Source organism: Primulina eburnea, chromosome 13 (genome assembly GCF_022965805.1).
Source record: "Primulina eburnea isolate SZY01 chromosome 13, ASM2296580v1, whole genome shotgun sequence".
NCBI lineage: Eukaryota > Viridiplantae > Streptophyta > Magnoliopsida > Lamiales > Gesneriaceae > Primulina > Primulina eburnea.
The window spans coordinates 10,723,792-10,795,880 of NC_133113.1; the positions used below are offsets into that span (position 1 = coordinate 10,723,792).

A 72,089-nucleotide genomic window follows, 5' to 3' on the forward strand; every position below is an offset into this window, starting at 1 on the left:
AAAGTGTATTCGAACAAAGAAGTGGCACTGACGGTGGTCAGAGGTTTCCCAAAGAATGGGATGTCAAGACCATGGCAATGAGAAAGTCAAAAGATCTTAACAAGGTCGAACTTCATGACTTGTTTGCTGATCTAAAGGCTTACGAGTTTTAACTACAAACCAGAGAAGGAGAACCTTTTACACCAGCTGCCACAACTGCTTTTAACTGCTGTCAGAATGGAACCAACTGGTTCAGTTGAAAAATCTGCTGATCAACTGACCAATGAGGCTATGTCATTGTTTGTCAATAAATTTGAAAGGTTTATGAGGAGGAATCAAGGAAACTTATAGAAGCAATATCAGAAAAATCAGTCCAAAGAAGAATCTTATGTTTGCTACAACTGTGGCAAATCTGGTCATCTCATAGAAGACTGTCCTAAGCCAAAGAAGGACAGTCAAGGATCAACTGAAAAGGGAAAGAAGCCCTATGAGCACAGAACAAGGACCAAGGATGAAAAGAAATCATAAAAAAAGAAACATGAAGTGCTTTTGGCTGAAGAAAGCAAATCTAAGTGGACAGAAACTGACAGTGATGAGTCAGAACCAGAAAGCCAAATCAGTTCAAGTGAATATGAAGAGGAAGTCAAGTGCTTAATGGCAGATGATGCTGAATTGGAGTCCGCAAGTGAACATGTATTTGACTTCAGCTCTACTGATTTCACTCGTGAGGAACTCATTACTACATTGCATGATATGTAAATGAGTATCACAAACTTGCTCGATCATTGGGGAAGGTTAGAATTGAGCAAACTGATCCCAATGACAACAAAACAGAAACTGATGAATCAGTTGAACTGTTGAGTCTAAAAAGGGAGATTGCACAACAAAAGCTGAAATGATTGAAAATAAGCTTTGATATGTCAGTTAAAAAAAGAAATTTTAAAACATACTGAGCTAATTCAAGCTTGGAACAAGTCTTCAGTTGCATTGACTGAAATGCAGAATTCACAAAAATCAGTTGCTGATAAAACTGGTTTAGTGTGGGGACCCGAACTTAATTCAATTCTTAATCACTTTCTGGGAATAATTAATCAATTAAAATAAACAGGGTCTAATTTTTTTTTTAAAATACGAGAGTACGCAACATATGAAATAAGTCTTATCCCATTTACAAGATCACTATTCAGATCTAAGTACAAGTCCTCAACAATAAATCATAATAGCTACTGTTCCTTCACTACACCTCAGATGATATAACAGATATACTCCTAAGTCCGGATCTCCACGCTAACTGTCTTTTCTCATCCTCGTCTTGACCCTGATCCAACCCCACCTGTTGTCATGCACACATACAAAACAAGACAACAGCCGGATAACTCCGGTGAGAATAAATCTCAGTATAAACAATGTGAACATGCAAGTATATAAAAACATATATAAAAGCATAATAAATATATCATTAACATGCAGCAATTCAACAGACATGAATGATATAAACACTGTAAATCAACATGTCGTATCAGACTCAACTCAACCGACGCGTCGTCTCAGACTCGACTCAACTGACGCGTCGTCTCAGACTAGACTCAATTATAATCTAGGGATCCCGGTGTATGAATAATGATAAATATACCGAATCTCAGTGGATAGGAATGAATCAATCCCTAAACGGCATCGATATAATTCATATATCCAGTGTCTGGGCGAATCGGCCGCATAATTGACGAATCAGTCAAAGAATAGACGAATCAGCCAGTAACTAGGCAAATCAGCCGATAACCAGATGAATCAGCCGGTAACTAGGCGAATCAGCCAATGACTAAACGAATCAGTAGTCAATACATGCAGTGGCTATAAATCAATAGGCTACAAACATCAATATCATCAATTACAAATATCGATGCAATAACTAAGTATGTGATTTAGGGAAAATCGAGTCAAACTTCACCCAAGTTGTGCAATCACAACTCAACATTAATTTATATCTTTCTTTCTGATACTCTGACTTTGTCGCAGTCTCGAACCACAAACCTGTTAATACTCAATCTGACAATAACAATATTGAGGGTACGGTATCAATACACCACTTAATCAATACTGGACATCATCAGAATTTAATCAAATTCTGTTTCAACAACATAACGTCATAATTTCAATATATCCAGCACTAACATATCAGTCAGATATCAATCCCAACACCTCGTACTCGATAATACTTCAATCCTGATATCAATTCTCAATCAACTCAACTCTAAAAATCATAACAATTTCATATGGTATCTGTTCCTCAATCCAGTTTCAATTATACGATGTCTAACATGCCAAGAACATCATATATTAATCATATCAGATTCTGACAATACCATAATTTCAAAACATATCAAAACGTAGCAAAACTTACATCCAGTTGTAGCCTACGTCGATAGGAACACAGTACCGCAGTCGGATTCAAAATCGAACGGACGGATTTTGAACAAATCAATTTCTAAAAGGCGTAAGGATATTTCTCTCCAAAGCTTCGATCCTTTCTCTGGAATTCTGAGGAGAGACATGCAATTCGTATATATATATATATATACATCTCGGACATGCAACAAGCCAAGTGGCTCGGTGTGCTTACTGCACGTCTCGCGCATATGCGCGACCACCTTCCGTGCGGAGATGAGTCGCGCATATGCGCGAGGTCCTCTGGACTTCGCTTGCACAGCTCGCGCATATGCGCACACCTCCTTCGCGCATCTGCGCGAGGTCCTCTGCCCAACTCGCGCATATGCGCGGATATGCGCGAGGGCTACTGTTCCTTGCACATTTCATGTATTTTCTCGTCTTTCCCGATCTAATCCGTTCCGTCTATAATCACGTCAATTTATCAACAATTCATTCCGGATTATCATAATCAAAATCTCGGGCATTACATTTAGGCTTTAACAGTCATGATGAAAATTCTGCAAATGATACAAAGCCAAGGTTGAATGAAAACAAAGAAAAGTACATTACCTTTGTAAAATCAACCATGGTAAATGAATTCTCAGAACCTAGTAAACCAGTTGTTCAATTGACTGAAAGTAAGAACAAAGGCAAACAGTATGGAATTGGATATAGCTCTGAGAGTTCAACTGATTCAAGAAACTGGTCAACTAAACGATTTAGTAACAAAAATCAGTACTCAAGGAATGACTATTACAATTACTACAACTGTAAGCCAGTTCAGAAACGATATCAAAAGAATAGTCAGTTGAAAAAAAGATACAAATCATAATGTTTCATCCTCACATCACACACATATTGCCAAGAATTCGAGAAAAACCATTTGGAACACAGCAACTGGGAAGTCAGTTAGACTGGGTCCAAGTTTGGGTTCCTAAAGGACTAATCAGTTTAGGACCCAAATGAATATGGGTACCAAAATTATATAATGTATGTGATTGTAGGTAACAGGAACAAACAAATGATCAACTTGATATCTAGACAGTAGCTGTTCGTGAAATATGACAGGAGATACAAATTTGTTATGATCAAATATAGTAGACCAAACACCAGTTTTGGAGACAACTCCAAAGGTAAAACTGTAGGTAAGGGTAAGCTTATCCATGGTAACTTTACAATTAAAGATGTTTTTCTAATTGAGAATTTGAAGTATAACTTTATAAGCATCAGTCAGTTATGCGACAATAATTTCTCAGTTCAGTTTGACAGACACACTTGTTCAGTTAGAGACTCAACTGATGATGTCATCCTAACTGGAAATTGTTGTGGAAACACTTACAAATTCAATGTACTGAACAACCTTATGCACCAGTTTGTTTCATTGCTTCCAAATCTTCTAAAAACTTGTTGTGGCATAAGAGGTTTAACTACTTAAACTTTAAATCTATTGCCTATCTGAGTAACCATGATCTTGTAACTAGTTTGCCCAAAATAGATTTTTCAAAAGATAAAGTTTGTTCAGCATGTCAGTTTGGTAAACAAGTAAGATCTTCATTCTAAAATAGAGATTGTAAATCATCTTCCCGATGCTTAGAATTGTTAAATATGGATCTTTTTTGTCCAATACCAGTCATGAGTTTATGGAGAATGAAATAAACCTTATTAGTTGTGGATGATTTTTCAAGATTTACTTGGGTTATTTTTCTCAAATCCAAATACCAAACTGCTGCACAACTGATTAAGCTCCTCAAAAGACTATTAAATGAAAAATCAGTTGTGATTGATCGAATAAGGTCTAATAGAGGGACTGAATTCATCAATCAAAATCTTTCAACTTTTTTAGAAAATACTGGAATCAAGCATGAGCTCTTAGTAGCTAGAACAACTCAGCAAAATGGTGTAGCTGAGAGAAGAAATAGGACCCTTAAAGAAGCTGCTAGAACAATGCTTGCTGATTCTGGTATTTCTCAAAAGTTTTGGGCTGAAGCAGTAAACACTTCATGTTACACTAAAAACAGATCAATGATTAATAAGAATCATGTGGAAACACCATATGAGATCTGACATGGAAGAAAAAGCGTGGTTTCTTATTTAAGAATATTTGGTTGCAGATGTTTTATTCTTGATAATGGTAAAAATATTTTAAAAGCCTTTGATGCTAAATCTACATAGGGAATATTTCTTGGATATTTTCAGTTAGCAAAGCATATAGAGTTTTTAATAAAAACTCTTTTAATGTTGAAGAATCTATTCATGTAGGTTTTGATGAAATTGTGCTAACTGATAAGCCAACTGATCTGGTTGAGCTAGTTGATCGTTTTACAGAGATCAGTTTAGAGGATGATAATGAAGAAAAAAATCATATCAATAGAAATATCCTTCAAACACCTGAACCAGAAATACTAGATCAATCAGTTGAACATGAACCTACTCCTGATAATTAGTTGTTGGAGCAAACAGATGATATTCAGTTACCAACTGATACAGCTCCAACTGAAACTAAAAACATTCAGTTGCCAACAATGCAGTTGCTAATATGGAAGCAACAAATACTGAGCTCGGATGGAATAAATCACATCCTCCAGAATTGGTGATAGGTAATCCATCTGACCCGATAAAAACAAGAAATCAAATGTTTAATTCATTCATTCTACTTTTGTCTCACAACTAGAACCAAAGAAAACTGGCGAAGTTCTTGCTGATCCTAACTGGATAAATGCAATGCAAGAGGAGCTAAATCAGTTTACCCATAACAATGTCCGGAACTTAGTTCCAAGACCAGTTTGTAAAACAATTATAGATACAAAATGAGTATTTACAAATAAACTGAACGAAGATGGTTCAGTTGCACGCAACAAAGCAAGACTTATAGCACAAGGGTATAGACAGTAAGAAGGAAATGACTGATGAAACGTATGCACCAGTTGCAAGACTGGAAACAATCAGAATGTTCCTTGCCTATGCATCATTCAAAAACTTTAAAGTCTACCAGATGGATGTAAAAAGTGCATTTCTGAAATGTCAGTTGCAGAAAGAAGTTTATGTTGAACAACCACCAGGTTTTATCAATCACTCTTTTCCTGATCATGTCTATCATTTGAACAAAGCTTTATATGGTCAGAAACAAGCTCCGAGAGCTTGGTATGAGACACTTTCAAAATTCTTAACTGATCATGATTACACTGTTGGATCAATTGACAAGACTTTGTTCAAATTTTCTAAGAATGATCACATTTTACTTGTGCAAATATATGTTGATGATATTATATTTGGGTCAACTAACCCCAAATCATGTGAGAAATTTTCCAAGTTAATGTAGGACAAATTTGAGATGAGTATGATGGGTGAACTGACATTATTTCTCGAACTACAAGTGAAGAAACTGGACACTGATATTTTTATCAGTCAGACCAAATACACGAAGTAATTGCTCAAGAAATTTGGCATGGAAACATGTTCAGCTGCAAGTACTCCCATGAGTTCATCAGTCAAACTAGACAATGATCAAGGGGGAATATCAGTTGAGACGACACTCTACAGAGGTTTAATAGGTTCATTATTGTACCTAACTGCTAGTCATCCTGATATTGTATTTTTTGTTTGCATGTGTGCTAGATTTCAAGCAAATCCTAAGCAATCGCATTTTTAAGTTGCCAAAAGAATTTTAAAATATCTAAAAGGCACTCAAAATGTGGGATTATGGTACGCTAAAGACTCTTCTTTCAATTTAGTTGGATATTCAGATGCAGATTATGCAGGATGTAAGCTAGATCGTAAAAGCACCAGTGGATCTTATCAATTTCTAGGAGACAGACTAATCTCATGGTTCAGCAAGAAACAAACATCCATAGCTACTTCCACAACTGAATCAGAATACCTTGCTGCTGGAAGCTGATGTGCCCAACTGCTCTGGATTCAACAACAACTGAAAGATTATGGAGTTGATGCTAAAGAATCACCCATTTTTTGTTATAATACGAGCACGATTGCAATAACTTACAATTCAGTTCTTCACTCAAAGACCAGGCACATTGATGTCAGGCATCACTTCATCAAAGATCATGCTCTGAAGAAAGATATCAGACTGAAATATGTGTCAACTAAACAACAAGCTACTGACATCTTCACCAAACCATTTCCAAATACTAATTTTTCTCACTTTCGCAATATACTTGGTTTAATTGATTTATCTTAATTATATCAGTTTTATTGCTGCTTTGTCAATTGTTTTTCATTCAGTTTGTCATTTATTTGTTAACTGTTTGACAACTGATTCCAGTTAGACATTTATCAGTTATGATATTTAGTTAGTTAACTGTTTGTCAACTGATGCCAGTTAGTCATTTATCAGTTATTGTATTCAGTTCGTTAACTATTTATCAACTGATGAAAGTTAAGTTTTGCAGAAAATAAAGAGACAACAACAATGATACAAAATAAGATTTCATTGAGAATAAAATCGAAACCATGTTACACAACAAAATTCAGTGTCCATAGAATCTTGCCAATCGGAAATCCAATAATTCAATTCATGGATTCGAATCCTTATGAAGGATTCTGCATTGGAGATCTTCTCTAGCTGATGACATTTTTTCCACAGCATAACATGTAGCAGAACTTGATCAGAAGCAAGCTCGATAATATGATCGACGGCAAATCGTTGTTTGTACTTTCTTGTTGTTGCTCTCTGTGCGGTAGTAGGAGTCAAACCATTACGATGCATGTTTTGGAGCTCTTGCACTTTGAACCATAAAGACATGACCTTCATCCAGACGTATTCTTCGATTTTTTTCATCAAAGTTTTCAAATGAGGAAGTGTCCTTGGTGTAAAGTTATGCGTACTGCTACAGGCATCCGAATTGCTTGAACTAGACATATTGAACTATTATTATCTAACATTTTTTTTATCTTACTTATAGAGAGGTTACATTTAATATTGAAGAAGATGAAGAGACTCAAGTCAATTGAAACGTCTTTTGACTTACTCAGACTGATTTTTTCTTACCCTTTCTTTTAATTATATGCATTTATTGAGGGAGAATATCAATTTGAAAAGTTAACTGAGAAGACAATAGTCAGTTGGTCTTCAACTGAACTGACTAAATTTTCAACTGATCATTCAGCTGTTGATCTAACTGATCTTCTCCTATAAGTTAACTAATAAATCGAATAATATTCTATATTAAATGATGTGACTGTTAATCGAAGCATTAATTATTGTCTTTCAACTAATAGTATTTTGGAACGTGGAACCACGTAATCTATTAATACTCTACACACGTTTTTACCACACGCACACACGTTTTTAATTCAAATTTTCCTAGACTGACACATGTCCAATAATTTGAAGAGTCACTTACATTAATACTATACCCGCTCCAATTCAGTTCTTCTCCTTACGCTTACTTCAAATTTACAGAGCAAAAACAAATTCAAGTTTTCTTTCTCGCAGAAAATCATTCATTCAAATTGCAAATCAGATCCCAGCTAATGTCATGAACGCAATGGCAATCAATTTTGACTCAGTTATGAATGTATCAGATGAAGCTGTGAAGAACATCTTCATCAAACTGGAAGAAGCTGGATTGAAACAATTTTTGGGATTATCTTCCCAAGAAATCTATACTAAAAAGATTCAGGAACTCTATGCCAACGGCTATATCACTACAACTGGCAGTATCGCATCTACTGTAAATGGTTAGCTGCTGATCATTGACGAGGAATTCTTCTGCAACCTATTTCAACTGCCTATTGATGGGCTAGTTAATATATCTGAAGTAAAGGCATCTGATGTTGAGGAGATGCAAACCATTCTATCTGCTGATGGTCGGAAAATCAAAGTTTCTGATCCCAAGAAGGAGCTGAAACCATATGTGCAATTGCTGGCAGATATCGTAGCCAAAGGGCTTTTAGCAAAGGCTGGATCCTTTGCTCCACTTACTCTTGAAAAATTTTAGACTATGACTGCTATCATGGCTGGTCGGAAACTAAACCGGAAGAACATAATTTTCAACATCCTGAGGAATATGTTTCAATCGTCCAAGCAATCAAAGGGTTATACGGCGCAGCTCAGCTATTTGCTGAAAGTCAAAGAACTGTTGGCTGATGATTCTGAAAAATTATCAAAAATGAAAATCTTCAATGCTAAGAATGTCCAGCCACCGAAGCAGAAACTGGACATATCCCCTGAGCAATTCTTGAAGGTAAGGAAATAGATTGGGACACAGGAGGCTCCCAAGTCAGTTCAGAAAAAGAAGACCCTTTCAGAAAAAGACAATCAAGCGCAAGTTGATTGTCAATGAAACTGACTCTGAGAAGACTCCATCTTCCAAGGTCTTCAAGAAGCCAAGAACTTTGAAGACAAAACCTGCTGTTGCAGTTGGGACCAGCCCAACTGAAAGACTGGTGCAGTCAGAGGCTCAATAGCCTATCAATGATATCCCTCTGAAAGCTACTCCAACTGAATCCTCAACTAAGGATCAGTTACCTCTGTCTGCTGTTCTACCAAAGAAGAAGGCCACTGAATTAGGTGAAAAGAAGAAAATTGCTGGAGACAAGGCTCAATTGATCACTATCTCTGGCTACACCTCTCAACATCTTGCCAGACCAAAGGGGTTAGTGATCAGAGGACAAATTGATGCGACTACTTCAGGGTTGAGCATTCCTCATGCCCTGACTGACTCAAAATGCAAGGGAAAAATGCAAGAAGAGCCTAGGCCAACCAACGCAATCCAAACGCACATTGATCTCATTTGGCAAGAGATCAATGAATTTCAGAAAACAAGCTCAAGGCTTATAATGAATGGGTAAAATTCAGAACTGAAGTATTTTCCAAGCAACTTCAGAAGAAGTCAAAACTGAAGAAATTTGTTGATTTGGAGAATATTGTTATGAAGGTAGTCAAAGCATCTACCATTGTTCAAGCTCTAGAGCGAAAGAACTATTTCTTCAATCAATTGAGAGCAAAGAAGCTACAGCAAATAGTTGCTCAACTGCAACTGAACTATGATCCCACCCGTCCAACTGCATACAATGACAAAGCTGTGCATAACCAACTGGACACAAATCTTCTCTCGTTGCAAATAGAGATAAAAAAAATTGGGAAATGGATCAAGAACTGATCATTCAAGTAGCCTCTCAAGATTTTTCATCAAAAGAGCCAGCTGAACTATCAGTTCAAGACCCTTCCACATCAGTTGCTCAACCAACATCATCTTCCGCACCTCCCTCTTCAACTGCTGATCCGAAGCTTTATTCTGAAGCTGAATTATCATTGGCCAATCTTGATTAAGTCATCAAATCAGTCACTTCTGATATTCAGCTGGAAATATCAAAATCACTTGAAGATGTTGTCTTGACTGAGGAACCAGCAGATCAGCCTATTGATACTGAAGAACCAGTAGATCATATTTAAAAACCAGCTGATCAAGCTGTTATTTTTGAAGAACCGGCCGAGAAGGCTATTTTTGGAGAAACTGAAGAGCCAGTTCAGTCAGTTTTTATGACTGAATTTTTGAACGAACTGAAGAGGCTCAGTTGCACTCAGTTACAACTGAAGAAGTGCCAGCTGAAGAGACAGTTAATCAACCAACTAAATAACCAGTTTTGGAATCAACTAAAGAACATTCTACTACTTTTGTTCTTCCAACTGTCTCTTCTCCTCCTCAGCCTCAACAGGAACTACAACTGAAAATATTTCAGAAATGGTGATGCATGACACTGAAGCAACTGACGGCACTATGGTTGTCTTTACTCAACAGGAAAGGGCGCAGATTCCATAAACTTCTGGAGCCATGTCTCCTGGTATTTCAGATATTGATGACCTATTTGAAGAAATTCAGACTGTTCAGTCCAACCTCGTCAGTATGATGAATGCTATTTCTGAAATACAGTCAACTCAGCTTGCACACTCATTGAAGCTTAACTCTAACAATGAGTTTACCTCGAACAAACTAAATCAAATCAATCAGTGTGACTTCTCTTTTTGTCCAGATGGAAGAAATCAAGAAAGATAGACTGTCGACTGAATCTCATTTCCAAACTCAAGCATTAGTCGGCAGACGTTTTGATTTTCTTGAGAGTACAGTCACCAAAAGGATTGATATGCTGCAAAACATTGTGATGAATGTTGTATCAGATATCACAGCAGATGTTCGAATTTTATCCAAGAAAGTTGATGTGCTTGACAAAAAGGGAGAAATTAGAGAGATAGAAGAGTTAAAAGAAGATAAAGGAAAGAAGAATAAATGAAGATCAACTGACTTCAGTTATTGGTTGAAGACTATGGCTGGAATTTTTGTTCTTTTATTCTTTGTACGAGTTCATGATTTTCTTTCTTTGTACGAATCTGTAAATTAGAAGAATTATTTTATCTACAATGATTTCGAAAAATATTTTTGAGTTCAGTTGATCAGTTCATATTTTACAAGTTTTGTCAAACAACAAAATGGGGGAAATTGTTGGAAACTTAATTTCGGTTGTTTGACACACTAAGTGCTTAATTTATTGAACTGCCTGATCAAGTAACTTGAAGTAACTGAACTACATAAATCAACTGACAGTTGCCTAACTGAAGATTAATGCGCAGTTTATCGAAGGAAACTGAAACCAACTGAACTGAACTTACGAAGACGGCTGACTGATCAGTTGGAAACTGATCAGTTGATATATTCAGTTATGAGCTTACCAGCGATTGCCTATCAGCTGATTATTCAGTTGTACACGTCATCAGTTGTCGAAAAAGACATTCAACCGAAAACAGTACAAAGCAGACTGCAACTCATAGTGGAACGCCGCATTTCAGAGCTTACAGTGTACGAATGTCAGAGGAATATTGACGTGGCAATCAACGGGTATAAAGATTCAAATTATATTTAATGTTACCTTTGAAGAGAAGCCTATAAATAGGTGAGACGAGCAGTTAAGAAATCAATCGATCTACCTATTCTCTTAAGCTTGCTGTTATCCGACTGAAATTATCGCTCTTACTCAAGAATCAAAAAGCTCACACTTATCAGATTTATTTGTAGCATTTGAGGCTACTTTTCGAGCATATTAGCACAAACTATTTTATTTTTTATTTGATCTTTAACTAGATCAGTTGTGCTAAGTTCAGTCGAAGAACTGTGAGATACTTTGTAAACTAAGAGTTTCAGTTTTGGCAGTGTTAAGTCCAAACTGATGTGGGTCTGTACAAGTTTTGTATCGATCAAAGTCTTTTGGTGCATATCATATCCTTGGGATAGAAGGGGTGACGCAGGAGTAATTAAAATCTCCGAACATTCATAAATCTTTGTGTGTTCTTACTTTAGTTATTTATTCTATCTTTCAGTCAGTTTATTTCCACAACTGTTATCAGTTAAACTGATTGTTATTGACTGACAAGATTCCTAGTTTCAGTTTGTCACAAAAATGACACTTCTTCAGAAAGATTCTAAAATCGTGAGTGTTTATTCAACCCCCCTTCTAAACACATCTCAACCAATCAACAGATCCTAACATGGTCCACTCCATAAAACGTTACGTTTATTTAGCGAATCCAATTCAACCCGGATGGCGCCTTTCCATTGTATCTAGTCTTGTCAATTTTTACATTCACTAAAAGATTTTGGTTCATGATCTTCATTGTCATTTATGATGTCAGATGCCACGTTGTAAGAAAATATCTCATCAATTTCTTTTATATCTTTTCGGTTCCATGTTTTTCTATTATTAATATAATTGATAGAGATTTCATGATTCTCATCAGTTTGTGGTTCCAACAGAACATTTTCATCATCATGTATTTCTGCCGGAAAATCATTCTCTATTTTGTGATCATCGTGTTTCTCTATGTTTTTTCTTTTTCTAGGATTTTTATCCTTGGAACCGGTTGACCTTCCACGCTTCAGTCTTTTAAGGACATCATGAGTGTCTTCAATTTGTTTCTTTGAAATTTCAATTCGAGCAGGACATTTTTACAACATGTATATATGATTTAGTTACCCCTTTTGTGCTTGCAAATGCATCTGATATTTGATTTTCTATTTTTTGCAAGTGCACAATTTGTTTTACATCCTTTTCACATTGCGTTGGAATCATAATTTCCGAGTTTAACAAATTAAGTGATTGAAGAGTGCAGAACTGATCATTTTAACTGAATCTACTCAAACTGAAAACACCTGAACTAAAGTTGCCCGAACTGATAATTAATGTGTTAAATAATCAAAGGCAAACCAAACTGATCAAAGCCATTTGAATGAATGAAGACAACTAAACTAACAGTTATGAGAGCTCAGTTGTACAATTAGTACACCTAATCGGTTATATACTCAACTGATATTCAGTTGAACACGTCATAAGCTGAAACATATGAAACAACCGAAAATTTGTACATATCAGATTCTAACCTTTAGTGAGAGCTCCGCATATCAGAACGCTATGGTGTACTATTGTCAAAAGAATGTTGACACAATCAGAAAGGAAAAATCAACAGATATAAATCATTCAAATGCAGTCAATATTACCATCGGGAGAAAAGTCTATAAATAACATAGGAGTTCAGCTGAGAAAAGAACTTTTGCGCACATTAATTCTGAGTAAACTTTAAAGTTAAAGATTTCAAATATCAGTTACGAAAAAGCTCACACTTATCAGATATATTCATAGCTTTCAAGCTATCTTTCGAGCAAAGTACTAGCACATCTTCTTACTGTATTCGATCTTTTGAAATCAGTTGTGCTAAGAAAATATTATCAGTAGTTTACTGATAAGTTTGTAAAGATACTAAGAGTGTGACCATCTGCTGGAGGCATCGATCATTATCATAAAATATCTAAATGGTCCACATGGTGGATGAATTGGCCCACAAATCTCACTTTGAATACGTTCAAGAAACATAGGTGATTCAATTTGTATTTTAGCTGGTGATGGTCTTATAATAAGTTTTACAAGAGAACATGCTTTGCATTGAAACTTATTATTTTGAAAGATCTTCTGGCCTTCCAGCGGATGATCATGTGTATTTTCTATAATTCTTCACATCATTGTTGAATCATGATGTCCTAATTGATCATGTCAATTGATTAATATGGAAGAATTATCAATTACCATGTTTGATTCAATAAATTACAAATGTATTGTCAATAATTTTTTTCATTACATATTTTTTTGAAGTTCAAATATGGAAACTACTATGAAAAATGCTAAACAAGAAGCTAATCATATGGAAGTTTGTATGCCTGATAGTGGTACAACGAACACTATTATCCGAGATAAAAAATATTTTTTGGAACTAAAACTAACAAAAACAACGGTGAATTCAATATCAGGTCCTGTAGACTGATTAAAGGTTGTGGTTTAACAATTTTTTTGTTATCTAATAATACAAAATTTGTGTTAAATGATGATTTGTATTCACCACAATCGAAAAGAAAGTTGTTAAGTTTTAATGACATATATTTCCATGGATATGATACTCAGACAATAAATGAAGAAAATGTGACCCTAACCAACCTATACCAGGCTTACTCCGGGACCCTAAGACCCCGTCTAGACCCTAGCCATGAACCCGGATCCAGCCATTCAACCATTCGTGCACTCCAAAGCTGCGATCACCCCCATGTGCGCGTTGTGTGCCTCCTTCAACTACTGATGCACCAGCGGCCTATCGGCTCCTCCTAGACCACCTAATGGCACCTAAACACATCCTCTAATATAACCATATGTAGCAGCAAGCCTTAGGATCGGTCCAGCGAATCCTGCGATCGAAACTCGAGAAAACAGAGAAGTTAGCATAATATATATCAAAAATGGTTTTAATAACGTTATAGCATTCATATAATCAAAACAACATGTTTTAATGCATAATTTGTATCAAAATATATTATGTAACATTATCGATGTGTCAAAGAAAGGTTTAGACATTCCTTTGCTTTTTTAAACGCACGAAATATCAAAAACTAACGCGAGGGAAAAAGGAAGCCTAACGGAGACATTTTACTGCGTTTTGTTGCTTCAAAAGTGACTAAAATATTCAGGAAACATAGTTTGATGATCTTATGTTGGAAGAAGAATAGAAAAAATCCTTCAACCCTAGGCTGGGTTTCGATAGATTGTGTGTGAGTGTGTGTGTTTAGTATGTGGTCTTGGTGTATGTTTTGTGATAGGCATGAGAATGAGGATTCTAGCGCAGGGCTCTCCTCTAATATTTAATAAAAATATTAACTAGGGTTTTAGGTCAATTACTCAAAGTTTTTAATTACTGATTAAGCCCAGCAACTTTTAAAATTTGACAATTTAAGAGTCTTACAAATCCTAAATTCTACCTATAATTAAATACTAACTAATTTAATTAATTATGACATAAATTAATTATTAAAATATTGTATCCCGAGTGAAAGGATTTAAATCTCTTACTTTCAAATTTTGATATTCAAAATGCTTAACATACTTTTATTTCACTAGATTAAATTTAATCCTTAAATGCTTAAATTCGTAAATCCTTTAAAATACTTAATTTCTCGGCTTAATAAAAATACGACATTAAATTTTTAACATCTCAATCATCTCTGGTCTACATTCCCGGTTCGGCATCGAATATTCACATGAAGAACTAAAATTCGAGAAAATATTTTAATTTACAAAAAATAAATATATATACATTTAAAAATAATTTAACACATAACATGCATTACCTAAATTATTAATTAATAAATTATTTCGATCATGTATGGGATTTACGTGTACTGGTTTTTTAGCTCTACATTTGCCATATCCTTTTAGACTTAAAGGTTGAGATCGGCCGGGAATTCGTTCTAGACTTGCCCGATTTCGGCAAGGAATCCTAGGTACACACAAATGGATTTGATTTTTCTATTGGAGCGGTGCTGATTCAATACGGCACCCCATAGCCTATGAAAGCCGGAAGCCCAACAAGAGATAAAGATGATACACCATTCAAGAGAAAGAGATGACATCCATCATACATTGTCTAAGGGTGTGGCTCCAATACTTTTCGTGTTCCCAATTATCCATCAAAACCAAAAAGGTTGTCACAAGCTACTTTTAATGTCAAAAGAAGCTTACTCCCCCAATAAGTTAGGTGGCAGGACTTCTTGGTAGAGTTTGAATTTGTGTTTCATCCCCAAAAAGACGGATGCAAAGCGTCAAAATGCCGCCACACTGCACAATCAGAAGGGTGTGTCATAGTGTCACCGTCAAAATGATGATCATTATGCCAACGCATATGTGATGTTGTAGCTTTCGAAGCATACAGTCTTTGCAAGCGTGGAGTGATTGGAAAATAATACATCATCTTGTACGGAGTTCCCTTCTTCTGAGGATTTCGAGATCGACTTCTAATACGTTTGTATCGAGGATGTTCACATATCTTACACTCTGTTAAACCCTCGTCAACACCCCAGTATATCATACAATTATTGTTGCATGCATCAATCTTTTCAACCCGAAGTTCTAGATCTTTGATAATTTTTTTGGTCGCGTAAAAACTATCAGGGACGAAGTTATCAGACGGACATAACTCTGACATAAGTTGACACATGTCATTGTAGTTGCGCTCAGACATGTTGTGTTCATGTTTCATCTCCAGTAACCGAGCGAGCACAGACAACACAGTATGACCGTGTGGATTTCCATCCCAGATTTCTTTCTCGGCTGATTTAATGCATTCATACAATGATTTAATATAACTGTTCGGACTTTCAGGATCTTCATGAACAGTATTTACTGTTGGATTTTCTTCACCGAAATTGACATTCTCATTTTGAGGGTTCTCTTCAAAGTTAACATTTTCTTCAAGAAAATTCAAAAAACCCGGAGATGTAGTTTGAGCAGTTGGTGGTGCTACACGAGACCTAGATGACGAAGGAGCTTCCATATTAAAATTAGGAAAGAGCGGGGGAATATATTCCTCTCCATGAAAATACCAATTGTAGTAATCCGGTACAAATCCATAACGAGCGAGATGTACCTTCACAGTATCTTCATCTAAATATGTTTGGTTCTGACATTTTTTTCGATTGCAAGGACAACGGATATTTCCATCTAACAAACACTCAGGATGACTAAGTGCAAATGCTACAAACGACTCTACACCAACACAATATTCAGCCGTTAGAAATTCATTCTCCAACCTTTGATACATCCAATTTCTATCGTTATTCATTTTATCCTACAAAATAATAAATAAGATGTATTTAACTTTTCAAATAAAATCATGTATATAATATTAGTAATGTTTAAATAAATATGTATATCATATCACATTATTATAACGACGTGTCATGATAAGATATCTTGTTTAAAAAACTTGTAGGCTTTTATACTTGTTGTATCCCTTACCGGGAGTGTGAGATGTCGTCTTAACATCCTCCCAGGATTTATAACAAGTTTTCAAAAAATGGAATATAATGCACAATATATTATATGTTAATTATATATAAACGATACAAAAACTAAAAATTGAATTACAAAAACACGTACCTAAGTAGGAACAAAAAATGTCCACGAGAGAAGACGTGTTTATCGCTCGCAAATGTGAGTGAAGGGAGAGGAGAGGTGTGAAGAAAAGTGGCCGAAGACGCGGCATTTTATAGATAGTTTTTGCTAATAGCGACGGTTGTTTACAAACCGTCGCTAAAAGCGACGGATTTAATAAAACGTCGCTATTAGCGACGGTTTATGTCTAACCGACGCCGATCTAAATAGGCGACGGTTTTCTTAAAAACGTTGCTATTTTCGAAGTTAACGACGGTTTATGTAAACCGACGTTATATATAGCTACGGTCTTTTTTCTTACCGTCGCCACATATAACGACGGCTTTTCTTAAACCGTCGCTTATCAAATTAAGCGACGGTTTACGAAAAGCCGTCGTTATTAGTGGCGACGGTATATGGAAAAGCGTCGCTATAAATAGAGACGGTTTACTTAAAACCGTCGTTAGTTTAACGACGGTTTTTAATAAACCATCGCCTAATCAAATTAGCGACGGTTATTTAATCAACAGTCGCTATATAGCGACGGTTTAACAAAAACCGTCGCCAAAATAGCGACTTTTTTTATAAAAACCGTCGTCAAATGGAGCGTTTTTTTGTAGTGGGCAAAGCCAATGTTCTAGCCGATGCGCTAAATCAAAATCAAAGTTATCTTCCATTAGAACTCCCTCGGATGACCTACAGACGTATCAAGGAAGGACTAGAACATGATCTCATGGCCAAGGAGTTGGCCAAGCTTGGCGATCAAGGAAGACTCGACAATTTTGGCTTGAAGATGGTCTTCTATATGCAAAATGTCACCGACTCTATGTGCCAAAGTGTGGGTACTTGAGAAGAGAACTAATCCATGAATATTTGACACGAAATGGGCGGGACATCCTAGGCAAAAATGAACAAGGTCCTTATTGGAGTCTTCTTGATTTTGGCCCCAAATGAGAGACCAACTGGAACTCTATGTCAAGAATTGCTTGGTCTGCCAATAAGACAAGGTGGAGAATAGACAACCTGTTGTTTTACTCGAGTCATTGTTAGTTGTGGAGCGTCCATGGGATTCCGTCCCTATGGATTTCATTAATGCCTTACGCAAGTCTGATGGGTTTGGATCAATCATGTTGGTGATTGACCAATTTTTTAAGTATGGAACTTTCATTCCATGCCTGAAAGATTGCTCTCTCGATGAAACCGTAAGGTTGTTATTCAAGAATGTTTTCAAGTATTTGGGGTTGCCAAGACACATCATAAACGATAGGGATCCTCGTTTCATAGGTCGGCTATGGATGGAACACTTCAAATTTCTTGGGTCAGAGCTACAATTCTCTACAAGCCTTCATCCAAAACTGATGGTCAGACCGAGCGGATGAATGACTTGTTGAAATGCTACTTAAGGCACTTTGTGAGTGTTAACCAGTGAGATTGGGCAAAAATTTTGGATGTGGCACAATTCTCATACTATTTACAACAAAGCGAAGCCACAGGGAAGAGACCATTTGAGCTTGTTATGTGGAAACAACCAAATAATCCCCCACAGTACAACAATATCTTAGCAAATGACAAAGTCCCGCAGCCATGAAGATGGTCAAGTCTTGGAGCGAGCACATGGACTTGCACAAGCACAATTAGAGAAAGCATGCGTATGAAGAAAAGGGCGAATGCTAAAAGGAGGAAACATGAGTACTCCATCAGAGACAAACTGTTCATCAACACCAATTCAAAGATATACGTGGAGTGCATAAGGGTCTAACCCGAAAGCACGGGGGACCTTTCCATAATTGCGAGAGTCGAGAAGGTATCATACTGTATTAGCTTGACCTCCCAAACACATTGAAGGTTCACCCATTCTTCCATGTAACTATGCTGAAGCCTTACTTCCCGAATGTGATAGACAAAAGTCGGGTGGATTTGCACCGAGCACCTCCCATGGTAACATCATCTTTTTACAAAGAAGTAGATGTGGTGATTGCCATATGCGTAGAGCGACATTGTGGGCACCCAATATCTAATCAAGTGGAAGGGATTGCCCAAAGCCCGCAACATGGGAAACCAAAGAAGAATTGTGGCCATTCCAAGATCTACCCCAAAATTTTGAGGTGATGATGGCCTCATCCAAATAGATGGGGGAGAATGTCACAAACCAGCACCTTCATGCACATTTCGGAATTTCTAAGTATGGTGCCTTATAGAGATTCTGTGACATCTAGAACCCTCTACATTTTCTCATTCTACGCTTGAATAGAATTCTCTATAATTCACTTGTATATTGTAGAATTGTGTAAAATAGTATAAAAAGAACCCTCTAGATCCATGTAGATGGTATAACTTTATGGAGAGTTGATCTCCACTGTTAGATCGCATATATCTTGGTTGTTCATTGTAGGAAGCCACTAGTATAAATATGGTGATGCTCTCATTTGTAAATCATCGTGTTTCAAGCAATACAATTTTCTCACTCAGTTATATGGAAGCAATTTTACTTAATTCATTTTCACACGATCACCTAAAAAAAAGACTGTTTTGCTAACACTCGTAGGGATGAAGTTAAGTAACAAAAGCCATACGAGTACATAGAAGGGTTAAGTCCGTGACAGTGTGCTTCAAACAATATACCAGTAGAGCTTAAAAACTTGTAAATCTCATATTGTTGACAATTTTATGTGAATCATAGAGTTGTATCTGAGTCTTGAATCATCCTTACATAGGGAGATTCGAACGATCACATTCGAACGACTGTAATTTAATTGTACTCAAGCTTTAACGGAAAATAGTACTAAGTGTCACATGTTCTTTGTCCTTTATTTAAATAACATGTAAATATTATTTGAACTTAGGAATTGCTGATTGAAAGGAATTTTATTCCTTGATATACTTTCCATGTCTATCTTTAATATTTTGCCTTTCTAGATTTGATATGATATTATAATGTTTTTACGATATGATATGGCAATATCTTTAAGATATTTAAAGAGTTTGTTTCCTAATGAAATTGCTTTTTGTCTAGGTTAAATATGACTCCAAACAACAAAACGCGTGCGGCGTGAGAGTGAGGATTATTAGAGAGCCAAAGGTGTTCGAAGACAAGTTTGGAGATCGAAGCTAGCTCATGCTGTTGTTGCCGAGAAGTGCTTACATCCTATGACGCCAACACCTAATCATTGTGTTGATTAGGGTGTTGATTTTTGAAGACTTTTTCTTTCTCGGTTGATGCATCCCTTGTATACTGGTTATACGGTTTGTTAGAGGTTTAGGATGCAATTTATTACTCGCCTTAATAAGGGAGTTGTTTTATTCTTTCACTAGTATTGGTTTTTGTAAACTTACAAGTTTTCTAGTGAATTATTTTGCCCTGAGGCACCGCACAAGTATTTTATACTTGTGCATAATTTATATCCCGTCTCTCTTATTATTATCGTTTTTCCAACTACGTTTAGGTGTGTTAAAATTATAACTTCCGCTGCATGTTGTCGTTAGTGTTACAACACCTACGTACAACACCTATATTCTGAAACACACAACATTCACGTTCAACTCATTCCGCTGCATGTTGTCGTTAGTGTTACAACACCTACGTACAACACCTATATTCTGAAACACACAACATTCACGTTCAACTCACTCACACATACACTGTGGAAACAGAACTTTCAATTGGTATCAGAGCCTACGCTTGATATTACTAAGTGAGATTCTGTTTTTTTTGTTTTGTTTCCAGGTGAAAAAAAAAAAAATTCTTATGGAAGCTTCAACAAATACTGTCTTTAGGACTCCCGTGTTGGATGGATCAAACTATGCTTTGTGGAAAGTAAAGATGAGGGTTTTCATTAAATCCATTGATGAAAGAGCTTGGCAACGTGTACTTGACGGTTGGAGTCCACCAAAACTCGCGGATGCTGATGGAGACACACGACTTAAACCTGAAAGTACATGGACTGTCGATGAAGTGCAATCTTCAAACTATAATTCCAAGGCTCTCAATGCTATATTTTCATCCGTTGACACAAGGATGTTTAATTTAATCACCACTTGTGTATGCGCCAGAGATGCCTGGGAGATACTCCAGAAGCACTGTGAAGGATCTGCGAGTGTGCGTAAAACTAGGCTAAGGATGGTGACAGCAAAGTTCGAAAGTTTGAGAATGGAGGACAAGGAGTCTATCCTTGAGTATGACTGCCGGCTAAGACAACTCTCAAATGAATCACATGGCCTAGAAGATCCCATACCAAATGAAAGATTGGTGAACAAGGTCCTAAGATCTCTTCCTGAGAGATTCAATGTCAAAGTCTGTGCCATTGAGGAATCTAAAGACACTTCAAACATCAATCTGGATGAACTCATGAGTTCCCTAAGAATTTTTGAAATGAATCTTGATCTGCAGAAAAAGGATAAAGGGAAGACAATAGCCTTTGAAGCCTCAACCGAATCATATGAAGAAATTCTTCAACTATCTAAAGAGGTGGATAAATCTGATTTAGGTGAAGAATCTATCTCTCTTTTTACTAAGAAATTTGGTGACTATTTGAAGACTATGAGAGAAAAGAAGAAAATTGGACAAAAGTCTGAGCTGCCCAATAACTCCACATTTGCAAAATCACAAAAGTTTACTCCTATGAAAGGACAGTTTCGACCAAAGACCGAAGTGCAAATCCAATCTAATGTCAGAAACCTGGACTCGGTGCAATGTAGAGAGTGTTCGGGATATGGACACTATGCCAATGAGTGTGCCAACCGACTTAGGAAAAACAAATGCATGACTGTCACTCTGAGTGATGAAGAATCTGAAGATGATCAAGGATCAAATGAATCTGAAAATCACACATCATTATCTACTGTGATAAAGGAGAAACGCTCAATGCAAATCAATCCTTTGGGTGTTGCCACAGGTGTTGCAATACCTGGTCGCAACACCTCTTCGAATCCTGTATGTCTCAATTCTACAACCCTTAATGAATCAAGTCAGTCTGAAAATCAGGAGGTAGATGATGATGAGATCACTCTGGAAAGTGTGCAAACAATGTATGAAGAATTGTACGAAGACTGGATCAAACGAAATAAAGTGAATGCAATTCTATCCAAAGAGAACACTGAGTTGAAATCTCAAATATCTCGACTTGAAGTAATCTTGAGCAAGAAAGATCTGGAGCTTTGCAAAATCAAAGAGGAGCTTGGTGAAGCAACTCAAATTCTCGCCAAGATGAATTCAAGTTCATCCAAACTTGATTCACTTTTGATGACTGGACAGAATGACAAAGCTGGACTTGGTTACCCGAATAGCCTGTTTGAAATTGGAGAATCTTCCAACGCTAAGGGAAAACAAATTGTTTTTGTCAAAGGAAGTGTTGAAGCTTCGAATACTACACAAACTGAAAAAGGTACTCCATCAAAAGGGCGAATGTCCATCAAGAAGTCTAAATCCAGAAAGCGCCACTTCATCTGTCACTACTGTTACAGACCTGGTCATATCAAACCCTACTGTTTTAAACTAAGAGATGATTACAAAAGATGGGAATCTAAACAGGTGTTGTCACAGGTGTTGTACAACACTCGGCGCAACACTGCCAACAGAAAGCCATCGGTAAAAAAGGTTTGGGTACCCAAGGCCAATGTTAAATGTTCAGTTATTTATACTTCATTAAAGACTAACATTGCAGGAATATGGTACTTTGATAGTGGCTGCTCACGCCACATGACAGGTTCTAAAGACCATTTGATTGACTTTGTTGAGCTTAGGAGTGGTCATGTGACGTATGGTGGTGGTGCTAAAGGAAGAATTGCTGGCAAAGGAACCTTGAATGTTGATGGACTGCCCAATCTGCACAATGTGCTTTATGTCGAAGGGCTTAACTCAAAATTAATAAGCATAAGCCAACTTTGTGATGACGGTTTGCATGTTAAGTTTGATAAAGACAATTGTGAAGTGTTTGATAATTCTAATACTCGTATTTTGACAGGTATAAGGTCTGCTGATAATTGCTACCAACTTGGAGAAGACTTAGTATGCAATCATTCAAAGGTGAGCGAATTAAACTTGTGGCATCAAAAACTGGGACATGCAAACTTCAAGACATTAAAGAATCTTGGTAAGTATGATGCTGTGAGAGGTATGCCTAATTTATCCTCTGGAATTCCGTATGTTTGTGGTGCATGTCAAAAGGGTAAGCAGACACGTGTTCCTCATCAAGTGTTGCAACACTTTGGGACAACACGGTGTCTTGAACTGTTGCACATGGATCTTATGGGTCCAATGGAAGTGGAAAGTCTTGGAGGTAAGAAGTATTCATGTGTTTGTGTGGATGATTTCTCTCGCTTTACTTGGGTAAGATTTCTTAGAGAAAAATCCGATACATTTGATGTTTTCAAGAAATTACATGCTAAGATTACTAATCTACACAATCTGAGGGTTGGTAAGATAAGGACCGATCATGGTAAAGAATTTGAAAACTCACATTTTATATCATTCTGTGAAAAGAAGGGGATAACTCATGAATTTTCAGCCCCTAAGACTCCTCAACAGAATGGAATAGCCGAAAGGAAGAATAGAACACTGCAAGAAATGGCTAGGGTCATGTTAAGTTCTAAGAATATTTCAAAGAGATTTTGGGCCGAGGCCTTGAACACAGCATGTCATATTTCAAATCGTGTGTACTTAAGGAGTGGTTCTACTATGACATCCTATGAAATCATCATGGGAAAGAGGCCGAACCTCAAGTATTTTCATGTCTTTGGGTGTGTATGTTATGTTTTGAATGATCGAGAACATCTTGCAAAATTTGACTCTAAAAGTGACAAATGCTTATTTCTTGGTTATTCATCCAATAGTCGTGCATATCGCATGTATAATCTGAGAACAAGAACGACTATGGAATCTATTAACGTTGTGTTTGACGATCTTGCAGATCTAACAGGAAAAACAATCGAGGATGATGTTGATGGGCTCCTGAATACAAGTGAGACACTGCCTAACACAGATGTTGGACCCGGTGTTGTAACACCGGAGACAACACCTGCATTGGCAGAATCAAATGATGAACCAGAAGAGTATACTGAAAATGATGATGGTGTAACCGATGAAGGGATTGACATTCCCAGCAAGATTCAGAAAAATCATCCTTCATCTCAGATCATTGGAGAAACTTTTGGAGGAATGAAAACTAGAAGAAAGGAGAAGGTTGACTATAGGAAAATGATGGGACTAGTATGCATGACTTCCGTATACTCTCAGGTAAGCCATACTTGTTTTGTTTCTCTAATTGAACCCAAAAATGTAAATGAGGCCTTAAAAGATGAATACTGGGTCAATGCCATGCATGAGGAACTTGAACAATTTGTTAGAAATTATGTGTGGGATTTAGTTCCTAGACCCGATAATGTGAATGTTATTGGAACCAAATGGATTTTTAAAAACAAAACCGATGAATCTGGAATTGTTGTGAGAAATAAAGCTAGGTTAGTAGCTCAGGGGTATACTCAAGTTGAAGGGATTGATTTTGATGAAACATTTGCCCCTGTTGCTCGAATTGAGTCAGTGCGACTTTTACTAGCCATTGCTTGTCACATGGATATAAAGCTGTACCAAATGGATGTGAAATGTGCATTTTTGAATGGCTTTTTGAATGAGGAAGAGTATGTAAGCCAACCTAAAGGATTCACAGATCTACAACACCCTGACCATGTCTACAAGTTGAAGAAAGCTGTGTATGGACTGAAACAAGCTCCACGGGCATGGTATGGTAGGCTTACTGAATATCTTCTTGACTTAGGCTTCAAACGAGGTGAGGTTGATAAAACCCTTTTTATTCAAAAGTCAAAGCATGATATTCTTGTGTGTCAAATTTATGTGGATGACATCATCTTTGGTGCTTCTTCTCAAAAGCATGTTGATGATTTTGTTAAATGCATGTCTACCACATTTGAGATGAGCATGGTAGGAGAATTGAGTTTCTTTCTTGGCTTACAAATTAAACAAATGCATGATGGTATCTTTCTATGTCAGTCTAAGTATGCTAAGAATGTGGTAAAGAAATTTGCTGCCGAAAACACTAAACACTTGAAAACTCCAATGGGTTCGACTGAAAAATTGTCCAAAGACGATGTTGCTACCGGTGTTGACAACACCCAGTATCGCAGCATCATAGGCAGCCTTCTTTACTTAAGTGCAAGTCGTCCCGACATCATGTTTAGTGTTTGCTTGTGTGCTAGGTACCAAGCTGATCCTAAAGTCACTCATTTAAAAGCTGTTAAAAGAATTTTGCGATATATTTCTGGAACAGTTGACTTAAGCTTGTGGTACACCAAAGAAACAAACACCAATTTAGTGGGTTTTAGTGATGCTGATTGGGCAGGAAACCTAGATGATAGGAAGAGCACCACTGGTGGATGTTTTTATCTTGGTAACAATTTGGTGTCATGGTATAGTAGAAAGCAAAATTGTGTGTCCTTGTCCACTGCTGAATCTGAGTATGTCGCAGCTGCTAGTTGCTGTTCACAACTTTTGTGGATGAATCAAATGGTTAAAGATTATGGATTTAACAGTGATACCTTAATTGTATACTGTGACAACTCAAGTGCAATTGATATTTCAAAAAACCCAGTACAACACTCTCGAACGAAACACATAGACATTAGACATCATTTTATTCGAGATTTAGTTGAGAAGGGTATAATTCGAATGGAATTTATTAGAACTGAGAACCAACTGGCTGATATCTTTACAAAACCTTTGGACTTTGAGAGATTTTCCAATCTTAGGAAGTCTCTCAGCTTGTGTGCGCAATGATCACTCACGGATGTTGTCTGCGGTGTTACAACACCTGCGGACAACACTTGGCATGCATGTACATTTTATTTTTAGGATGCTAGACATATTGCATACATCATGTTTTGTGTGTAGTCTGTACAAGTGTAGGATACTGAATGGCGTGCTCTCAGGTGTGAATCGAACTTTCTATCAAAATTCTCTGAAGTATGAAGTGTGCTCAAACTAAGTCGATGTTCATGTACTACATGATCTTATCCACTAATGACTTCGAAATATTCTTGAGCAATAAGGTGAAAAATAGAAAAGAGGATGAAATAGAACAAAATTTTTGTTTAGAAGAAAATGGAAAAAGCTACCTAGAGGAGTCCAGTGAAGACCGTTCTTCTAGTGTGGGAGCTACCACTTCTAAGTCAGAATACAGATGGAAAAAGCTACCTAGAGGAGTCCTTTGAAGACCGTTCTTCTAGAGTGGGAGCTACCATGCCTGAATTAAACATGTTTAAGAAAGTTTGAGTCCAACCTGTGAGTGTTGCCAAGAGGTGTTGCCAACACCTAAGTACAGACTGATCACAGTTTTACCACATGCGTGTTTATTTCATTTCTGATCATATCATAGGCATAAACTTAGGTCATTCATACTGTTGGTTTGTGAATTCATCATATCCAGTTGGGTGCCAGTTTTTAATTCATGAAATTCGAAAAATAACCTAACCAACTTAATCTTGAATATTCTTGATTTCTAACTGATTGTGGAACTAATTTGATGTGGCGTTTTGTTCTGATTGGTTTCTTGAAATAATAATTACACCGGTTCAGAAAAAGTTACCGTTGGGTGAGCGAAAAACTGATTCGGAAAGGGCTGTAGTCGCGGCTTAACAAAATATTACCGTTGGAGGGTAATGCTTAAATTCTTGCGGGGGTGTAGGAATAGCTTTACTGGTTACTCTTTCCCTCACATTCTGAAATTATTGTCTACCCTTACTGTTCAGATTTCGCGCAAATTATCTATGCTCTTCGCAAGTTCTTGGACTCTTCGTATTGTTTTCTGCCTCTTTGCCTCTTGATTTTGCAGATGGCTGGCTTCGATCCTCAAGACATAAGGAGTGAAATGGCTGCGAGTATGGGTGTTGAATCACCAGTCACAACACCCTCCGCCGAAGTAAATGTTGCGGGGATGGAAATCGTGGGTGTGACAGATGAACCAATTCCATTGGAAATGATCGCCCCTGGTGAACCCGGGAATGAAATAAACGTTGAAAATCCACCAGATTTCGAAGCCCTGAACAGAGCATTTCCCCCTGCCCCCATGCGCAGAATGTCAAAGAGACAAGCAGGGTTCGACCCTGACTTTGTTCCAACCAAGAAACTACGGGCATCTACAACTTCTAATCTTATGGACACCGATTTCTCATCGGGGGACGACTCCGATGATGCTGATTTTGAGTTGGTGGCTCGTCCCAGACCCACTGCTGCAGCAAAGGTATCGAGTTCCACCTATGATACTGGAAAACAAACCCCCACTCAAAATCTCCAAAGTCCTGCTGCTGAAGGAACCTCAGAGAAAGCTGAAGAAGATGAACAATCTTTGGCGGAATTTCTTGCCCACCTCAAGGAAGAAAAAGCTGCCAAGAAACAAATCCTTAAAGAAGATGAACCTGATTCAGAAATGATGAGGGAATTTGAGGAAAATCAACCTGGAGCCTCTGCTAGTCCCTCTTCCTCGTCCGTGTCTAACTTTGAATCAGAGGAGCAGGGTGATGATGACTCTGAGGATTCTGGTTCTGAAGACAGCGAGTCTGCTGATGATAATACTGCTACTGGTGCCGGTGTTGAGGACGATGTTGACAACACCGAGGACCACACTGACTCTACAGACTATGACTTAAGTAAGTCCTTCTGCCCCAAATTTTACTCTGAAGATGCCTTGGTGTTGTGGCCACTATTTATTCAGAGAGAACTGATAGAAGAGAAAAATATTGATGTGAATGCTTATGGGCGATACAACCTGATTGAATTCCTCAAGAACAGACGGTTGCTATCCACGGTTACTACTGCTGTACCATACTGCCGCCGTGTGGTGCTGGAATTTTATTGTAATCTCCTGAAGAGTGTTGGAGTTGAGGACTCAGTGAAGTTTGGAAGAGTGTTTGTGCGGGATGGCATTTACAATTTCTCTCCGTAAGTGATCAATGCTTTCTATGACACCTCCGATGTTGAGGAAGCTGACGAGGAGCTTGACATACATTATGTCACCTCTGTACTCACAGGAGGTGTGATCGCTGTTTTCCCTGACTATCCCAAGAAGCTGAGTGCTGCTAATCTCACTTCTTTCTACTCTGTCCTACATAAGACCGCCATTTGGAATTGGACCCCTTCAACTAATTCCACCACAGTGACCAGATCTCAAGCCATCGTACTATTTAATATTGGCACTGGAAGGCCCTTCAATTTTGGTAAGTTGGTGTTCAGGACAGCATTACAGTATGCTGAAGGGGATTTCAAGAAGACAAAGCTGCCTTATCCCTCACTGATCTATGGAATCCTGGAGTCTCAAGGGTTCATTCGGGATATTGATGAAGATCTCTGCCCGGTTAAAGATTTCTTGAAGATTTCTCCTGTGTATTTTAAAGGCAATAGACAGATTGATCTGCCTTGGGTAAGTTCCAGTGTTGCTCCAGATGTTGGCCACACTGAAAACACAACATCGCAGCCCCAGCCTGACCCTGCTGATACCTATGAGTCTCTAGCTGCTGGTCTACCTCATACCCCGCCTCCTGGCTATGTTACATTATCTGTCTCCTACATTCAAGCTCAAATTGACTATGGTCGACAACAGATTGCTCATGCCAAGCAGACCATTGATTATTACGAAAATCAAGTGGCAGATTATGAGCTTCTACTTGCTGCCAGCTACCATTCTGGACAAAAAGGGGGAGTAGATGATACAGCCACAGCTGGAACCAGTGGAGCCCAAATGGATGATGAAGATGATGATAGCAGTCATGATGAATGAGATTTTGAGCTTTTATGGTTTGAGTTTTTATGTTTTCTCTCTCTGGATGGTTCTTGTATTTCTTGCCTTTTAGTTGTCTTTATGATTCTGATTTGTTCCTCCTGATTAATGAACTATTTCGGTGTTATGACTTGAATGTTGCAACATCTAACATACAACACTGGGTAATTGTTCAGGGGGAGTCACTGAGTTATCCATTCAGGGGGAGTTCAGCCAAATTACTCACTTGTGGGTTGTTTTGTCCAGAAAGGCAAAAAGGGGGAGATTGAAAGGAATTTTATTCCTTGATATACTTTCCATGTCTATCTTTAATATTTTGCCTTTCTAGATTTGATATGATATTATAATGTTTTTACGATATGATATGGCAATATCTTTAAGATATTTAAAGAGTTTGTTTCCTAATGAAATTGCTTTTTGTCTAGGTTAAATATGACTCCAAACAACAAAACGCGTGCGGCGTGAGAGTGAGGATTATTAGAGAGCCAAAGGTGTTCGAAGACAAGTTTGGAGATCGAAGCTAGCTCATGCTGTTGTTGCCGAGAAGTGCTTACATCCTATGACGCCAACACCTAATCATTGTGTTGATTAGGGTGTTGATTTTTGAAGACTTTTTCTTTCTCGGTTGATGCATCCCTTGTATACTGGTTATACGGTTTGTTAGAGGTTTAGGATGCAATTTGTTACTCGTCTTAATAAGGGAGTTGTTTTATTCTTTCACTAGTATTGGTTTTTGTAAACTTACAAGTTTTCTACTGAATTATTTTGCCCTGAGGCACCGCACAAGTATTTTATACTTGTGCATAATTTATATCCCGTCTCTCTTATTATTATCGTTGTTCCAACTACGTTTAGGTGTGTTAAAATTATAACTTCCGCTGCATGTTGTCGTGAGTGTTACAACACCTACGTACAACACCTATATTCTGAAACACACAACATTCACGTTCAACTCACTCACACATACACTGTGGAAACAGAACTTTCACTGATTATTGAATTTAACCAATCTAGGAAAAGTCTTAGAGTTCAACAATCAATAGGATTCAGAGGAGTCGGATAGTATTAAAGTCTGGTTCATTGAAGGCTTATCAAAACCACGGTTAATTAATGCATTTAGAAAACAAATGCTTATGTATATTCTAAAAACGCAAGTTGTCCATATATAAAGATGTTTGTTATTTGAAAGAAAATGACATTACTAGTTGGATTCCATTTGATATAGCTAATAACCACATAAAGAAAAGAAAATAAAATAAAAGGAGAATCACCCCTTTGGGCTCCTAAACCAGTACTGAACATTGGTACCAATAACCATGATGAAGTAGAACTTCAACTGAAGAGGCCTAGCTACATGGATTTCTCCATAATTTTGGGGGGAAAATTATTTTTGTAACTTCTGCTTTATGAATTTATAAATCATGATCATGTGATTCATATCGATTTTTAGAAATTATAAAAAAATTAATTCTACTTTTTTCTGGAAGAATAATATATAGTGTGTTGATTTGATGGTCCGAGTGTGTGGGTTTGAGGATAATCCAGAGGGAACCGAATTTTCGACGCTGCTTCATTTCCTTTTCAAATTTATATTTCGTAATCGGTATAAAGTTCTATCAGAAATAGTAGTTGATCAAACAAGTAATCTTAGAATTTAGCATAAAATTTTGGTACTTTTTCCTGTTTCGATTATTTTTAACCGTGTCCATAAACTTCTGTAATTAACCATTTCTTTGAGTGATTATAGACCAGTCATCATGGTACATGTGTGAGTTTGTATAATATTTGTGTATCGATAAAATAATATTTTTTACCCGTGCATGTACACTTGTATAATAGACAATTTTTCTGAACAACTTGTTGACTAGTCGGCAACGCACAGTACTATATAAAATAATATTTTTATTATAGTTTTTAAATCATATATATATTTAATTAAATTTTAAAAACATATATATAGAAACATTTATATATGTTTTAGTTATTAAATACTTTTTATTATTAGAATAGTTTATTAAAAAAATTAAAAAGAGAAAATTTTTTAGAAAGAGAAAATTAGATAGATATTTATTGAATTTATAAAAAATGTTTCACCGTGATATCAGTGAGAGTTTAATTAATACTATAGCTATTGTTTGGTATGCATGATATTGGGTTATTGATTTTTAATCTTTCACTTACCATGTGTTGGATGTGAAAGATTAAGATTGAGATAGACTCGTTCAGCCCCACCCGACCCGCATTGTATGTATTATTATTCTCTTGTTGATGTTTATATAATCCTTTGGAAAAGAATGAATGATGTTTGATTAATTTAAATTTTTTTTAATATCTTAAACTTTAAAATAATTATAAATTCAACAGATTTCATAATATTTAAATATAATTTTTAATTTGATTAATGTTATAAATAATTTAATTATTATCAATCGTATTTTTATTATTATTATATTATTTTTAACCGTAATATTATAATTGTTGCTAAGTATTATTTAATACTTGAATTTGTATTACTATTTTAATTATTATAATAAATTCATATTTATATCATGATCAAATTCTAATTATTTTCTATGATACTAATGGATTTTTTAGTTTTTCGGAAATCAAAATTATTGAAAATTTAATAATTAATATAATATTTTAATTTTATTTATAATATTTTACATAAATTAATTCTAAAAAACTTATTTATTCAATTATTTTAAAAATATATTACTAATTAATATATGATGAGAGCATTTTACTAATAATAATATAATTAACAAAAATAATAAAACAATACATTATACAATTTATCACAATATATTATTCATTTTTATTTTTTATTTTATAATCATTTTTATTATATATCATGTCAACCAAACGATGTCTAAACATATAAATATTAATATAGTCCGCCATCTTATCAATTCCATTGGACATGGATATGATCAAAATTTCAAAAATCAAAAAATGATCTTGTCCCATGATGTGACCATATATCAGTACATAAATATGGGTGACATTATTAGTCACGGACTGTTATAAACTTTTGTGGATGAGAAATTTTGAATCTTGGACCATTACATTATTCATTTCCATTGTGTAAAAATTGTATTTGTACTGAGTTTTGTCCCAATTACCAGATGATGAATTATACAGTTTATCATCCAGTTCTTCGTTTGTAATAAATACAGATCCCCAAACACAAAAATTCCACATAAGACCTAATTTCCATGTACATACTCAACAAGTGCAGGCAGCACGCTCCTTTCCACGAGAGAAGACGAATCCTTCGAGGAAAAGAATCGAGGCTCCTCGTGCTGCAAACTTCAAGTATGTGCAGTTTAAAACCTGAGAACTTCATATGATTATTTTACAATCAAATTAGACGTATATTTTCTACCCATAGCAAGATGATTGCATGTATAAAATTTTAGGTTATAAGAGAATTATGCACATTGGAGATTGTGACTTTTTTCAAAGAAGCAAATATGAAGTTGACTCCAACCAAATATAAAATAAAGAACACATCAAGATAATGCCAAGGCTTATTTCAAACTCAATGCTAAGTTATTGAATTAATGTACACAAAGCACCAACAAATCAACTCAATAAAATAAATCCAATAAAAAATTTTAAAAAATAATGGAGAGAGATACCTAAGCAGCTGAAGTTCAGCAATAAATTTATTGCTTCATCTATAACCTCAAACTTTGGCTGCAGCTTTGGCCTGAGAATCCTCCATTTCCTGAGTAGATAAAATTGTCAACTTTTGGATGAAATCGTGATGTAACTAAAAGAATTATATAAGCTGAATATATCGATTGTACTATTGTATTCATTAACAACTTGTTTATACAAAATTCTATATACATGGAAGAAAATAAGTAGAGACATTCAAAATCCAATCAGTTGTTATCACAGCTTTCGAGAGAGAATGGGAGCTGATGATCTTGCTGCTGACCTAATGTTGAGTTCAACTTTGTAGGGAGATCTGTTGACATTGAGGCGGATTCTTTTACAGTGACAAATGGAGATAACAAGTACGGTTCACTACAATGAAAAAAATGGCTTTTTTTTTTTTGCATTCAACTCTCATGTATTTAATATATTTGGCACTTACCTCCATTAGATATCATCATTTTTACACTTAAAAGAGGTAAATGTAACACACGGATGGTAAAATATCATATCAATGTTTAGAGCCACCAATTTCACACTGCACCCTAACAATTAAAACTTCATTTGTCACTCTTCTTTTACAAACAATTGTTTAAATTCAAAAGGTTCCTGTGTATCCTCCAAGTGATTTGTTACCATTCAACAAGGGTCATTTTTCCCATCAACAGCTAAAGAACTAGTTTCACATAGATTCAAACACTCCAGTAACAAGGAGTGTGAGGAGTCAGATTCATGTCATGGCTTCCTACTCATAATTTATTGTCATATTCCTTCTTGGCTTGTTTCAAGCTAATATTGTGTCTTGAAGAAGTTTTCATTACGTGCAGGTCGATTTTAGTTAAAAAATGGCAAAAATACAGAGGAAAATAAAAGATGTTCGTCCCATGCAGAATTGAGCCAAAGGATGGGGGATGACCAAAAGTTGGAAACTTCGACCAAAGAGAGACCATGGATCACAGGACATCTACATTGCAAGGTCTGTGCACAGCCCTGCAGGTATGCCCTATGAGCTTACACACCAAAAGTTCGGACCAAAGGTCCGTCGCTCAAGAAGGTAATTCTGCTGGAAATCAATATTCAAAAGGAAAGAGTCCCATCTGATTCAACTTCAGCTTTACAATTTTTAGGCCATAAACCTACATTTTTCACGGAAGTAGGAATAGGAATAATAGATTCATTCTTATGGTTCTTAGTTTAGACTTAGGGAGCAAGGATTTTCAAGGTTTATCGGGCATTCAAGAGGGAGAATCACAAGCGAGATTTTGGAAAACTTAATGCCTCAACACTACAATTTCTCTTAATTATTTTACTTATCTGATATTATTGTCATTTATCGAACTTTACACTTCATGTTCATTTTGTGTATTTCAGTAGATTAAGATCCTATTGGGGTTGATATTTGATAACATTTTTCCATTATAATTCTTTTCTTGCTCAATTTGTTATCCAATAATCAATTAATGTTGTTTGGCCAATCATTTATATTTATTTGTTTTGTGATCTTGAGTACGCTTGCAGATTGATTATGACATTAAAACATCAAATAACACTTTGTAAAATCAACTAGAGATGGAATTTGGTATTGATAAGTACTAGAGATTCTAAGGATTTTATTTTATCATATTCGTGGTTATCTGGAATTGTTATACCTTATTTTGTGTTTATAGGAGATTAGTTTTATATTTGTAGATTTGACCAAAAGATGAAATAAAAACTTATTTTTTGAGATGGAGATTTTTTCAGTATTTTCCAAAGTGATTGCACAAGACTTGAAAGACAATCAAATACTAAAAGATGAAATTCTCTCATTTAACAATTCCTTGCCATTCACGTGAAATAAGAAAACGGAAAGAAAGTTTGGGCTTTCGAGATATTGGCTCATTAAGATCAGAGGAAATAAAAGGTGAACACACACATCAAGGACAAAACAGACAAGATATCACAGAACATATACAGCACTACACGTGAATAGAGGACCAGAGAGAGAGGAAGACAAAACTTGGAGGAAGGCAACAGAAAACTCTCTCCGAACTTGGTGGAAGAAAAAATCTAAAGTTTGAGAGAGAGGAGGATAACAACTTCAAGAGGAGAATCACGCCAACCACGCTGAGATTTTTTTATTCTTTCCTAGATTTTATTCTTATGAATTCAAACATTGTGTTTATGCGTTGTTTTGATTTTATGAAATAAATTTATTTAGAATAAAACCACGATAGGATGTTTTTTTATTTTAATTATTGATTGATGTTGATTCAATATTTCTTATTAATAATATAATCACCTATTTACATGTTTGTATATTAATCACAAATCGGACGAGATTGGTTAATTATAGCGACAAATAAGTCGATCAATACATAGTAAAAGTGATTACAAATAGTATTCGATTTCAATGTGCGGTTTTAGATGAAAATTGAAATTCCAAAAGATTTAATACATTTAGATCTAATTAAATTCAATTAGGAATAATTGGATGGATGGATTTAAATTGATTTATTAACTGGAGGAATCGTTTAATAAATAAATTGGGATTTCACCGCGATTGTCAAAAATTTAATAATTAATTGAATGTTAACATGTGTCAACATAACAGAAGTGACTTTGTTGCGTGTCTTAGTTCTTTATTTTAAGTTAAATCCATCCTTGATCATTAAATCCGTCGTTTTTAATTGCAATTCTCTTATTTAATAGTTTAGATTAATTATTCATGTATCATTTTCTTATTTATTTTGTCTAGCTTAAATTAAGTGATAAAAATTCTAGTAATTAATTATTAGTCTCAACAGGATAGACACTTGGACCCATCATCCATTTACTATAACTTGACCTAATCCGCTTGTTATATTTATTCCCAACCAAAATCGTCAATCGGGTATCTTTATGCGGCTAAGATAAAAGCTAAAAGTTCAGAGATCATCTTGCGGTTTTGCCTAACCATAACCTAATAGAAATATATGAACTCTTAGAAATAAATTCACAGGTCCCAAAGAAAAGATGATAATTAACCTAGAAATTTTTGCTTAAGAAAGGATGATAATTAACCTAGAAATTTTTGCTTTATATTACACAGAATCCTTTGACGTGATTGTTTTGAATTCAGTGATAGACATAGCAAAGTTATATATTATATGTGCTAGGTCAAATGTTTATAATTGCTTGAGTTCATTCACAAATCACAACAGCTACTTTCTTTTGTCACATTTTCTCTAAAAGTGCATCATATTTTATTGGTTTTACACTGGTTTAAATATTCACTTGTCTAATTTAATTTTTTGTCACGTTTTTTCTAAAAGTGCATTATATTTTATTGGTTTTTAATTGCTTTAACTATTCACTTGTCTAATTTAATTTTTTGTCTGATTTGGATAATTAAGTTCATAAGTTATAATTATAATACTACTAAATAGTAAATAGGTGAAAGTAAAAAGAGAGAACTTGGACTTGAATCCAATTTTATTTGTCAACAATCTACTGCACTTGTTAGGCACAACGTGTTTCTTCGATCAGATGGCATAATATGCTATTGAGAAATGTTAGTATCAATGCTCAATAGTAAGTAGGTGACAGCAATACATTCTTCACGCATTAAAGAGAAATTGGTCATGAATTCCATCAATCGTCAAGTTTAATAATCCCGAGTGTTATGGTACGATAAGTTGATTTACCTCCGATGGAGCACTTCGGATCTTCCGCGTAGGTGTCCTCATGGTAACAAGCTCCTCGGCTGCTGTAGGGTGAATACCTATGGTGGTATCAAAATCTGCTTTAGTCAAGCTAGCTTTGACAGCTACTGCAAATCCCTGAAAATCCAGATTCAATGATATAAGACCTTAAAATCACATACACCATATCGAAGAAAAATAAATCTGCACAACTCAAAAAATAGGCCAAGGTGGCAACCTGGACAATCTCTGGCGAATCTTCGCCACACATGTGCAAACCAAGAACTTTATTTGTCTTTGCACATACTATAAGTTTCATGAAAACTCGGTCAGGAAGACCTGAAATAGTAGCCTTCAGAGGCCTAAAGTTCGAGGTATAAACATCAACATCGCCATATTCCTTTGTTGCCTGCAAGATTTGCAATTAAAAACTCTCCCATTCAATTTGTTGCAGGAAAATTTCCTCACAATCACCTGCTCTTCTGTAAGACCAACTTGACCAATAGGTGGCTGAGAAAAAACAGCAGACGGTACATCCCTGAATAAAGCAAGGATATATATGGTCATTAAAAGCTAAAATGACATCGAAAGAGCTCCATCATCACAAACACAAACCCAAAAATGCTCATTTGCAGGTTAATCTGTTTGGTAGTTCACTTAGATTCAGAAATACTAAATATTCTAGCGCAGTTGAGATTGCACCTGTGATCTGGTTTTGTCGGTTCGTTGGCAAAAAGCGTTTTTGCCAACGCTCCTCCTTCCATCAAGGCCACTGGGGTCAAATTTATTCTGTCGGTAACATCTCCAACTGCCCATATTGATGGAACAGAAGTCTGAGAGTATTCATCAACCTAAAGAAACAATTAAAACGACAACAATTGTGTTCAGATACACACTCATTAAAATAGATCTTTGGGGAGGAGGGGATACAAAAGAGCATACCTCTATGGCTCCTTTCTTGGACAATTTCACTCCTACTGTTTCCAAACCCAAATTCTGCCATCAATACAAAGCATTAATAACAAAAGTACTAACATTTGTGGCACAAGCAGGCAACTTCTTGCTGAATGAGGAAACTAACATCTAAACCAGACTAAAAGCAACACAAAACAATACGCGCGCTTTACAACAAAAACATGTTCTCAAAACTTACCCGTATCACCTTTAAATCATGAATCAGTTAACGCAGCACAAAATATTCACCTTTGTATTGGGTTTGCGTCCTGTTGCAAACATCACATGAGAAAAGCCATCAACTGTTCCTTTGTTAGTTTTCAAAGATAATGAACCATCCGATGACTTGACAATAGATTGTCCCGTCTCCTCAGGATAGAACTTAACTCCCCTCAATGACATTTGTTCCCCAACAATGTCTCTGATCTACAATTAAAGAACATTTCCTTCCATTTTACGGACAAAAAAATTAAGAAAGTATCACATAAGCTAATGGGTAAGGTTTCTTAGATTCTGACCTCTTCATCAAAACCTCTCAACACCTTCTTCTGCCTCATAAACACATGCACATCACTTTTCAATCCATTGAAGATTCCAGCGAACTCGACTGCAATATAACCTCCTCCAACTATAGCAATTTTTGTAGGTTTTGAAGGTAAATCTAGGGCTGCATCGGAGTCTATCGCATATTCGCTCCCAGGAATATCAGGAATGAAAGGACGGCCACCAACAGAAATAAGAATGTTTTTTGCTGAGAAAAGTTTTCCACCCACATCCACTGTATGTGGGTCCACAATCTGCATTTAAAGTCAAGAATATTCTCATATACTAATACAAATTCAATGCTACAAAATCTATGAATTAGCAAGAGAAAAGAAATCGTAAACTAAATGATACCTTGCCACGACCTTCAATCAGCTTGACACCAGCATTTTGCAGTATATTTTTGTAAATACCAGTAAGGCGAAGCAATTCGGCATTCTTATTAGCTATTAAGGTACTCCAATCATGCTTAGGTTCTGCTTCATAATTCCATCCAAATCCACCACTCTCTTCAAATTCATGAGAAAATTTGGATGCATATACAAGGAGTTTTTTTGGTACACATCCGCGCAGCACGCACCTTCACAGGATTCATATTTTATTAGATATATAATTGAGAGAATCTCCCAAGCTAGTTGCTCTCATGAAATGCCAAATGCATCAATTTTGAGATAAAAAATCTCTCACTTTCATTTGCTACAAAAAGCATGATATTGTCTAGAGATGTTTGAAAAACTTAATGAGGCAACATTCTTCAATGAAACAACACATGAAATACAGAAAGAATTGAAGAATATTGAATAAAACAAACACTTTGATCCGAACCCGGCCCTGCAGAATGTGTCAAATGTCATTCAACAACGAAGATAAAACTTAACATAATCATGGTTTAGTTGAGCACAGAAACTCATGGTTAAGTTGAGTAATAATACCTAATAATATTCAGAACATGACATTTGCATTTTCATTTCTCGCCAAAACAAATGATTAAAGACCCACTAAATACGATCAAATATCACAAGCAGAGACTGAATAGCACGCAAAACAAATATTTTGTATAAGCATAATAATATATTGTTCAATCTTGCCCCCTTGTTTTCTTTAGCCTTTTTTAACACAGGAATTCGACATCCAAGCATGGCATCAAAGAATCATCAGGGAAAAAATGAAAGCAAAAAACGCAGAAGTAAACATACGTGCCGCCGAAGCCGCCAGCGGTGTCGGAAGAAATGGTAGCGAAAGGCAGCTCGCAGATAGCAACTGAAGCCCCAAAATTGGCGGCAAATCGAGAAGCTCTGACGCCGCCGCTGCCAGCACCGATAGTAAAAAGGTCGAAGTCGTACTTCCGAGGCGGCTCAGCTCCGTTTGTGGACTCCGAGCGAATCGCTGTCGAGAATCGGCGATTCAGAGGAGAGATTGCGTGGAAGTTTCTGGAAGTGACTTGTTTATGGGAGCGAGGGAAGGAAAGGAAAGGAATCGGAAATCTGTAGGTGCGAAGAGTTTGAAGCGCCGGAGAAGAGAGGGAGGAGCCGAGACGAGGCGTACTCAGAGACGTCGCCGCCATGGAATTTGTGCTTCCGACGAGTTATCCAAGCAACCAATATATATATATATACCTCTGGACGGGAGAGTTGCCAGTTCAAGTTTGATTCCCCGACTATGTACTATTTAATATATAGTTGCCACATGCCTTCTCGGTGTTGCTTCTGTAATCTTCCTTTTCTTGGCTCACAATATATAACAATTGTTATTTATTTTGAGTGTAATACAATAAAAAATTTATGGATTTTTAATATTTTAAAAATTTACAAGTACTCAATTAATATTTTGAATGCTTTTTAGAAGTTTAGTGATATTAAAAATATACTTTTATAGATTTTTTAAAAGTCAATCGATATTCAACATTGAGTTTTAAAAACTCTATAAAAATCTAAATGTATTCAAATTTTCAATAAATTTTAACAATTTCATAAAATTTGTTAAAATACAAATATTAAATCTTGATGTACAACTATAAATTATCACAAATTGTTTTTTGGTTAAACTCAAATATTTGGATGGATTGTTAGAACTTCTAACTTATATGTTATCTATGTCAATTAATTATTCGTTCAAAAATTAATAAAAATAATATGTTATAATTAGGTAAATAATCTATAGAATTCTATTTAAAAAAAATATTTACAAAAGTTTATAAAATTTTGTAAAAAATTATAAAAAAATCCATAGAAATATTTTTGTAAATCTATGATAATTTATAAAAGACAATAAAAATCTATCAAATTCACAAAAGTCTAGTACTTAAAAAAAAATCATTAAAAATTATTTAAACTCTGGATTGAATACATTCCACCTAATTTTTATGAAAATTCTGGCATCTGACAAATACGTAGATCATAAATCTATCTGATCGGAATTGAACGACCATTATCAAATTTCAACTTATCATCTACTTCTTCTCCAATCTCCAATCTTTACTCTCGTTATATATGTCTGACCCTAATTTTGTTGACCAAAATAAAGTTGGAGCTCAATAGGCGAAAGTCCATTAAGTTGGAAAACATTGGGCGGTTTGAGAGACTGGTCTGCACATGATCACTAGTCGTGGAAGATGGGTGAAATCGGTTAGAAAATGAACAAAAAAACAGACATAATAATAAGAAAAAATCTCGCGGCAATTTTGTAGTGACCCGTTTCAGAATCACCTACTAATCAGAACTTAAGCATGCAAAATTAACATTAAAACTGAATCAGGTAAAACAACGGAAAAACAGTAATACAACCCAATCGAATCTGTAAGTACAAGATACTTAAACAACCAGATCGAACTAAAAACCAAGAATAAATACCAACAACTATAAGTCAACCTCTGCCAGCTCCCTGTCCACTCCCTCCTGGACCGTCCAACCTGAGACCTGCCCCATCGAATAGGGTGTCCAAAACAGAGATAAACCGAGGACGTGAGCATAAAACGCTCAGCACCGAAAGCATGAGTATACAAGACTATGACATGCATGTATGCAAAATGTACTGGATACCAGGATCTGGGTATAACGAAATACTGCTCATGCAAATGACGTCAAGGTATGTAGCACTCTGCGCCGTCGCACCAGGAGGTGGCTCCCATACCAAAATAAACCTGTGGATATACCGGTGACCTGACCACCGTCGGCCAACGGGGTCCAACCATCCACAACAAACGAGGGCTGAGCACCCTCTCAATAGGCTATCTCAAAAATAGTCAGGCTCAACATGATTATGCAAATGCCGCATAATAAACCATGCATCATATGACAGATAATAATGCAACATATAAACATGCAACACATAGTAAAGCATACTCAATCCTGCTATCTCGGATAGTACTTTCGTACCTCAAATCAGTAGATCCTAGCAATCAGCCCTAGAATCAAGTCTGCGTCCGTAGTCAGCCCACTGATACCGCTAGCTCCCGACTAGAGCACAGCTCCGCTACAAAACCAGTAGCTCCCCGCTAGTGCCTAAACCTCGGGAAACGACTAGAAACTCATCAGAAACGACTAAAACGCTCTGGAACACTCGGAATTGGCGAGTAAAAAGTGAAGCCTCGCGCCTCTATTTATAGACAACGATCGGACGATCCGAACCACTTCGGACGATCCGAACCACTTCGGACGATCCGAACCCTGTACACTTCGGACCTTCCGAACCCTTATCAGACGATCCGAACTCTGCATGTCTTCCACGTGTCCAGACACCTGTCTTCGGACGATCCGAACGCTGATCGGACGATCCGAACTCTGCATGTCTTCCACGTGTCCAGCCACCTGTCTTCGGACGATCCGAACCCTCTTCAGACGATCCGAACTCTGTTCGGTCCTTCCGATCTCACCGAAATATAATTAATCCAATAATTAACTCAAATTAGGCATCGGGATACTACATTCTCCCCCCCTAAAAAGGATTTCGTCCGCGAAATCGAGTCTGAAGAATGACAATTCTGAACAACAATACATTCAACTTAAGAATGAATTACAACTGAAAGTACAACTGAAATTACAATCATTACTGAAAATACTACAACTAGAACAACTCTGGATGCTCTGACCGCATGCGACTCTCTAGTTCCCAAGTAGCTTCTTCAGTACCTCGGCGTTGCCACTGCACTAAGACAAGAGGAATAGTCTTATTCCGCAGTACCTTATCCTTCCGGTCTAAGATCGAAACCGGTCTTTCCACAAAAGACAAATCCGGATTCAGCTGAACTTCTGTCGGATGCAAAACATGAGACTCATCCGCTACGTATCGTCTCAACAAAGACACATGAAACACATTGTGAACACTAGACAGATACGGTGGCAAAGCTAATCTGTAGGCCAAAGCTCCCACACATTCTAAGATCTCAAAAGGACCAATGAATCTCGGAGATAGCTTACCCTTGAGTCCAAATCTCAGAATCCTCCGAAAAGGTGATACTTTGAGAAACACTTTCTCGCCTGCATCAAAATGAAGAGGTCTGCGCTTGGTGTTCGCATAACTCGCTTGTCGATCCTGAGCAGTCTTAATCCGCTGTTTGATCACAAGAACTTTGTCCATGGCCTGCTGAATCAATTCTGGACCCTCGACCTGTCGTTCTCCGACTTCTTCCCAGAACAGAGGAGTACGACAACGTCGACTATACAATGCTTCAAAAGGAGACATACCAATACTCCTATGAAAACTGTTGTTGTATGCAAACTCTATCAGTGGCAGGTGATCCTGCCAAGCTGGCCCGAAATCCATTACACAAGATCTCAACATATCCTCAAGAGTACGAATAGTCCTCTCTGACTGACCGTCAGTCTCTGGGTGATATGCAGTACTCAAACTCAAGGTAGTGCCCAAAGCTTGCTGAAAGCTGCCCCAAAATCTAGATGTAAATCGAGGATCTCTGTCACTAACGATACTCACGGGCACACCATGAAACCGTACAATCTCCTGAATGTACAACCGTGCCATCCGATCGAAAGTGAAATCTCTGTTATACGGAAGAAAATGGGCAGACTTAGTAAGCCGATCCACTACCACCCAGATAGCATCTCTATTCCCCACAGACATAGGCAAGTGAGTCACGAAGTCCATCGTGATATGCTCCCACTTCCACTCCGGAATTGGAAGATTCTGCAACAAACCTCCAGGTCGTCGATACTCAGCCTTTACCTGCTGACAGACAAGGCACTTGGAGACATACTGATAAACATTACGTTTCATACCTTTCCACCAAAATCGAGTCCTCAAATCCTTATACATCTTGTTGCTCCCCGGATGAACACTCAACCTGCTACGATGAGCCTGGGACAAAATTTCCTCCCTCAAAGTGTAATCTTCCGGTACAACAACACGACCAGATAAGCACAAAAGACCCTCGGACTGATAATGGAATCCAGAAGTATTATCTCCATCAGCCAACCGAGCTAATTTCTGAACCTTAGAATCAGCCATCTGAGCATCTCTAATCCGAGAATACAAAACTGGCTCAGAAAAAATAGTAGCTACACGGATACTCTCTGTTCCCTTCCGATGCTTACAATTGAATCCCATCGAACAGAAATCCTGAATAATCCCAGATACAGCACAAGTCTGAAGAGCAGATAATCTCACCTTGCGACTAAGAGCATCGGCCGTGAGATTCGCAGATCCTGGATGATACTTGATCTCACAATCGTAATCCTTGAGTAGATCCATCCAACGACGCTGACGCATGTTCAACTCAGCCTGAGTGAACAGATACTTCAAACTCTTATGATCAGTGAAGATCTCAAATCGCTCACCATACAGATAATGGGGCCAGATTTTCAAAGCAAAAACGATCGCTGCTAATTCCAGATCATGAACAGGATAGTTTTCCTCATGAGGCTTTAACTGTCTCGACGCATAAGCAATCACATGCTCATTCTGCATCAGAACACACCCTAGTCCCTGTAAAGAGGCATCGGTGTAAACACTGAAACCACCAGATCCAGACGGTAAAGCCAAAACAGGTGCAGATGTCAAACGTCTGCAAAGTTCCAAGAAACTCTCTTCGCATTCTGATGTCCACTCAAATGAAACATCTTTCCGAGTGAGCTGAGTGAGTGGCTTAGCAATCTGAGAGAAGTTGACAATGAAACGGCGATAATACCCAGCCAATCCCAGAAAACTGCGGATCTCGGCTACTGTCGTCGGACGCGACCAGTTCAATACCGCTTCCACCTTGCTCGGGTCAACTGAAACTCCCTTGCTAGAAATGACATGACCAAGGAATACAACCCTGTCAATCCAAAACTCATATTTACTCAACTTCGCATAAAGCTGATTCTCGCGAAGTGTCTGTAAAATAATCCTTAAGTGTTGTGCGTGTTCTTGCTGATCATGCGAATAGATTAAGATATCATCTATAAACACCACAACAAACTTATCCAAGAAATCCCGAAATACCCGATTCATCAGATCCATAAAAACTGCTGGTGCATTCGTCACCCCAAAAGGCATAACCAGAAATTCATAATGCCCATACCGGGTCCTGAATGCAGTCTTCGATATATCTCCCTGATGAACTCGAAGCTGATGATAACCAGACCTTAAATCAATCTTGGAATACACAGAGGTACCTTGCAGTTGATCAAATAAATCATCAATCCGTGGCAACGGATACTTATTCTTTATTGTAGCACGATTCAACTGCCGATAATCTATGCAGAGCCGCATAGAACCATCCTTCTTTTTGACAAAAAGAACTGGTGCTCCCCACGGGGACACACTGGGTCGAATATACCCCTTGTCAAGAAGATCCTGCAACTGCTGTTTCAATTCTTGCATCTCCGATGGAGCTAAACGATAAGGAGCTCTAGAGATTGGTGTCGTACCTGGCACTAAATCAATGCCGAAATCCACTTCCCGAACGGGAGGAAAACCAGGAATCTCCTCGGGAAAAACATCCGGAATATCGCAAACCACTGGAATGTCACTGATACCGACACTATCTGCGGACGAATCAATAGCATAGATAAGGTAGCCTTCCCCGCCCGACTCCAAAGCACGACAGGCTTTCAGAGCAGAAACCACAGGCATCGAGGGTCGCGCTCCCTCTCCATAGAAAAACCAACTGTCGCCCTCAACTGGACGAAACTGCACAAACTTCTGATAACAGTCCACAGTAGCTCTAAACACAGTCAGCACATCTATTCCCAGAATACAATCAAAATCCTCCATCGCAAGAATCATCAAATTAGCAGTTAAAACATTACCCTCAAACTCTAGAGGACAACCTAAAACTAGACGTCTAGCTAGCACCGAATGACCCATCGGTGTGGAAACAGATACCACAACGTCCAAAGAAGTGAAAGGTAATGCATGACGCTTAGCAAATCTCGCAGATATGAATGAATGAGATGCACCAGTATCAATGAGAACGTAAGCAGGTAATCCACATAATAAAAATAAACTTGCGATAACTCTCTCGTTCTCCTCAGCAGCCTGATCCTGGTTAAGAGCAAAGACCTGCCCTTGAGTACGCGGTCGGAGGTTAGAACCCTGAGTAGACTGCCCCTGCTGTGGCCTATGATGAACTGAAGCCTGAGAACCAGATCCTGATCCTCCGCCCGTCTGTGGACAATCTCTCTTCATGTGGCCCATCTCACCGCACTTGTAACAAGCACCCGCAACCTTGCGACAACGCTCCGTCGGATGATCCTTCCCGCAGTGCTGACACGGGCCCCTCTTCTTCCCAAAATGGTGAACTCCTCCAGATCCAGAGGAAGAAGATGTAGATCCAGTCTTCTTAAATGTTTGGGCGCGGGGACCCAAAGAACTAGTAGGACGAGCAGACTGCATGGCTCGACCTCTCAGCAAACTGCCCTCAGCTTGGCGACAACGGTTCACAAGGCCCTCATACGATGTCGGATCATCGCAGACAACAACCCGATCATAAATCTCCTGATTGAGGCCCTGAAGAAAATGGTTATACTTGGCCATAGCATTGTCACTGACATGCGGAACATACGGAAGCAACTCAAAGAACTTCTGCTGATACTCATCAACAGACAAGCTTCCCTGCTTCAGATTGATCAACTCAATTGCCTTGGTCTGCAGAAGAGCTGGCGGAAAGTAAAGCAGCATGAAAGCGGCTCGGAAATCGGCCCAAAGAACTCGACCCTGTCGCTGAACTATCGGTGTAGAGGTAGACCTCCACCACTTACGCGCACCACCCTCCAGCAAGAAATCAAGGGTATCAATCTGCTGCTCCGCCGAGCACTGAAAAGTCTTGAAACAGCTCTCCATCCTCTCAAGCCAGTTCTCCGCAACATCCGGAGTCTCACCGCCCGAAAGAGGTTTCGGCCCCATCTGCAAAAACCGATGCATACTAAAACTCCGAGGCTCTTCACGACGGTGTTGACGACGTTCTCGATGCTCTCGACGACGCTCCCGATCGTCGCGGTCTCCCCAGTGTCCAACGCTGCCATGACTACTAGCATCGTCGTCAAAACCAGACATCTCTTAGCTAAAAAAGTTACCAGAGATTAAACCCAAAAGAACAGTTCTAAATCCCAAAATCTTAATGCATGCTCTGATACCATAAATGTAGTGACCCGTTCCAGAATCACCTACTAATCAGAACTTAAGCATGCAAAATTAACATTAAAACTGAATCAGGTAAAACAGCGGAAAAACAGTAATACAACCCAATCGAATCTGTAAGTACAAGATACTTAAACAACCAGATCGAACTAATAACCAAGAATAAATACCAACAACTATAAGTCAACCTCTGCCAGCTCCCTGTCCACTCCCTCCTGGACCGTCCAACCTGAGACCTGCCCATCGAATAGGGTGTCCAAAACAGAGATAAACCGAGGACGTGAGCATAAAACGCTCAGCACCGAAAGCATGAGTATACAAGACTATGACATGCATGTATGCAAAATGTACTGGATACCAGGATCTGGGTATAACGAAATACTGCTCAGGCAAATGACGTCAAGGTATGTAGCACTCTGCGCCGTCGCACCAGGAGGTGGCTCCCATACCAAAATAAACCTGTGGATATACCGGTGACCTGACCACCGTCGGCCAACGGGGTCCAACCATCCACAACAAACGAGGGCTGAGCACCCTCTCAATAGGCTATCTCAAAAATAGTCAGGCTCAACATGATTATGCAAATGCCGCATAATAAACCATGCATCATATGACAGATAATAATGCAACATATAAACATGCAACACATAGTAAAGCATACTCAATCCTGCTATCTCGGATAGTACTTTCGTACCTCAAATCAGTAGATCCTAGCAATCAGCCCTAGAATCAAGTCTGCGTCCGTAGTCAGCCCACTGATACCGCTAGCTCCCAACTAGAGCACAGCTCCGCTACAAAACCAGTAGCTCCCCGCTAGTGCCTAAACCTCGGGAAAAGACTAGAAACTCATCAGAAACGACTAAAACGCTCTGGAACACTCGGAATTGGCGAGTAAAATGTGAAGCCTCGCGCCTCTATTTATAGACAACGACCGGACGATCCGAACCACTTCGGACGATCCGAACCCTGTACACTTCGGACCTTCCGAACCCTTATCAGACGATCCAAACTCTGCATGTCTTCCACGTGTCCAGACACCTGTCTTCGAACGATCCGAACCCTGATCGGACGATCCGAACTCTGCATGTCTTCCACGTGTCCAGCCACCTGTCTTCGGACGATCCGAACTCTGATCGGACGATCCGAACCCTCTTCAGACGATCCGAACTCTGTTCATCATCAAATTAGGCATCGGGATACTACAAATTTCATCAACAATCAACTCGAAATTATAGCAAAAAGCTTTCTGCAAATTCCATGAATTTTAGCTTAATTATGTAGTATGTTTCTACTAGATTTTCTTTTGTTTCCTTCAAGTTTTAGCATATTCCTCCAGCTTTTCCAATTATATTTGTAAAAATTTATTTCGATTCATAATATCATAATTAATCAGATGTTGTTCATGGATTTTGAAACGTCTGCTTATTCGTTTTCTTAAAAAGTACTAGAATTTTTTTTAGACCTCTCTAGCATCGCCGAACTACCAAAAATTACATAAAATATTTTAGGCATCGTTTTAAAATAAGACAACCAAATATATATTTGAGAAATACAGCCCATATTATAATCTCTCAAAAACCTCTCAAAACATAAATAAAAAGTCGTAAAATATTTTTAACATAACTTGAAATCATAAATCGTAACTAGTGCGGAAAACTAACGTCGTTCCTCGGGTTATGTGCACCTTCAGTCCAGTCAGATCAACCATCAAGACCTCCATAAACATAATCATAATCAACTGCATCAATCACACCTAGCTAGTGAGTCTAAAAACTCGACACGTCATATCCTTGATAACGAGTAATACGTAATACAGTTAACATATAACAGTGAAAAATACTTGTACTTAAAGTATCGTTTTCATGAAGATGCATAAACTTAAACATTTTCGTAAACATTTTCATGATGCATAAGACTTTTAAATAAAAACAGTTTTATAATCTTATGCATAAACATTTTCATATAAACATAAACATATTCATATTCACATCAACATATTCATGTCCTCATATTCATATTCATATTCATGTTCGTGTATGTTGAATTCAGATCGTGATTGTGACTCGTATTCTTAAACGTATTGGTCGATGGATCCATCTGAAAAAAACACAGTACTGGGCAGCGGGGGACACCAGCAATACTCTCACCGATCAATTGGGCCCTAGCCTACGTATTAACATATTCGTATTCGTATTCGTATTCGTATCCATATCCAAGGAAACACGATCGTCGGGCTCCCACTGGGACCATAACCCTCACGATATTTCCAACATGTAGTAATCACAATCCCTTCACGTCCTTCAACATGTTATCATCACTTAATAAAAACATGCATAATATCATTTTTATTTTGAAACCAAGCATGCAACATTTAAATGTCCAATTTAACACTTAATAATCCATGACATTTAAAAATCATATTTCAACATGTAAAAATTCATAAACATGTTACATAAACACATTAGCATATAAAACAGCAAATAGGGCACTTCCATGACGTTTACTAATTTTTAGGTGTAAAATGATCGTTTTACCCCTAGACGTAAAATTTTCCGTTTTTGACATTTTCTTAATTTAATTGACTCTAACATGTCCTAAATAATTATTTAATCCTACATGAATTTTTTCATATTTTTATATAGCCTAAAACGAGGACTTTTAAATAAATCTTTAAATGTGACGTATTAATGCATTTTAATCTTGAATTAAACCAAACCTTAATATAAAATTCCCAAATTAAAAACTTAGACTTATAATAATTATTTAAGCTTAAACCTAATTTTTATAATTTTATATAGCTTAAAACTAGGCGTTTCAATTAACTCGTTAATTAGCGTTTCGTGTGCCGATTAAATCTCGAATAAATCCAAAACTCATTATTTTGATCTCAAATTTTTAACATAACCTTTTTATGATTTATTATACCCTTACAAGTCATGAGCCACACCCGTGGACCCATGGATTCAATTTTTGTTCTTTAATTTTCGTTTTTGACACATAACCGAACCACCCGAGCCAACTCCTAATTTACTCGAGCCATCTTGAGCAAAACCTATCCAACCCACTTAGGGACCCTCCTGACCAAGCTCAGCCCAAAACACCAGCCCTGGCCTGCTCAAAAACCCCCTGTAACTCACCCATGTTTCTGCACGTTTGTGTGTGTGTGACTCTTGCAAATCTAGGACTCCTAACCCAACTAGGACTCCCCCAGCCGAGCCACCACCGAGCCCACCTATCCCTAACCATCCCTGACCAAGCCCAGACCAGCCCAGCCACCAGAACCCACGCACGCAGCTCTGAAACGTGACAACAACATCACACGCAGCACTTGCTGCCATGCATATCTCATGTTTTCTTGAACCAGCAGCCAACCAAGCCGCCACAGCCCCTGCCTAGGCCCTTAAGCACCCTCCTAGGACCCTAAAGAGTCGACCTAGCCCAGCCCAGAAACCCCCAGGCCAAGCCCCTTCTTCCCTGCACAACAGAACCCTGCGCTTCCCCCATTGAAGCTCTCGGGTGAATTTCATACCAGCTTAAGTGTTTTAGTTGCAGCTTTGTTAGTGATATTCTAAGGCTCTAAAATCATGAAAAACATTTGTAGGACCGAGTGCTTACCGCTTTACCAAAAGCTATAGCTAGTGGTAATGGTGCAACTCAAATCTTTTAAACCGCACAGCAGCACAAGCACCATGGTTCGATCGCTCTACCAAGCAAGGACAATTATTGCACCCAACAATCTCCCTCCCAATAATTGCACTCCTTGCAATCAATGGGAATCGAACCCATGACCTTGGCTCTGATACCAATTGTAGGACCGAGTGCTTACCGCTTTACCAAAAGCTATAGCTAGTGGTAATGGTGCAACTCAAATCTTTTAAACCGCACAACAGCACAAGCACCATGGTTCGATCGCTCTACCAAGCAAGGACAATTATTGCACCCAACAACATTGTTTGATCATACCCTATATCATGGCAGCCCCTTACACCATACAAACACATGATTTTGATAAACAAAACTCAAGTTTAGAACCCATGTGCATGAAATTTCGAAAATAATTATCATGGCCCTTGATTTTTCATTCAAAACATGCAATAAATCATAATATGGTGTGATGATGTTTGAAGGGAGAATATGGCGTGTCTTTACGTTTTAAACGCACGAAAAACCGTTGACGATGACGAAGAACAGAGCAAGACCTTTGGCTTGAATCACCCTTGGCTATTCTCGAAAATTCCTTCAATTTTTAAGCATGTGTGTGCCGTGTAGGGTGGGTGAATTCAGAAGAGTGGTCGTGTGCTTTTGAAAGAATCGTAGGGTTATGGGAAAGGTTTACATATTATATAACTTAATTAAACACTAACAAGGCTTTAGGCCTATTAAGCCCCTAAATTAAGCCCATTAGTCTTTAATTAGAATTAAATAAAATATTAGTAAAGTTTTGGTAAAAATAGTTTGTGAATTAAATAGCCAGGTTGCTAAAAAAAGTTCATATTTTTGTTGAAAAATCAATATCGATAAAGTTTACGTCCCGATGTATAAAATCACTTCAAAACCCCTTATTTTCAAAAATAAGAAAGAGAATATGGCGTGTCTTTACGTTTTAAACGCACGAAAAACCGTTGACGATGACGAAGAACAGAGCAAGACCTTTGGCTTGAATCACCCTTGGCTATTCTCGAAAATTCCTTCAATTTTTAAGCATGTGTGTGCCATGTAGGGTGGGTGAATTCAGAAGAGTGGTCGTGTGCTTTTGAAAGAATCGTAGGGTTATGGGAAAGGTTTACATATTATATAACTTAATTAAACACTAACAAGGCTTTAGGCCTATTAAGTCCCTAAATTAAGCCCATTAGTCTTTAATTAGAATTAAATAAAATATTAGTAAAGTTTTGGTAAAAATAGTTTGTGAATTAAATAGCCGGGTTGCTAAAAAAAGTTCATATTTTTGTTGAAAAATCAATATCGATAAAGTTTACGTCCCGACGTATAAAATCACTTCAAAACCCTTTATTTTCAAAAATAAGAAAAAACATCACCCTTAATTTAAATAATTAAAAACAATTAACCAATAAAAACATTTTCTATTTTTCAGCCCTCGGTTTCCGTTTCTCGATCGCAACTCGAATAACCTTTAAAATATATTTTAATGCAACCATGTATAAAATATAACTTAAACATATAAATATGCACAAAATAATTAATTTAATGCAATTAAAACAATTAATTAAAATACAAGAGAATTTAATAAATCGTATGCATGTGATTCGCGTGGACCTTTAAATTTTCAGGGCGTTACAGATTTCTTCAGCTAATTTCATCAGATTCCTTATTTAAATTCATAGGTTTGTGGTTTATCGAAGGATTTAAAAATAAAAATAGAATCAAGATCCATGTTGTTTGATCGTAGAAGTAAAATTATTTCACAAATTTGGTACGATCTCATCTTGACATGCCCGCATTTTTCTGTACAAACATATTTTGGCACTTCCGGTGGGACACAATGTCTCCAAAGTGTACTGAGAAGCATGAAGGAATTCTTCAATCACAGCGAAAGGACCATGCTGCCAAGGGAGCAAGGAAACACCGAGAATGACGAAAGGTTGCTGCAAATTCTAGTAGGTTTTATGAACCATTGGAATAAAATGCACTTAGTGGATACTTGGAATGAATAACCTATGGATGGAAATTTTTCAGATTCACATTATTATGTTTCACAGAATAAAAAATGGATTTCTAAGGCAAATTTTTTCCAGAAAAGATTGAAAGAATTAGATGATGAATATTATTGGGGGAGTTCACTTCATCAACTGAGTGCACGATTATTAAGGACGTGGAGAATTTTATAATCCTAAATTTTATATTTATATGGTTGTGTTCCTGAATATGAAATGCAGATTCCTCAAGTGTCTTTTACAAAAACAATTAGACAATTTAGATGAAAGCTACAGTATAAAGATGCATTCACGTGAAAATGAATGCATTTTTTGATACTGAGGAAAGCATGATTTCTTATTTTTCGTATCTATGTGATTATGATTCAAGAAAGAAAACATGAATTTCGCATGAAGGACTATCACAAGGATCTAGAAAACAAGGAGGATTTGTTGGAGCATTCGTCTATCACATGATGGAACAGAAGGAGATAAACATATATTAAGAGGAGCATTTCACAAAATACCTAAGGAACTCTCAATTCCACATATATCAAGAGGAGCATTTCACAAAATACCTAAGGAACTCTCAATTCCTCGTGTTTCCTTATACCTGAATTATGAGGTCAATAAATTGGACTTGATTATGTCAAGTGTCATGGGACGAATATAGGAATCTATGAGTCCCATGACAGAAAAAATGAGAAAGATCATACTAACCACAATAAGATATTGGAAGAAGCTGTAGATTATCAGCATAATTTGGCCAAGGAGAGAAAGGCCAGAATAGTGCTCACACAAAAAATAACAAGGTAAGAGAATCATTATGGAGTTATCATAATATATTTATCAAATCATTTCTAGGCTACACAAATTTGGAAGTGAATATCCAACACTCAGGCGATGAAAATCACAATAATATGAAGAAATATTATGCTAAAAAAGATGGTGTAACAGTAGAATTGTCATTTTCCAAGCCTTTATTCAAAAATATGGATGGCTCGGGGGGGTGGGATGGGATAGGATAACATGATATATTGATTTATCATGTAAAGAAAGAAAAATTGGAGAATGATATGAAGAAGTGATAAAAAAAAAAAAAAGTACTAGATTCCAAAGAAGTGATAGTTGATGTAAAACATTGATGCCTAAAAGTGATGAACTAGAATCGCCTACAACAGATCATAGGTACTTAGGGATACGATGCTTGAGGCGAAAGGTAATATTTACAAGGATTACACTCGGAGGATTACATTTTATGCAAAGGAGGTAGTGCGACTTTGATTGTTTCACTCTCAAGAGCAGGTTGTCCACAAGTAGTATAATTCGGTGAGTTCGAATATCATAGCCACATGGAAGCTAATGTAATTACAAGTCAACTGCAATGTCCTTTTGATTTTTTTTCTTTTAATTGTTTGAATCTTTAATTGATAATTTTTAATTGTTCAAATTTCAGTTTAAATATTTGAGATTAGAGGATCCACCCATAGTATTTTAATAAAGTTAACGTTAATGAATATTATTGAAATTCACTTGATAAAATGGTTCCAATATAAATAATCATATTTATATTATGTTATATATTGTATAATATAATGTTGTCAATTATTTATTGTGCTATATATATATTTGTAAACACTAAATCTAGATTCCTATTTTAAATGGTTGGTAAAACCAAACAAACATTTCAATGGTACTAAAAAAATAATGTTATGATATATTCATATATAATAAATCAAGACATCCACTTTAAATGGTTGTGTTGGAAACTTAATTTTGGAAGTTCGACAAACCAAGCGTATAAAGATTGAACTAACTGATCAAGAAGACTAAAAAGAATTGATGCCTAACTGAAGATCAGTGCTCAGATAAGGTAATTAAACTAAGCTAACTGAACTACGTAGTGGACTGGATGATCAGTTGGAAACTGATCAGTTATACTACAATCAGTTGAGAGCTATCAGCTAATTCTATCGGTTGTGTCACACTATATCGGCGGTGTCAAACTGATGAGATAGTGTGACACGTCATCAGTTAAGGAATGTAACTATCAACCGACAACTGTACAAAGGAAGACTGCAACATGTAGTTGGAATGCCGCATTTCAGCAATACTACAGTGTGCGATTGTCAAAAAGATATTGACGTGGCAAACAACGGATAGAAAGATTCAAACGTATTCATTGTTACCGTTGGAAGCAAAGCTTATAAATAGCCGAGAAGAGCAGCTGAGACATATAACGAACAAAACTACCAAGTTGTTATTCTGCTGAAATCTCCTCACAAACTTTCTGTTTACATTCAAAAGATTTCAAAAGCTCACACTTATCATATACATTCATAGCATTCAAGGCTATACATCGAGGTTACAAGCACAAACACTTACTATTGTAATATTCGATCTTAAAGAGATCACTTGTGCTGAGTAGTTTTAGATCAGTCGTAAACTGATAAAATGTATTGAAACTAAGAGTTTCAGTTTGGCATTGTTAAGTCCAAAACTGAAGAGGGTCTGTACAAGTCTTGTATTGGTCAAAGTCTTTTAGTGAATTCCCTATCTTTTAGATAGAAAGGGTGACAGAGGAGTGATTGAAATCTCCAAAAATTCATATATCTTATGTCCCTTAATTTCAGTTTTATTCTCTGTCATTCAGTTTATTTCCGCACTTTCATTAGTTACTGATTGACATTGACATAACAAGATTCTCGAGTTCAAACTGACTCATTACTTGAAAAATAGCTAAAATTGTAGACCCCCCCTTTCTAAACACTCTTACACCTGCCAACCGATCCTATCAAGTGGTATCAGAGTTGTTGAATCTTGTTTCAGAATATTCCTACCTAAAAAATATGATTACCATGTCTTCCTTCAACAAAATTCCAATGTTCTCAAAAGAAGAGTTCGATAACTTGAAGATTAGGATGCATGCTCATCTAGCTGCACAATATGATGACATGTGTTATTTCATTACTGATGAACCCATGAGAATACTGAAAGCAAATACAGTTGTTGCCATAACTGATGGCGAACCACACCGTATTGAAAAGCCAAGAGAAGAATGGACAGCAGAGGACAAAAAAAATCCAACTTGGACAATGTGGCCGAAGATATCTTGTACAAAACGCTGGATAAAATTACTTTCAACAAAATAAAGATGTACAAGACTGCAAAAGAAATCTGGGAGAAGTTGACTCAGCTCTGCGAAGGCAATGAGCAAACCAAAAAGAACAAAATTTCAATTGTTGTTCAAAAATTCGATAATATTAAAATGAAGATTGGAGAATCTATGCACAATTATGAAGAGAGAATCAGCAGCATAATAAACGAATTGAATGCACTTGGAAAGGTGCAGTCAGAGGTTTTCCCAAGGAATTGGATGTTAAGACAATGGCTATGAGAGAATCAAAGGACCTGAATAAAGTCAAATTACATGATATATTTACTGATCTTAAGGCCTATGTGTTCGAGTTGCAAACAAGAGAAGGAGAACCTTCCAAAGCAACAGCTACAACATCTCTTAGTGTTGTAAAAATGGAACCAACTGGTTCCGTTGAGAAAACTGTTGATCAGTTAAGCAATGACGCAATGTCATTATTTGTCCAAAAAATTTGGAAGATTCTTGAGAACAAATCAAGTCTCCTTTCAAAGGCAATACTAGAGGAATAACACCAAGGAAGAACCAAATGCTTGCTAAAACTGTGGCAAAACTGGATACTTCATTGTTGATTGTCCTAAGCTAAATAAGGATAGTCGAGTGTCAGCTGAAAAGGGAAAGAAATCACATTAGCATAGGAGAAGAACCAAAGATGATAAGAAATCATTCGGAAAGAAACACGAAGTTCTTGTAGCTGAGGAAAGTAAATCCAAAATGGGCTGAATCTGACAGCGATGAATCAGAACCTGAGAGCTTGAGCAGCTCCATCACTGATGAGGAATTCAAGTGTCTGATAGCTGATGACAAAGAACTAGAATCAACCAGTGAACATGTATTCGATTTTAATTCAACTTACTTTACACATGATGAACTTATTTCCACATTACATGACATGGTCAATGAGTATCACAAGCTTGCTCTCTCAGTTGAGAAAGAAAAAGAAAAGCAAAGCAAATTGATCCCAATGACGATAAAACTGAAACTAATAAATCAGTTGAACTGTTGAGTCTTAAACAGGAGATTGCTGAGCTGAATGCCGAAAGAAGCAAGAATCAATCTATGATTCAGCAGTTAACGCTTGAGAATTCAAAGCAAACTGAGCTCATTCAAGAATGGAACAAATCATCAGTTGCACTAGCTGAAATGCAAGATATGCAAAAATCAGTTACCGATAAAACTGGTTAAGCTTTAGCAATCATGATGAAACTTCTACCGGTGATACTAAGCCAAAATTGAACATGAGCAAAGGGAAATATATTCACTTTGTCAAATCAGTTGTGGTACAAGAACAACTTGAGCCAAGTAGACCAATTGAACAGCCTATTGAAAATAAGAACAAGGTCAAAAGTTATGGAATTGATTATAGCCCTAAAACTTCAACTGATTTGTGTAGCTGGCCACCTAAAAGGTTCAAAAATAAACACCTTATTTCCCCAAATGACTATTCCTATTACTAAAACTGTAAACCAGTTTAGAAAAGATATTGGCTGAACAACCAGTTGAACAAGGATAAAGCATATATTGCCTCATCTACACACAACATACCAAGCACACACAAGCCGGGAAAATCAATTGGAACACAGCAACTGGAAAGTCAATCAGACTTATCCAAGTCTGGGTTCCTAAAGGACTAATCAGTTTATGGCCCAAATAGATATGGGTGCCAAAATTATTCATTGTGTGTTATTATAGGTGACATGTACAAAAAAAGAATCAATCTGGTATCTGGACAGTGGATGCTCGCAGCATATGACAAGGAATGCAAATTTGCTATCCCATATGATCAAATACACTGGTTCAAACATCAGTTTTGAAGACAACTCTAAAGGTAAAAATGTGGGTAAAGGTATACTATCCATGGTAACTTTACTATCAAAGATGTCTCACTAGTTGAGAATTTGAAGTATAACTTGATTAGCATCAGTCAGTTATGTGACAACAATGCTTGAACAAATCGAACCCTTAAAGAAGTTGCTAGAACAATGCTTGCTGATTCTGGTATTTCTCAGACGTTTTGGGCATAAGCAGTAAACACTGCGTGTTACGCTCAGAACAGATCGATGATTAATAAAAATCATTTGAAAACGTCATATAAGATCTGCATGGACGTAAAAGTGTGGTTTCTGATTTCAAAATATTCGGCTGCAGATGTTTCATTCTCGATAATGTCAAAAGTCATTTAAAAGCTTTTGATGCTAAATTTGAAGGAGGAATATTTCTTGGTTATTCATCAGTTAGTAAAGCTTATCGAGTATTTAACAAATGCACTTTAAATGTCGAAGAGTCAATTCACGTGGTATTTGATGAATCTGTACTAACTGATTAGCCAACTGATCCAGTTGAGCTAGTTCATCGCTTTATAGATATCAGTTTGGAGGATGATAAAATAACATCAATCAAAATATCTTTCAAACACCAGAACCAGAAGTACTGGATCAATCAATTGAACAAGAAATTGTTCCTAATAATTAGTTGGTAGAGCAAAATGATAATATTCAAATATCAACTGAAGCAGTAGAAATTGAAAATGAAGAGAACCTTCAGTTGCCAACTGAAACAGTTGCTCAAATCGATGCAACAAATGCTGAACACAGATGGAAGAAATCTCATCCACGAGAATTGGTGATAGATAACCCATCTGATCTAGTAATTAATTAATTTATTAATTCATCTTTTGTTTCCCAACTGGAACCAAAGAAAATTGATGAAGCTCTTGCCGATCATAACTGGACAAATGCTATGCAAGAAGAGCTAAATCAGTTTACCCATAACAATGTCTGGAACTTATTTCCAAGACCAGTTTCTAAAACTATTACAGGTACGAAATGGGTGTACAGAAACAAACTGAACAAAGATTTTATAGTTATGAGCAATAAAGTGTGGCTTGTAGCACAAGGATATAGACAATAAGAAAGAATAGATTACGATGAGACATATGCACCAGTTGCAAGACTGGAAGCAATCAGAATTTTATTTGTTTATGCCTAATTCAAAAACTTTAAAGTCTGCCAAACAACCACCAGGTTTTGTTAATCACTCTCTTCCTGATCATTTTTATCATTTGAACATAGCTCTTTATAGTCTTAAACAAGCTCCAAAAGCTTGGTATGAAACACTTTCAAAATTTCTAACTGATCATGATTTTACTGTTGGATCAGTTGATAAGACACTGTTCAAATTTTCAAAAAATGATCATATTTTGCTTGTGCAAATATATGTTGATGATATTATTTTTGGGTCAACTAACCCCAAATTATGTGAGAAATTTTCTAAGTTAATGCAGGAGAAAATTGAGATGAGTATGATGGGTGAACTGACATTCTTTCTCAGTCTGCAAGTGAAACAACTGGAAACTAGTACTTTTATCTGTCAAAAGGAATTGCTTAAGAAAATTGGCATGGAAACATGTTCTGCTGCAAATACTCCTATGAGTTCTTCGATTAAATTAGATAATGATCAAGTGGGAATATCAATTGAGACGGCACTCAACAGAGGTCTAATAGGTTCTTTATTATACCTAACTGCTAGTCGTCCTGATATTGTATTTGATGTTTGTATGTGTGCCAGATTTCAGGCAAATCCTAAGCAATCGCATTTTTTAGCTGCCAAATGTATACTGAAATATCTTAAACGCACACAAAATATGGGTTTATGGTATGCTAAGAATTCATCGTTCAATTTAGTTGGCTACTCAGATGCGCATTATGCAGGATGTAAGCTTGATCGTAAAAGCACCAGTAAATCATGTCAGTTTCTAGGAGACAGACTAATTTCATGGTTCAGCAAGAAGCAAACATCCATTGCAACTTCCACAACTGAAGCAGATTATCTTGTTGCTGGAAGCAGCTGCGCTCAACTGCTCTGGGTTCAGCAACAACTGAGAGACTATGAAGTCATTGCAAAAGAATCACCAGTCTTTTGTGATAATACAAGCTCAATTGTGATTACATATAATCCAGTTCTTCATTTAAAGACCAAGCATATCGATGTCAGACATCATTTCATCAGAGATCATGCTCTAAAGAAGGCAATCAGACTGGAATACATACCAACTAATCAACAAGCAGCTGACAACTTCACCAAACCATTACCCGAGACTAAGTTTTCTCTTTTTCAAAATATTCTTGGTTTAATTGATTTGTCTTAATTATATGTGTTTTAATGTTGATATGTCAGTTATTGCTCATTATTATTCAGTTAATTATTTGTCAGTTAGTAAATTGCTAGTTAGTCAACTGTTAGTTAGTCAATTGATATCAGTTATTATGGATAAGAGAAACAGTAATGAATCAAAACATCAAATTTATTGATAATATATTTCACATATTACACGAGTTATTCCCTTTGTAGAGGCCCGTATTTCGTATTTGAAAATTCGCTGAATAATTTAAAATTTTTCTTTTTAAATAATTAACATGCCTCATTCATAAATAAACTGATAAAAGATTTAATGTTTAAAGTAGCAGCGGAAGTAAATAATGTTTTCAAAACCACAACTTAAAAAAATTCTTCAAAGTAAACACTGAGTTTGAACATAAATAGTAAATGATAAAAATGAGGTCATCGGGTTCCTACTACTGCCGACCCAAGCTAGCTCACTGGTCCTCGCCCTCGGTCCCGACCTCATCAGTACCTACAACAATCAAGTCTAGTGAGTCTAAAGACTCAGCATGCATATATCATGGATAACAAGTAAATATATCATAAAATTCGGTGTACCGTAAAAATATCATATCGTAAAGCGTAACATGAAAATCATGTCATGAATAATTATAAATACGTGCATAACTGAAAATCGTACGTAAAATGTTTGCTCGATAGATCCCTGTCATAAAATAGCAAATCATAATTTTCTGTTGAGATAATGTTCTACGCAAGTGGCCCGTAACATAACATGAATCGTCTGATCAGAGTAAACCACAGTTTACTGGGCGGTAGAGATCATCACAGCCCTTGGACTGGATATCCGTACTCATACATGAACATGAACCGGTCGTAAGTCAAAGGGTGAAGTAATAATCCCATAAGCGTGAGGTGGCCTTAAGAAATGTCACATATATCTAAAAAATAAACAATTTCTATTTTTATGCACGTAATATAATTATTATCCTATTTTTACCAAATGGGTTGGATCATTACCAGGCTCACTTCGACCTAATTCTAACATGAGACACATGCAATTAACTTAACCCGACTAACACTTCAAAAATCGAACTAAAAACGAGACTATTACGCCCAACAAACTTAGTATCTAACCATGACTTCGTACCAACCCGAAACAACATCAAACCATCGTTTAGTCATGATTAAAATACACCTAAAATGATAGAAAATAAATATCAAGGGCTGTAATACACGAACATTGTGCATGGAGGCCAAAATCATGAAATGATCTTTTGAGAGTCACTTTGGCACATCGCACCATAAATTCTTGTACGACCTCTAAACTTAACCAAATCATGAACGGCCAAAAACATGACCTTACTAACTCAATGAGGTACTGTCCAATCCAAGGCCATAGGCTAAAATCCAACCAAGAACTCAAACATGACCTCTGAACCGAAGATAAAGTTGCTGTAAAATTCCAACAGCAGCAGCTTCGCTTGAGTTGCTTCGTTTACAAGGCTAATGGTCATTGGTGCTTGAACCACTGACCAGAGCCTCTTCTAAACATCCTAAGGTGTGGTTTGAACCATGGCTAAGGGCCGTAGGCCAACCAAAATCCCAACAAACACCTACAACAATCCGAAGCTTCACCCGAGAACACCACTTTGCACGCGTGGGGTGTATTGCTTCACTCGTTGTTTTGGTCGTTCCAGTGGTCATGTAATCGACCATGGCTTGAATTAGACATCATGAGGTATTGTGTGAAACATGGCTAAGGGCTAGGAGCCAACCAAGATCCACACAACACCCAATAATTCGAAACTACTCACACAAACTCAAAAAAATGAAAACCGAAAGGACTTGTCTTGTTTGTTTAAAAATTCGATGGGACCATGAACCAAGCCATGAAAGGTCATCTTGGTCACGTCCTAGACATGCTAAGGAAGTGTTCAAACCATGTTTATAGGCCCTAGGCCAACCAAGATCCGAACCCTCGCCTTAGACAAACAAGAAGAGAAATCGAGACTCAACAATTGCAACTATGAGAGTTGCTGTCAAATCTCTTCCGTCAGCGTGTAGGGGATGGAACCAATGGACTAACATGACTCTAACATGTACTAGTACATGTCCAGATGCAGCCTTTGCACGCCTGGAACCGAGCCAAACCCTGAAACCATCAAAACAATACCAACGTGAAGCACAAGGAAGAAGCCGAAAAAAATCTGTACGCCATTTTCGAAATTTGATGTCCAAAAAATCGGTTTTGATCTATGAATCATGTACATATAATGTTTTAAAGTATTTATATAACTTGATTGAAGAGAAAAGAAGGGTATAGACATGCCTGAAATTTGTTTGACAAGAAAACAAAAATTATACGACGACACGGCGCGGCGGAGACGGAGTTCTTTCTTACTTTTCTTGTTGTCTCTCTTATTTCTTCCTTGCTTCTCACGACTTTTGATTCTGAATTCTCTCTGAAATTTTCGAGAATATGGGGAGGAAAATGGCTAGGGAAATGAAGGAAAGTCTACTAATTAAATGGGATTTGAATGGTAATCAATATCTTTCTATCCTAGTTGTTTGTTAAATAGGAAATGATATGATATCATAGGATTTGGGGGTTGATTTTGGAGGTGAGGTGACCGATTATTTCTTAGCAAAATTAAGGGAGAATATTGCTTAAATCATGATTTATTGATGATTAATAATGAAGGGATTTTCTACCAAGGAAAGAATAAGGAAATGGATCAAAATGGTGAGTTGCCAAAACAAAATTAAATCTTTAATGAGGTGGCTGAAAATTTGCAAGATAATGGAGGGAAAATATTGCTTAACTATTGAATTTTATCTCCTTAAAGTTTTAAACACTAATTATGTATTTTAGTGGAATAATAATTTAATTTAGGATAATATTTATCTTGCATGCATGGCTAATTCTTTAAAACAAATTACTAACATGTTAAATTACAATTTCTTAAATAAAATAGGCCTAGATTAATTTATCTCAATTGGTCACACATTTTAATTTAGGTTTTTAATTAATTATTGGACATAAAAGAACTTATTTACTACTTAACTCCAATTAATTAATTAAATCTCTAAACATTATTTTTCATTAAAATAAATTATTATTTATCTTAAATAAATCCTAGGAATATTTTCTTATCATTAAATTTTATCTCAATACTCCAATTCCGGTCCGGCCTCGCTTATTTAAACAAAAAGATCAAAACTAAACTTTTGTTTAAAATAAATTATCATGACACAACTTTTAAAATGCTTTAAATATAAAAGAAATCATTTTAATTTAAATAATAGTAATTATGCATTGCTTATACGTAGTCTGATTTAACGGATTCTACACCCTTTCTACAACATCTCGCCACAGAGACATCCAATTAGACAATTCATTACAGGAAATTCTTCTGTAGCCTTCTTAGAAGACAATCTTCTCCAACACTCTCTCCTTCTTTAGCAGCAAATCTATAAGACCTTCATCAGTGGCAAGACCGGAAGTATGGATAACGTCGAGACATCTCTTATACTTGATCTCAGTTGCCCTCTGTTTATCAGAAGGAACCAATCTATCTCGCTGAATATTCTGGAAGTCATATATCTTGGTCCAGGTGGACATGACTTTTTCAAAGACAAAACTCTATATAGCTTCCTTCAGTCTCTCCAAACGGCTAAGCGTTGCTGGAGAAGGAGGGACGTTGGAATTGCTAACTCTATCCATCTATGCTTAATTGTTGTTTGTTATTATCTAATGACAGTGCTCTTATTTATAGACAGACGCTTATTGAAAAGTACAAGAAGATGAAGAGACATCAGTTAACAGAATGCACTTAACTGATTCAGACTGAGTTTCTTCTACCCTTTTTTTATTAATATGTATTTATTAAGGGGGAATGCCGAATTTAAATGGTTAGCTGATAAGACAATAGTCAGTTGATCTTCAACTAATCTGACTCAGTTTTCAACTGATCACTCAGTTACTGACCTAACTGATCTTATCCAATAAGTTTACTGATAATTCGATAAATATTCCATATTAAGTGATGTAACTGTTAAAATCATGCATTTAATTAATATCATTCATGAATAGTAATTTGAAACGTGGCCCCACGTGATTCATTAGACTTCTGTTCACGTTTTCACCACACATACATATGATTTTATCTTGGACTGACACATGTCCAAAATTTGAACAGTCACAAACATAAGAAGTTGAACCCGCTTCATTTCAGTTTCTTTACGCGCATTATAATTCTCAGAGCAAACCAAATACACAGATATTTTTCCCTCAGATATTCAAACTATCAGAAATGGCAAATCAAGTCCCTGCATGCATTCTCAATGCAATGGCTATTCATTTTGATTCAATTCTGACCGTCAAGGACGAAGATATCAAGGATGTCTTTCTCAAATTTCAAGCAGCTGGACTGAATAACTTTCTGGGATTATTGTCTCAAAAAATCTATCCTAAAGAGATTCAGGATCTGTATGACAATGGCTTCATCTCTGCTGATGGCAAAATCACTATAACCGTCAACAGTCAATTGCTAATCATTGATGAAGACTCCTTCAGTAATCTCTTTCAACTGCCTTCGATGGTTTGGCCAATATCTCTGAAGTCAAGACGTCTGATGTAGAGGACATGCAGACTCTTTTATCTGCAGACGGACGAAAAATCAAGGTGTCTAATCCTAAGAAAGAATTGAAGCCAGAAATTCAGTCAATGGCTGTAATGCCCGAGATTTTATTACCGTAATCTGAAATGATTAATTGATAATTGATGTGATTATAGCCGGGAAGAAATAGACGGGAAAGACGAAAGAAGACACGGGGTATGTGCGAGGACAGAACCCCTCGCGCTATGCGCGACCAGGAGGCGCGCATATGCGCGTGCGCGAGATGGGCAGAGAACCTCGCGTATATGCGCGAAGTGAGTGCGCACATATGCGCGAGCATGGGAAGGAGATCATTGCCGAGACAGTAGGTCTCGTGCATATGCGCGGCGATGGTGCGCGCATATGCGCGAGCTGCCGAGAAGACAAGCGCCAAGACAGAATGTCTCGCGCATATGCGCCGAGGAGGGTCGTGCATATGCGCGAGACGTGCATCCTGAAGAAGTGTGCCACATGGCTTTGGCATGCAAATATATACATAAAATCCTTCATTTCCTTCACTCCAACAAGAAAGAACGAGAAAGGTTTCAGAGAAAGCTTCAAGTTTCTTCGTGTACGAGAATTGTGCTTTTGCAAAATCTAACCATTTGATTTTTAATCCGAGCCCAATATCGTGATCCTCTCGAAAAAGGCTTCACACAGACGTAATTTTTCTTATGTTTTGATATGATTTGAAAATATGATATTGAAGGAATCAGACATGATTAATATACGGTGTTCTTGATATATTAGACATCGTATGATCGAAACCAGATTGAAGAACGGATACTGTATGAAATTGTTATGATTTTTCAGATTTGATTTGATTGAGATTACTTAGATTTGGTATCAGATTGTGTCTGTTGATTGATTATGAGTTATTGGGATTGGTATATACTGATTTTGTATTACCGATATATTGAAACTGCAATGTTATGCCGTCGAAACAAAATTAGATTGAGTTCTGATTATATATGGTATTGATTGGAGTATATGTTGATATTGTATTCCTCGAATATGTTATGCCAAATTGGTATAGAAGATTTCAAAGACAGAACAGAGCCGAAACCTGACACAAGAAAGGTATAAATCAATGTTAACTGGAGATACGACTCGAGTTAGATTTGACTTGAGTTTCCCTAAACCACGTACTTGTTATTGTTTTAATACCTTTGTATTACTTGATTGTGTATGATTATTCTATTGATTTATAGAAAAGCAGAGAATAAAAGATATATTACGAGAACGAGTAATTGGCAGAGGTGTCAAGTCTGTGGCAGAGGTGCCTATACATTGGATGTTTGGTTTATATCGATGTTGCTGAGCAGTAGATCGACTTCTATTGATGAGATTCGATATAGTATGCCAACGTGCGGGAACCGGGATCCCTAGACTAGACTAGAGCAGAGTCGAGTCAGAGATATGAGTTTGAGTTACAGTTTTATATCATTTCATGTTTCAGATTGATACATGTTATTGATGATTATTATGCTTTCTTATATGTTTTTATATGATTGCATGTATACATTATTTATACTGCGAATATTATTCTCACCGGAGTTATCCGGCTGTTGTTGTGTTTGTATATGTGCATGACAACAGGTGGGACAAGATCAGGGTCGAGAAGAGGATGAGAGATTACAGTTTAGCATGGAGATTCGGACCCAGAAGTAGAGTTGTTTTCATTATCTGATATGTAGTGAAAGAACAGTAGTTTATTATGACATACTGTAGTACAAGACTTGTACTTTTATTTGTGACATGTATATCTGACTTATTCTATTATGTTCCGTACTTGTATTTAAAAATAAAAAGTTTAGACCCAATTTATTTAATTGATCCAATTATTCCCAAAAATGATTAAGAAACGAATTAGCGTCCGGGTCCCTACAGTGGCTGACATTGTGGTCAAGGGACTACTCGCCAAATCAGGCTCATTTGCTGCTCTCACCTTGGAAAGTTCCAAGTAATGACTGCTATTATGGCTGGACGAAGACTGAAATGGTCAGCCATTATCTTTTCCATTCTCAAACACATGCTTCAATCATCCAAATAGTACAAGAGATTTGTTGTACCACTCAGCTATTTGTTGAAGACCAACATTTTGGTGGGTGACTCTTCTGAGAAGTCATCCAAGTTCAAAATTTTTAATTCTAGGAGTGTTCAGCTGCCAAAAATCAAGCTGGACATATCACTTGAGCAGTTCATTAAAGTGAAGAAGGAGATTGGGACGCATGAAGCTATCAAATCAGTCAAGAAGAAAATTCAGAAAAAGGCAATCAAAAGGAAACTGATTGTCAGTGAGACAGATTCAGAGAGAACTCCATCTCCTAAAATCACGAAGAAGTTGAGAACTCTCAAAACCAAACCAGACTCTATTTTGGAAACAATCCCAGCTGAGAGATTTACACTGACTGGAGCTGAACAACCAATCAGCGCCATACCTTTGAGGGCAGTACCAGTCGAGTCTTCAACTGAAGGTCAATCACCATCTCCAGCTGATCCATCTAAGAAGATTATCACCAATCTGGTTATAAGAAAAAACCGGCAGGAGTCAAAGCTCCACTGATCACCATCACTTCTCCAACTACTCTACCATTTGCCAGACCAAAAGTAGTAGTCATAAGGGAGAAAGTGGATGCAACTGCATCAGGACTGAGTATCTCTCATGTCCTAACTGACCCAAAATGAAAGGGCAAGTTGATTGAAGAGCTCTGACCGACAAACACAATTCAAACTCATATTGACCTGATATAGAAAGAGGTCAATGAATTTTCTGAATCAAAAGACTTACACTGAATGGGTCAGATTCAGAACTGAAGTTTTTGCGAAACAATTACAGAAGAAAGCAGTTTTGAAGAAATTTATTGCTTTAGAAACTGTCGTGTTGAAGGTAGTAAAAGCTACCTCGATTGTTCAAGCACCGGAAAGGAAGACATACTTCTTTGATCTAGTTCATGTCAAGAAACTCGCACAACTGATCGCTCAACTCCATCAAAATTATGATCCAACCAGTCCTACAGCTTTCAATGACAAAGTAGTTCATGATCAACTGGAAATGTATCTTAGATCTTTCATTTCATAGAAGGGTTCAGTTCTCCGCCTTAACGGCAGAAAAAGGGATCATTGATCATACTTTATTGCCTTAGCCACTATTGAGGACTTTGCGGGGAGTATATAGAAGTCGAATTTGGTACAGTCAGCTATTTTTTTCGCCAACTCAGGTCCTTCTTTCACCAGCGGGAAAAATCTTCCAAATCAATTGGGTTATATGATGTTAGCTCTAGGCGATAAGAAGTAAAAAAATCTTACTCTAATGATCGAGATAGTGCTTTTTCAACTCTCTCAAAATGGACAGATGAAGATAAAGAGTTGGGAAATTGATCAAGAGTTGATTATTCCGACAATTGCTCAAAGTCCTTCATCTGAAGAGCAAGCTGAACCAACAGTTCAACAACCATAGCCATCCCAGAAACCAGTTGCTGAATCAACTGAGGCAGCAACTGCTCCATCCTCAAAGGATGCTCAACTATCTCCTTCAGTTCCTCAATCTTCTACTGCAGATCTTCAGCTGTACACTGATGCTGAGTTATCATTGGCAAACATAGATGAAGTCATACAATCAGTCGCCACTGATATCCAGCTAAATATTCTAACTACATAAGAAGCTAAAGATCCTAGCGTAACTGAACAACCAGCCTCAAAGGTTTTTTTGCAAGTAACTGAAGAACCAGTTCAGTCGGCTGCCACTACTGAACAAGCAGTTCTACCTGAGACTGAAGTGGCTCAGTTGCACCAGGAACCAACTGAATCAGTGCAAACTGAAGACACAACTATAGCGTCAACTGATAAACAACTATAGCGTCAACTAATAAACAAACTGACGAGCTTTCCAGCTCACTTGCTGCTCAGATTCTCACTTCTCCCCCGAAACCCCAACATGAAACAATAACAGATGATGTTTCAAATATGGTTAAAGTTGAGACTGAATCAAATGATAGAGCCTTGGTAATATTTCATCAAGAATACAAGGAGCAGGAACCTAAATCCTCTGCAGCTTTGTCTCCTAATATACCAATGGACACTAAATCTATGATTGAAGATATTCAGTCCAACCTTTACGATGTGATCTCCTCCATCTCTGACATCAAATCAACTCAGCTGCTGCACACCTTAAAGATTGATTCTATAAAATAAAAGACTCTCAAGAGTTTACAACAAGTCACAAAGGACATTACTTCACTATTTTTCCAAAAAGATCAGTTCAAGAAGGACCGAGTTACGATTCAAACTCATTTCCAAGCTCAAGAAGTGCTCACAAAACGCATGTATTTCCTCAAAACGTGGTCACAAAGAGAATGGAATTTTTTCAAGAAAATTAGTGCACGCATTATCAAATGTCACTTCGGAAGTTCGTGCTCTATCCAGCATGGTTGACAGGTTTGACAAAAAAAAAAGGATGAAGAAAAAGAAGAAGACTTGCAGACGCAATCCACGAAGAGACTTAGTCAACTGACTGATCAAGGACTAGCTGATAAAATAGCAAAGAAATAAAGAGATCCAGATCAGTTAGAAGACAATCTCTATATTCTCATTCAGTTGAAGAGTTTGGCAGATTTTGAAGAATTATTTTTAGTCAGCAGAATATTCTTTTATTCTTTCATTCTTTGTACGAATCTGTAAATTGAAATAGTTGATAAAAAAAGATTATTTTATCTACAAAATATTCAGCTTGATCAGTTCTCGTGTTTTAAGTTTTGTCAAATACCAAAAAGGGGAAATTGTTGGAAAAATAATTCGGAAGTTTGACAAACCAAGCGTATAAAGATCGAACTAAATGATCAAAAAAGTAAAAAGAATTGATGCCTAACTGAAGATTAGTGTGGGGACCCGGACGCTAATCATTCTCTTAATCATCATTGGGATTTAATTATTTATTCTGATAAACAGGGTCTAAAAATTTTTCTTTTAAATATGCAAACTGCGGAAGGTAATGGAATCTAACATAATATACATGTCTATATATAAAATACATTTCAGTATTAAAGTACAATAATCTGATCTAAGGTTCAACTACTAAATTCAAGTAATAAAACCAAGTCTACTGTAAGTCCGGAATCACCACGCTAACTCGTCTTCTCTAATCGTCATCTCGACCCTGATCCAGCCCCACCTGTTGTCATGCACACATACAAAACAAGACAACAGCCGGATAACTCCGGTGAGAAATAAATCCCAGTATAAAACATGGTAAACATGTATATACATAAAATAATTCATGAAACATGCTGTCACGAATAAAATCAAAATATTAGATTTCATAAGCTATGAAATCTAATCACAACAAGTATATATTTCAAATCAGTTAAACATGCATATAACCAATCTAAATCATAAAAACATGCTAGCACAACTGGAAGCAATAACGATGGGTTCCATGATCTAGGAAGCCACATCCATATAATCATGCAGTCCTAATCAAATCATGTCTAGACTTGACTCGACTAAAACTCTAGGGATCCCGGGGTGAATAAGACGTCACTACCTACCCTCCAATCGGGGTAATGTACGTCTCATTCCTAGACTTCGGTCTGAACTGTATCAACGGCGGCAATAAGAGTAATGCCTACTCCTATGCTGAGATACACCGAAACGTCTAGATATTTGACAATGCCTGTCAAGACTCTCCTATCTTAAATGCAATGAATATCAATATGTAAACAACGTATAATCATATTCATATCTGAATATCATGCTGATCATACATGCTGGAATACAAGTCTATAATCATAGCATAATCATATCCATAGCTGAATATGACAATAATCTCATACTTAGACATAAAATCATATAATCACAGCATGAACATAATAAAATATAGACAACAGTCTAGTATGTGATTTTGTTGGGAAACTCAAATGAAATCTGATTTGAGTTATGGCTTCCCGAATATCACATGAATTATACCTTTGTCGTCCCCGTCTGATGAAGACGAAGTCTCGAAGTCGAATTTGTCCATATCTGATCTGAAATGACAATAACCAATACACTGTATCAGTGAATAACTCAATACACACACTGTTCTGATCAATACTCAACTCCGTACATAATCTGATCAATATCTGACCAAGATACAGTCTGATTTATACCAACGATATCGCAATATAATCGAATTCATATCCAAATCTGAACAATCTAAAATCACTGATGTTTCGACGGCATAACCATACTGTCTCGATGACCCTGTCAGTCTAAACATCACAAATATAATACCAGACTTCGAAATCAATATTGATACAAATGATAATCTCAATATCTGTACACTCTGAATCAATAATAACACAATTCTGATATCAATTCTCAGTCAATTCATTTCCGAAAATCATAACAATTTCATAAACCATCCGTTTCTAAATCTGACTTCGATTCTACGATGTCTACGGTAGCAGAAACACCATATCTGAATCATATTCAATTCTAACAACATCATAAAATCAATTCTTGTCTAAACGTAATAAAACTTACGTCCTTGTGTAGCCTGTAGCGAGAGGAGCTCAGAACTGAAGTCGGATTCCAATTCAGATAAACGGTTTGCTCGTAAATCAAATTCTAAAATTAAGAACGAAGCTTCCTCCCATTTCTCGATTTCCTCCTTTCCAAGTCTGAAGGTTTGCATGTGTATCTATATATATATTGCATGAAATCGTACGTGTCATCCTCAAAATTCGCCACCAACCACTCGCGCATATGCGCGCGCATTCTCGCGCATATGCGCGAGACTCTCGGCCTCGCCCCAACGCTGCTCGCGCATGTGCGCGCGTTCCTCCGCGCATGTGCGCGCAGCGCTCTGCCACCTCCGCGCATGTGCGCCATCGTCTTCGCGCATGTGCGCTGCTGCTGCTGCCATCGCCGCGCATGTGCGCCCACCATCTCGCGCATGTGCGCGCGAGCCCCTGTACCCTGCGCGCATGTGCGCGCATTGCTGCCGCGCATGTGCGCGCATGTTGCTGGTCTGCTCCGCGCATGTGCGCGCAATACTTCGCGCATGTGCGCGGGGTTCTTTCTTGGCACACACATTTCACACCTTTTTCATGTGTTCTAGTCCGATCCGTCCCGTCTATAATTATCGCGATTACTTCAATAAATCATCCCAGATTAATCTCAGATTACAGTAATCGTATCCAAATCATTTCAGATTACGGTAATTAAATTCTCGGGCATTACATTTCTCCCCCTCTTAGAACTGAGTTCGTCCTCGAACTCACAAACAATCAATTCCAATTTATCAGAAGAAATATATGACAGAGCTTACCATCCAAACTCATTCTAGCCGAATCAATCCCATGTTACTGGCCATACAATACCTGTATACGCCCATTGCAATCCATAACAAAGCAATACCACATGTAGTTGCTATTCCATATTCGGCTCCACATACCAATCGTCATCATCTGACATTGGTTTCCTACATCTATTCCTTCTGCACTATCTCGATAACTAGTGTTAACGTCCAGCACTAAAGTTCTATCAATATCTTTCAATAGCTGGTTACTACATGCTGATTACCTGTCAATCTGTAACCAATCTGAGAGAAACAGCTTATGATATAACCTACCATAATTGCAAACTTCATCACAATCACATCAATCTGATATCATCTAAGGCAACGTTCTAATCCATCTGATTAATTCTTTGACATCGATCTATGTCATCTGGTTCTGTTTGTACGTCATCTGGTACAAACTGATAGATACAGATTGAATAATCTATCAATCATAATCACTTCATATCCCAAATCTGGATAAAATGGCGGTAATATCATTACAAAAGCCATAGAAATGTACTCTTATTTCTATTCAGGAATATACTAAATCGGTAATCATCTCCTGATTCCTAGCTTTCTGGCTTCTTCTGTTAGCTATTCAGACCCATCAGTACACTTTCTGCCCATATTTCTGTACAAATCCTGTTACCACTGATCAAATCTGTCTATATCACTCCTATCTGTTCGAATATCATACCTTTTGAATCATCTGAATCAAAACTGAATCCCTTACTGTGCATGTCTGACACTACCTGTGGCTTCAGCTTCGAACTATCCGGTATAAACAACCAGTTAAGAACATAAAAATAAATAAGAAATACCTACCTGGTATTCGGCTCTGACCATCCATATCACAAGCTGGAACAATTCTGAAACATTCTGATATAACACGATAATCGGTCTTATACAAAACACAAATTACATAGCTGTTATACTGATCTGATCAACAAAATACAGGTCTGAAAATACTGCTTACATTTCTGAACTGTTTACACTAATCTGCATCACACACTGACTCACAATAACAGTAATATTACATCAACTTCTGAATAGAAAGAACCTATACAGATCTAGTGAGTTTAAGAAAACTCATAACATAATAGATTCTAGCTGGCTGACC

General features: G+C 37.0%; 2 protein-coding genes and 2 long non-coding RNA genes across 5 annotated transcripts; 1 reads left to right on the forward strand and 3 right to left on the reverse strand.

Annotated features, from left to right (window-relative positions):
- Nucleotides 1–15,523: 15,523 nt before the first annotated feature.
- Nucleotides 15,524–16,570, reverse strand: LOC140810297 (uncharacterized). The gene has a single exon (XM_073168169.1). It carries the CDS (start codon nucleotides 16,568–16,570, stop codon nucleotides 15,524–15,526), a length of 1,047 nt encoding a protein of 348 aa, XP_073024270.1.
- Nucleotides 16,571–31,744: 15,174 nt separating this feature from the next.
- LOC140808948 (glutathione reductase, chloroplastic) lies at nucleotides 31,745–39,169 on the reverse strand. 2 transcript variants are annotated; one of them, XM_073166343.1, is made up of 11 exons: nucleotides 38,683–39,169; nucleotides 37,841–38,066; nucleotides 37,462–37,740; nucleotides 37,193–37,369; nucleotides 36,932–36,985; nucleotides 36,692–36,840; nucleotides 36,464–36,527; nucleotides 36,228–36,398; nucleotides 35,993–36,127; nucleotides 32,306–32,394; nucleotides 31,745–32,004 (listed from the first exon to the last, which is right to left on the reverse strand). In XM_073166343.1, the coding sequence occupies exons 1-10, from the start codon at nucleotides 39,048–39,050 to the stop codon at nucleotides 32,353–32,355; spliced, it is 1,665 nt and encodes a 554-aa protein (XP_073022444.1). In that variant the 5' UTR covers nucleotides 39,051–39,169; the 3' UTR covers nucleotides 31,745–32,004; nucleotides 32,306–32,352. The 2 variants fall into 2 exon arrangements, with proteins under 2 accessions (XP_073022444.1, XP_073022442.1); XM_073166341.1 differs by having other exon boundaries at nucleotides 31,745–31,997; nucleotides 38,683–39,168.
- On the forward strand, nucleotides 31,844–34,030 carry LOC140808949 (uncharacterized). The gene is made up of 3 exons (XR_012113068.1): nucleotides 31,844–31,979; nucleotides 32,635–32,689; nucleotides 33,155–34,030. It is a non-coding gene; the product is annotated as an uncharacterized lncRNA (long non-coding RNA).
- Nucleotides 35,173–35,986, reverse strand: LOC140808950 (uncharacterized). The gene is made up of 2 exons (XR_012113069.1): nucleotides 35,370–35,986; nucleotides 35,173–35,333 (listed from the first exon to the last, which is right to left on the reverse strand). It is a non-coding gene; the product is annotated as an uncharacterized lncRNA (long non-coding RNA).
- Nucleotides 39,170–72,089: the final 32,920 nt, after the last annotated feature.

Bases quoted from the DNA above. Each gene is read 5' to 3' on its own strand.
- LOC140810297 (XM_073168169.1), bottom strand. From the start codon at position 16,570: ATGAATAACGATAGAAATTGGATGTATCAAAGGTTGGAGAATGAATTT.
- LOC140808948 (XM_073166343.1), bottom strand. From the start codon at position 39,050: ATGGCGGCGACGTCTCTGAGTACGCCTCGTCTCGGCTCCTCCCTCTCT. The intron at 37,741-37,840 runs GTATCATTTAGT...CTTTAAATGCAG, and splicing joins TGATTGAAGGTCGTGGCAAG to ATTGTGGACCCACATACAGT. The intron at 36,528-36,691 runs GTGCAATCTCAA...TGCTTTATTCAG, and splicing joins CCGACAAAACCAGATCACAG to GGATGTACCGTCTGCTGTTT.